The sequence below is a fragment of the Amblyomma maculatum genome, chromosome 5 (assembly GCF_055883805.1).
Source record: "Amblyomma maculatum isolate TAMU_Amacu chromosome 5, ASM5588380v1, whole genome shotgun sequence".
NCBI lineage: Eukaryota > Metazoa > Arthropoda > Arachnida > Ixodida > Ixodidae > Amblyomma > Amblyomma maculatum.
Window position 1 is genome coordinate 125,496,625 of NC_139348.1, and position 72,089 is coordinate 125,568,713.

Below are 72,089 nucleotides of genomic sequence, written 5' to 3' on the forward strand. Positions count from 1 at the left end.
ATGTTTAGCCAAGCTTTACGAGGCTTAGCATTCAACCTTTTGCTTTGTTTAATTAATCAGCGGTGTTAAAGCTTTACCTTACTTGTTTCCTTCCCTCACAACAACTGAAGTATATCATGCAGTTGAACTCAACAGGCCGAGATCCTACATGCCAAGGGAGGCATGGCCCAGTACTTGTGTGGCTTATCGTTAGTTTCCACATACCTGCCTTTCTTTTCTTTCTCATATTTCACGTCGCGTTGACATGAAGTTAATGATATAACTAATTGTTACAGACTTTACAACCTCTGGTCTCGTACGATGATGTAATACTACCGTTGTTGACAGCGAATGAAGCCTCTCCCTTATTTTACACGGTGTAGCGTGGGATTGCTGATTTCGGGGTTCGTGTTTTGGCTTAGGGTATACCTCACCCCTTATTTTCTTCATTATTTTCAGTGAAGTCTACGACGCAAAGTAAGAAGTTTTTCAGATTCTTTGAGGGCGACCGCACCAAATTGGAGCTAACGCTGCTTTCAGACCGTTTGAATAAAGAGTAAAATACTGCATTGGATGAAATAATACAAACTACTGGCAGACTTTTAGCCTCGTGTAATGAAGTTTGAAGACTACACTGCAATCGCAGGTTCGAAAGAAATATTACAGTGCCAAGTTTGTTTTTGGGGTTTCCCTTCCCAAAGCTACTCGGGCTGTGAGAGACGCCGTAGTTGGTTCGGGAAATTCCGACCACCTGCATGCATTACCTACAGCTTATGTTGATTGATATTCTTGAATATCGCGAAATTCGCGAAAGGTGATGCAGCTGCTCTTTAACGCAAGGGAAGCTGCATCGGTTTTAGATTTCTATGAGTTTCGAGCGGTCGAATGATTATGGCTTGCACATAAAGCATGCAAAATATCTTGCCGCTACCATTTGAAACAATAGCGCAATTAGCGATTAAAACAGCGACGGCTGTGAGGCTTCACCGCACTGCACAGCGACGGGTGGGGGACGCGTGATGACGTCATTGACGGTACTGGTACGTGTCCTGCATTGACGCACTTGGTTTGAAGAAATGCAAAGAAGCGTACCGAAAACAAAGCTTTACAAATGTCGATTGTAACCGTCAGAAAAGGCCCAGCAGGACGTGGGCGAAGGCAACGAACATCAGAAATATTACCGTCCGTGACGTCGTCATACAGCTTTGCCGCAGAACTTCAGTGCTGTGACGAGAAGCTTGAGATTTAATTGTAGATTTCGTCATCAGTTTCAATGCTAGCGTAAAAGCACTTTGCATGCATTACCTACAGCTTCTGTTGATTGATATCCTTGAATATTGCGAAATTCGCGAAAGGTGATGCAGCTGCTCTTTAACGTGCACTGACATCGCACAGAGTTAATAAAATGCGAAGAAGCTGTGCGTAGCACTGACGCTGTCCTGAGCTCTCTTCACACCATCTGCAGTGGTTCTTATGTTATTATTGACCCGGTGAGCGGCAGTGAATAAACATAAAGTTGAAGCGCTGCGTTCACTGAGTTCTCTCTTCTTTTTCGCTAGGCGCTTTCCAGACTACGGTTCCTAAATAAACCCAATGACTAAAATTAACGTCAGCATACAAAACTCTGACTGTGTTAAACATTCCAGTGTCGGAACCGTTCGACGCGCCTAGAGAGAGAGAGAGAGAGAGAGAGAGAGAGAGAGAGGTGCCAAGAATACGAATGGTGTCATAAGGTGTCATAGCTTTAGATATTGTGCTGATTTTGTAAGAATAGGTGCATTCAACCTGATTTCTTTTTTCCTGCAGCCGACCAGATTGTCGGTAAGTGTCGCAATCTATTTACTTGAATCGATTGAATGTGCTTTTACTTGTATTGTTTCTGCTTCAATTGACTGTGGAAGCTTTGAGAGCAATTTAAAGGAACTGCGGCATCTTCTGAAGCTATTTATCTAACAGGCAGACTCTAGTGGGAAATTTATATTACTGCCATGTCGCTATATCGCTTGGCCTAGACTAAGTATCCCATTGTGCTTTAGCGATAGCGTTTTCTGCTAGAACTTCATTTAGAAACTATTACAAGGAAAATGAGTTAATATGCTTGGTGTGACTTAGCATTACTGAACGTCTTTTGAATTACCCTCAGTCGTCTTGGCTTCGTTTTAAACAGAGGAATAAATAACCATCACCAATATTTTAAAGCACACGTTTTACGATCTTCTTTAATTTCAGCGCAAGGCGGGTAAGCATTGCTGGTTTATGAAGACTTTGGAATGTTTAGAGGTGAACTATATTCTAAAGAGGCCTCATTTTTTAAATATTAATAGAGAGAGTTTAATAGAGAAATGGAAGTTTGGCCATCATTGTATGTTATTATAGACGCTGCAGTGAAGCATTACAAAAACTCGATGGAATTCATTTAAAAAACAGTACTACTGTATAATATGAACAGAATAGCATATAATCCCATGAAACGCTAAGCGTACGAGGTAAATGCAGATTTGTACCTGTTATTGTACAAGAAAAAAAAAAACCCTGAATATTTTTGCACTGAACTGCGCATTTCCGAACATGAGTTGCGAGAGAGGTGCTGCTCTTACCTGCTTATTATTTATATGTCACCTGCAGAGAATTTACGAAATTGTGGGAGAGTAACGTGTCCACACGTCTCACAGACAAGGCTAGTTGGTCAGTCCGCGGTGTGAAGGGGTACTGAGGCTGAGGACGACAACGGGGATCACATCGATGACGTAGACGACAATGACATCGTATGCGGGTGGATTAAAAAAGTAAAAAAAAATGGATGGGATAAAATACTGAGGTGCATGTGACCTGTTCCTCATCAAATGGAAATAAAGCACTACTTCATCCGTTCTTGTGAGCGACATGTACCGGGCCTGGTCTAAGCACGCCGGTTACTCACCCTTTTTTGAGTAGTACTATTTTTCTCGTTCGTTGGTGGTCGTCTTCAGTGGAGTTAATAGAGTGGAAAATGGCTCTTTGATATGATCTTCCAGGACTCTCTAACCTCAGCTGACATTGCAGGAATAAACTTCGCTATCTTGACCACTGCTGTCATCAGCTACTCACGTGCTCTACCAATGCGAGCACTGTCGAAAGCATCAAACAACTGTGTAGAATGTAAAAAATGCATTTCTGAGATCTGCATAAGAAACGTTAAACGATGCATCTGAAAGAGGACGGCACAAATTTCATTGGTTTCTCTTTTGATATGAACCCGATGAAGCTATCTGAACCCCATCAAAAATCTTCAACCCTGTTTGAACCGTAAAGAAATTCTGGTCCGTAGCCCAACCTAAACCTCCTCTAAAAGTCCGAACTCAAATCAGAATATGGTTCAAACAACTATGATGCCTTATCCAGTAAGTTATCGGATGATCATTTTGACTTCACTTGTAGCACATCAAGATATTTCAGTCGTGAAGCTAAGATGGTTCTTAAATATAAGTCCATGAATCCCAGGGTGACCGCGAAATAATGTTTGGTTTCGCGAGTCCCAAGCACACACACACAAAAAGGAAAGTCATGCAATAGCTCTGGTCTGGCTGCACATAGCTTTAAAAGCGCAGAGGTTCAAATCAAATTTAGTTTCTTATAGCGAAAGAAGTGAGATAGGAGTGCGGTAACAGAGAGCGTGCGCTCGTGAGATTGAGAGAGAGCGTTTGCTGCGTTTGTTGATGCCAGCGGTGGAGGTGGAAAAACATTATTCAGCAATATTCAGCAGGCAGCCAGTGAGGGAAAGAAACTGGATAAGGTGATTGCAGGACACAGGTGGGTCCTCGAAACCGTGCGAGTTGGCTAGGTGTCCGCCGGTCCTGATAACCTCTGTGGCCAAGGTCTTCATATGGAGCGGCATCTCTGGCTTCTTGCTGTTCAGTACGGCATCCCATTTCTCCTGATCGCCCAGCCTCAGGAATGAACTATTCTAACAATTTAGGGCAAATCCTAAGTATTTCATCGACATCTGCGTTAGATTATTGGCATGATTTGCAGGCCAGGGGATGGTTCCTCGGGCGCATGATGGCATACGAAAACGGGTTGCGAAAAGTGTTTATTTGAGTCCGTCTAACAGCAGCTCTAAGACTCTCCGTATTCTTAAGTGACATCGGGAGAGGGGTAACTTAATCGGACATGGATGCAACTCGAGCTTTTGCTGCACAGCTGGGGGAGCTGCGATGCAGAGCGTCTCCCGACGAGTGAGCGGGACGCTTTTGAGTTATATCCCAAAGCGTAGCTAAAACACTAGGGACAGACACATGCGCTAAAGAACATAGCGCGTACCCGCCATCCCTCACCTTGTTACGCTTTTGAGAAGAGCCGAATTTCTTGTATCTGTATGCATACAAGCGCATATACGCGTCGCTGCTTCCCCGCGTCCCCTGGAGGTCGTGGCGCGCTGGCCTATAAAGAGCACGTTTCGTTAGAAGCCAGTATAGCGCTGCATTAACTCAATCTCAATCGCCTACACTGCTGTCGGAATTGCGAAAGCAGTCCTCACAAGATGGCCTCACTTTCGTCTCCCCTCTCCCGCGATTTCAAGGGGTTGGCACCATCTATGGTTGAGAACTGCTGATTTATCCTGACAAAGACTAGCTTCTAAGCCCCGATTAACAAGGAATGATACCCATCCTGGCTGCGCCGGCTACTCATTGATGCAGATGAGGAGCAAGGCGCTCGTGCAGTGTGCGATTTCAGAACACGTGAAGAACCCAAGGTAATCGACATTGACACTCCACTGCACCGTCCCTCATTGCCAAAGTCTATCTTGGATGTCAAAGCCCATAAAACAAAAACGATAGATGACCATATGCCCGCTGGTGTACCATAAAACCTGCTTTATTTGAGGCTATCGTTCAATCAGGGAGCCAAATGTATGCAACGAAATATCGCTTTATGTTTGTTATTTGCATAGCTCTATGAGATGCGATCCTGTCCTGAGTGTGCCGCATTTCTCGTACGTAGCAAACGAATTTCCAGGTTTACTATAAGGCTGAGTCATTTCTGCATGCTTTGTTAAATATTGAGACCTAATTTCGCAAGCGCACTTTTCGCAAAGATTCGCTTTTTCTCGAGTGAACTTTGATTGACTGAAACACTTTTCGTGCGTATGTTTTGGGATTTGATGTCCGTCGCGCTGCTTGCTTTGCAGAGACGCAATTAACTCGCCTTTCATACCTGTCTTCCAAGCTCCTCAGAATGCTCATCGTGTCTAAAAGACGCTGGCCAATATAGCGTTCCAACGACTCGATATTCACCTCTCGTTTATTAAAATCATATCGTTCTGTTGATTTCTTCCAACAACCGTTTTTTTTTTTTGTTAACATTTTCAGCCAACACAGACTCGGGGATTTAACCGTGATAACAATGCTTGCCTGCATCCTCCTCCTTGGGCTAGTGGCTTCATTCATTCTAGTCACGACGAGCCCTGATAATGGTAAGTGTATGGGGGAATTTTTTTCCTGAATATTTTTTTTTCGCCATGCCTTTTGTTCCAGATGCTCGGTACTCGCGTATTCACGCCCACAGAGTTGCTAACATACTCGCAACCGTTTATGATCGAGCCCAGTAACGAGCTCTGCGCTGCATTCTGGTAGTTCTGCGCTCATTCGATGTAGACCTACTCTTGTATAGCACGGCTTGCCGAACAGCTGCTTCATTAAATGCTTTTTCATGTGTTGGTGAAGAGGATTAATGTGCTACTTATGTACTGCAGTGCAGGCATTCAAAATTCAATTTATCCTTGCTAGAAGAAAGAAATAGGTGCGTTTTACTCAAAACGAAAGTTTTTTCTGCTACTATGTACTTGATTGCCCCCAAAATTTAAATAAATGCCACAACCCAACTCGAGCATATCAACTGCGCTCCACTCTACGATTTCAAACCAATAGATTGCGGCATGAAACATAAGTTGTGTAGCAAGAAAGCCACTGGCGGATGGTACCATGAATATTCTAAATATCGGAAAAAAACGCGACGGCCCCAAACTGTATGCTGCGACTTCTGAAGCTTAAACAGGCACCTTCCATAGGCTTATCAGCCAAGTGCGCAAATAAGCCAAAAATATAAAAAAATGGCGTACCGTAAATCTTTCGTTGTAAAACGAGGGCGGGTGTGCTTCAAGACGTGTTAGTAATGCTCGTGAGGCTCCATTGATGTATAAAACAGTATGTCGGCCTATTTTCCTGTAATTTTGAAAAAAAAAAAGAGAGGAATCAGTATCACACAGAAGAGCAGTCGTTGCGTTGGCTTGGAAACATATTTTTGCTTGGAAACATTTGTTACAGCAAAGTGGCTCCTTGGTCTAAAAACAGCCAGCAGTCGTACTTTGTAACTTTGCTTGAACCGCTTGTGCGCGCTAAAGCACGGATGAGGCTAGATTTAATATCCAAGAAACACATTTGGCCAGCATTATTTGAGACGGCGTAAATGTTAAAATGACTCTCCCTGCAACAGCAAACAAGTGAAGCTGATTTTTATGCACCAATAGGGTTGCGATGATTCCAAAGACGCGCACGGTGTTTATGTTGTTGTGGCTGTAGGAAGAACGAGAAGAAAATGCACGGACCTGCTACTGGCTCTGTAGCTGAGCCACCTCCGCTGCATCGGGCAGACAGAAGAGAAAACAGAGAAGAAAAGGAAGAGGGAAAGAAAGACGCGCGCCGCAACAACAGCCGTCGTCCACCACCGAAACGGCGGCGGGTGCAATGACGGCCTACAACAGATAAAAATTCTGTGGCAGGCTAGCCCCCGCCGCAAGCGGCGATGCCCTACCTGTCCCAGCCCTATAAGGGGAGTACCGGGACCCTATTTGTGAGTGCCACAAACGCACATAGCGCAATTTTAGCTGATTGATGGATGAATGTGTTCCTTGTACTCGAATGACCGTCAGCGTGCAGGCCAGTGACAAAGGCTTATGATTCAAAAAAACTGTTCGGCGGCATTTTAGTCTGGTTTGATTGTATATATAAAATCATTGTGCCCTTCTCAAACTTTCTACACTGAACAAAGCTCCTCTGCTAACAACTATAAGCTAAAGAAAAAAAACTATGACGCCTTTAAAAAGTGTCTGGTGACCGCACACTTATGCGCAAATGTGTTTTCAATCATAGAGGTTCCTACAAGGTAGTTTATTTATTTATTTATTTATTTATTTATTGAAATGTATGATACAATACAATCATACAATGGATTGATGTATTGATTGAAATCTCACCTTTCTATGGAAGGGCATTTATGAGAAAAATCATCTAATTTATTGGGGCTCACGTATTTTAGAGCTTGATATAAAGCCGTGGAAATTACAGGCAGGAAATTTCAGTTTTACAATGCCTCAAAAACCGGCCTACAGCCATGCGCTTTTAAATTTCAGATGCTTGTTTGTAAAAATCTTCGAACGTTCTCCAGATTCACTAGTTTTTCACTCATAATGAGAACACTGGGGCATACGTTTGACGGCGTTGAACACAAAAAGCTTCTGGAAAGAATATTGTCGAATCATCACGGTGAAATCGGAATAATATGCAATGCATTACTTTGAATATAAATTTGAAAACGAAACTGTCTGAAAGGTATATATATATATATATATATATATATATATATATATATATATATATATATATATATATATATATATATATATATATATATATATATATATTTACTGTTCAGACTAACCTTCAAAAACATCTTCTTTGAAATGGTATTTACTGTTAGCTTAAGTATTGTTTATTTACTTCTGTTCATATTTCAATACACTCTACAGTCAGGCATCGGGAAGGCGACACAGAGTTGCGGCATCCTTATACCGGCATTTTTGGAGAGTGGAAATGCTGCGTGTTGTATAACGCTGCAGAAACCACGAGGTGGAAAGTTTTTGCTGTGGGATCATTTGCTAGCTGCATTCGATATAATACATCATAAATAGACGCGGATGAGGCTATGAGGCTAATTTACATATGCTTTCTTTTTTTCTCGCATACGTTTGCTACGTAACCAGACGAAGACGACCACAGCGACGACTCTAACCTCGAAGGTATAGACGCACTTTCTCGGCCACCTCCTGCCAGCCACCGCCCCTTGACTTCGTCAACAAATGGGTAAGCAAGCTAGTGCAGCGCCATCTGGAGAAAGGAGTATGTTGTAAAATAACTGAACGGAAGGAAGAAACAGCTCAAACGAACGAAACGTGTAGAAAGGCGAGACAGACACATGAGCTGCTCATGTGTCTGTCTCTCCTTTCTACACGTCCCGTCCGTTTGAGCTGTTGCTTCCTTCCGTTCCACATGAACCAACCAGCCCGACAAAGCCCTCTTCTTGAAGTCAAATAACTGCATAGTCCAGAGGTCCGCTTGATTAACTAGCAAGGCGTAAACATAAATAGCAGCTTCTTTAAAAAACCTAAATTTCTCATCAAGATGCTGCTTGAAATTTAAAATACTTGAAATATTATTTTGTGGATTTGAGGTACAGTTACAGAAGCACAGTTTGCAATCACTTTAAAGAAATGTATTGAAATGAGCAAATAAGAATAGATGTAAATTAAATTGATCAGTGTCGCGAGACACTGCAGTAGGCGGAAAAAGATCAAAACACAACAGACACCATGTACAGCTATTATGCACACCGGAGAAAGCAGTACACACGCACTAGAGGGCGACAATGATTTTTGCTTTGCCACATTTGTACAAAATAGCTTCTAACATTAGAAGAAAAAATTGGCACTTCTGCAGAATTGAAAATTTTTGTATCATTTGTATACCTGATCCATCATATCAATTTATTGTATATGCTTCACCGACAAGAAACCGGGTCGAGCTTTTATCGGAATTATTGTATGGATAGGTGTCACTGGTTTATAAGAAAAGCAGCACTAGGCCGGAAACAAATATGCAGGTCTTGTAGTAATCCCGATCGCGATCAGCTCGCGCGCCAACCCGAAGAGGTAGACGAAATGGAGCCGGAGCCTTGTTGGCACTGCACTGTTGGCAAGCTGTTGATTCGAACGCTACCCTCGTCGCTTTGGTTTGCGGACGTTGCATACGGTCTTGGTGCTCCAATAAACACCTTACAGTCTATAAAATACCACGGCTAGGTTTAAAAAAAAAAATGAAACAGAAAGGCAATAATGTTAATGTCAGGATTCGAAAGATGGTTCTTTCCAAACCATAGCCACTCACTTTCATTAATCCACAACTCCTTTATTTTATGTAACTCAAGACTTAATAAGAGATTTACAAAAATATCCGAGCCCTAATTGAGGTACCTTGACTAAAATGCTTTTAATTATGAGGCATCATTTATAGCCTGAGTCTGTTTGAGACGGCAAACTCCAAAGTACACCAAATCATTCGATAATTTCAACTTTACAATGTGCGAGAGCCAATCAGGTGCTGGATTCACAAGTTTTAACTTCACAATTGCTTCAATATTTTTCCTAAAATATTCTCCTACTGGTCATGGGTAAAGATCTGTGTGTCGCTCTGTAATCCTACTTCATATGTTACGGAGGCGCACCGTCATTGCAATATCACATGGTATATTGTCGTCGTGTTTAGTCTGGGAGATTCCAGATACTACTTTGAAGGCTAAACAGAAAATCTTAAAAGTTCTTTGAAGAACATCCCAGATATACCTTGAGTCCCAGAAGTCGAAGAAGATATGCTGAATGGTTTCATTCTTTATCCGTACTTGAAAGTGGACTTCCCAAGGCACAAAAACGTTCTCATGCAACGACGCTGTACCAGCAAAGTCCCGCTATGTGGTCTTAAAAGAATGCTTTGGCCGCAGGAGTGATGCCCATTGTTTAAACTCGTTTCGGAACGTCTTGACCATGGCCCCCACTGTGCATAGTCCTATAATGGCGGAGGAAACATGTTTTAGAGCGCAGCTCTTTGGCGCCCGTTCCTGGGTTTCACGTCGTCGTCGGCGTCGGCCGGCCTCGTAACCAGCTCCGCCCCTCTTTCATCTTCCCCAGTTCGAACCGGCGCTTCGGCAACGCCTCGCAGAAAGAGGGGGGGGGGGTACACTCAGCGGCTAACGATGGGAGCAGGAGCTCGCGCAGCAACCGGAGAACACGAGGAAAGGAAGGGGGGGGGGGGGGAGGGTCGCCCGAGGCAGCGCTAGCAGCTACTGAATAATGCCGCTAGCGAGTCAAGACAACGTGACTGCGTAGAACATTGTCACCACTATGCAGAAAGAGGAGGAGGGGGTCCCTCCCTCTTCCTGCGTGGCGGCGAGTCTGCTCTCCGGTTGCCGAAACGCCGACTCGCTATCAGCGGATCAGGGTGCGTGCATCCCGTTCTCACTCGCTTCACTCGCTAGCGGCGTCAGTGGCATCAGTCTGTCGGTGCTATCTGTTCGTGCCGAAATGTTCCCATGGGACCACTCGCTGCCTCCCGCAACCTCCCGCAACCTCCCAATAACTCAATTGATCTCTTCATTTCTCCGACCACAAAGATTCTTTCATGACTGCCAAGAACTGTTGGTGGAGTGTTTCTTTGGGGAATACGCGTGAAAAATTTAAAAAAAATGTCTGTAATTATACATACGCGTATTGCTCGAAATCTTTGCCTCAGTCTATCGAGAAGGTGACACAGCTGATCAGCTGCACTCAAATTTCGCACTAGGAAGTAACGTAATCGTAGGCAATGTTTTGCGTTTCACATGTCCAAGATAACCCATGGTATATGGTGAAAGCTAAAAGCTTTTACAAATTTTTTCAAATATCAACAAATAGTTATATAAATACCATGATATGCAACAACAAACTGATGCAAAACTCTGTCCAGTCTCAACTGAATAATAGCACGCAAAAGGGGTCATTCACATCCTTAAATATTTAATGCGGTTAACTAAATGCCGTACGATAAGTGGCATAAACAAAGGCCTCTAGCTTGTACGCTTCGACGCAGGTGGTTCCGTTTAACCTTTCCCAAAAGAAGCCTTACAAGAACGCTAGAAGTACCATATGCAAATTTTTCTCATTTAGACGGAAACAGTGGAGAACTTGCATCATGCACCTCAGCTTGCTGACCAAGAAAACAAGGCAAGCTATGGCACGTCCCAATATGGGAGGTCCAATCCACCAAATACCTGCATTTGTCTGTCAATTCTGTATTCTTATTTCGCTAATAAGGTTCGCTATAAATGTAAAACTCAAGAGGGACGCCTAATTACTTAAATGCCATTGTTCACAATTACAAATAACGCATACGATGGGAGCACATTGCCATGCACTTCTGGGGTAAACAAGTTAGCAGGGGGCCTTACTCTTCAGAGCACCAGTGTGGCCGACCCGACTGCATTTCGGTGCAAGCTAGCAGCCCGTGCGAAGCGAAACCCACAGATCCGTGTGTACCTGTGCCCATTGTTTCGATGTGTGGCCCTGTACAGCCCAGAAACGTTTCAAAGAGAGCGCCGACCTCCTTGCTGGTCCATCCTAAATGTGGACGAGAATGTGCATACGTCACCGGTTCATGACCCTATTGCAAAGTAGCTTCCAACTTAACACATGGATGCGAAATGAGAAGCGAAAGGATATGACACCACCACCAATGCTTTACAGAGAACAGTAGCTGTATAGTTTTGACACGAAATCAAATGCATATTTTTGCTGGCGACGGCTTTTGGGCAGAACGAGTCCAGTACGCTCATGCAAAGTGCCGTTTGTACGTTTTGCTTCAACAGAGAATTCGCAGATGTCCGGACCAAAACAACGCCGGCTAGTTCACCAAGTTCATCAAAGTCGAGTACAGCACGAGCAACAATTCGAAGGGAGACAACGCGGGCTACTTCATCAAGTTCGAGTACACCACGAGCAACAACTCGAAGTGAGGCTTGAGTGCTTCATTACGCAATATTTTGCTGGTTGTTTAACACATGCTGCTCTTTGAACGGGGCGTGTTTCCTAAAGCATTTTGAGTAGAAAAACATTTTCTGGCACAGTATTTGCAGTGCTGGCGTTATTCATATTAATTGCTTTTTATTTGTTTATTATTTTCTTTCTTTTTACCAGTGCATGGGCTGCACATCAAGCAGGGCGGGCTAAAGGCTTGTAGCAGAACCTGACAAAGGCCTGCGACTCATTTAGTGGTGATAAGTATCAGCTAATAGGCTGACACATAACCTTTTGCTATAACGGTTATTATCTTTCTTTATTGAGACTTCAACATCCCACTGTGAATAATATTACGATGAGTTTCTTTTAGTTTGCAAAACTGAATTTTCATTGGCACTGCCGATGAAGAACCTTCGGAACCAAGCTCAGGCGGAAGCGCAACCGAGCATCCACTCGCGTCGCTAGTCGCGCCTAGTATCTCGCGTTGCACGGCGCAGCACCAGTCATGTGTTCACCGCTATTAACGGTGAATAGAGATTACAGGAGAGAAGCGCTGCGGTTGCCGCTCTAATAAGAGCGGCAGATGTGGGCGCGCACATCGAGCCACCCAAGCTGATATGCGCGTCTAACGCCCGCTGCAACCGCTGCGTTTCTCCCGAGTACTACAGATGCAGCGGCTGCGAGAAAGGTGGTTCTGAAAACCTAAATAACTGACAAAAATTATGTACGACAGACAACAAACATCACTGGCAATTAACATGTCCCATCAGTTGACCCTCTTGCCTGTATTCTGTATTATGATGGATACAAGCGCTTTTCATGTTATACCAAAATGGTGGAATCTTATAAACCGAAAATAGTTATTCGAACATGTTGAAAATCCTTGGTGGCACACTAATAACACTTATTTCACAATATTTTGCGGAGTATATCATGCTTCTTTTTGTGGTTTTAAAGATTTCCTTCGCCTTATTGTCACGAACAGTATAAAAATAACGTAAATGCTCAGTCCATATATTATAATATTTTCATAGGTGGTAGTCCTTTTAGCCAATGGCAGAAGTTGTCTCTGGCGAATGGTGAACATTGATTATTAAAGCTCACCTGCCTAAAGTCGACAAAGTTCTTCATACGAAAAACTCGTGTTTTTATAGGCTCTCATTGCGCAGAACGATAACAGAGTATATACCCAGCAGCTGGCAATTGTACGGCAGTGTCACTATCTTGCAAATGGACTCCTGATACTCATGAAAAGTGCGTATTATATCGATGAAAACTAGGACCGTGTAAACAATTACGCTTACAATGCACATAGGAATACCTCGTATGATATTTCCTTACTGAGGTCTTCGTGTACCAGTAATGCAATAGATGTAAAGAACTGCGTTTGATTATGTATCTGGCAGAATGTGGCGATCATACCTCGTCGCAAATAGCTACGTGGGGGCCACTAAAATCATAATGCGCGCTTTCCACCTTTCCGAGCTTGAATAGTGGGTTTAAAGTAAACAAGGCGGGATGATGTCACACCATTGAATAGTTCTGATAAAGGAATGCGAGGGGTATTTCACCATGTCAGCGCTTCAACATTTGTAGAAACATTGTGGAATGACTTCTGAATAAAAAATATTGGCACAGTTTAACCTTTCATACTCAACATGACCCAAAAAAGCCGTACTGTTTTTTTTTTTTTGTATGGAATTCCTTGTATCCATGTTACATTTCGACGTTAATTTAGCCACTATTCCGTGCGAGGCGTACGATTTGTTTTGCGAAGATCGAAATTTCTAATGAATCCTAGAGCAGAATCGTTTTACCAAATGATTCGCTGAAGTAATGGAAATCACAGTCCGAGCTAGTCCTTCACTGTAAACTCGTTATCGTCCGCTTCAGGCGCATGCGCCATGGTATTGACGGTGTAACGCATGTGGCCGGGCAGGCTAATATCGTCCTCGAGAGTGTTAAGAAGACAATGATTGTCTGTCAGCCATCCTACTTTTGCATTGGTTCTTAGAGGTCACTTTCGGGGCGCAGTGGGCGAATTCTCGCATGCCGAGGGATGACGGCGAACTACCGGGCGTGCTTGAATAATATATTCTGGCCTTAGCTTCGGTTGCATAAAGCAGTGCAATCCTAGACATATATCTCCCGGTGAGTAAGTCACATAATGTGCCCTGTGTCGCACGGGACCTTGAACGGTGGGTAAAACCTGGGGAGGATAGGGTATCTGCAGATCTCTTGAATGACGGCGAATAGTTAAATCTAGAATATTTATTGATTTCATACAAACAGTTCTCAAATATCTTCAGTTTCAGCATATTGGAAGAGCGCTAAAAATATTTTCTCTTTTAGAAAAGAGAAATCAATGACTGAGAAGCTTACTAATCGTTAAGAACGAGGTATTTTCATCATGTCAGCGTCATTCTTTTATCAGCTACTACATAGAGCCTTTAACATTGACTTATCAGAGATGTTTCATTATCAAATAAACGAGACTTAAGAAACCATCACGCGTTCACGCTAACCGATTATTCATGCCACAGTGATGTATTTAAACCTTTCTTGCCGCTGGCAAAAAGCGAATGAAATCGCCTGCACTCTTATGCCACTACGTTTGATTCATTTTGAAGTTTTTGTTCTAAACTACATGTCATGGTGTGACCAGAAGTTATTCGGTTACGAATTTTGCCTTCTTTTTCGTTTCCTTGTTTAGCGCAGTAGATGGCCTGTTATCCAATTGTTTTCGTTTTTGAACTTGTATGTGTTCTTTATTTTGGAGTTGTTTGTGCAAATTTAATAACACATTTTCAGTTTTCTTGTGCTGTAAAACTCCCAATAGTCTATTTCTGCAGAGCTGCTCTGCCTCTTTCTATCAATATTTGTTCAATATTATGAACGTATTACCACCTGCTATGGTATCAACTAGAGACTGACAGTATTGCAAATAAAATAAAACAAAACAATATTTACTAATATAATGACAACCCTAAAATTAATAAACCAAAGGAGCGGGATAGTTTTGTCAATTCTACTCAGCAATGGAACATGCCCAAACCTTTAATCATGTTATAGAACAAAAGTGGGGAATGTACGTAACCCTTGCTAGTAGCTTTCATAAAATAAGGGAAAGCATTATATCACTCTCTAAATGAGGTAATAAAACTTCAACAAGGATGGGTGTTAGAGAAGGAGATACGACCTCTCCAGTGTGTTTCACCCCTTTCCTAGAGGCATTATTCCGATACCTGGATTCAAACAGTTACGAATGATGATTAACAGTGATATTCTGTTTAGCGCGACTGAGAAAATAATCTGGGAAATGTGCATAACTACGCATGCGCTCTTGAAGGCACTGCGGTGTTGTGGGCAAAGGGGTGACACATTCCAGTCATTGGTGGTAAACATTTCTTATTACGATTTAGTTAATCATTTTAAGGTTTGGACTAACTTTAAATGTGTCTTGAATGTATTGAATACAAACTAATTAGCATTAATATTTGTACATCGATATCTTGATACTTGAGGAAAAGCCCCTTTTTATCAAAGCCAACATTAGCCCATTACATACTTTTGCGAAGGGATTCAGGATGACAGGAAAATGCAGAATGATGGACTTGTGTGAGCGCTTTCAGATTATAACACAACAACGTATCGCTATTGAACCAAACGGCCATTTCAATCATCGATTTGGGAAACATGTTTGATGCATCGCTGGAAACTTACATGCCACAATGCAGTAAAACACTAAAAGAATGTTCGAAGGTGCCAATCAGTAATTCATAAAAGTACTTACCTATATAATATCAGTAGCTATATATTATGTAACGATTGCTTAGAAGAATCCTAGCTGGAGTCCTGATAATTAAGGTACAGGAAAGACACCAAGAAAAGGAGTTCAAAACACAAACGTCGCTGTTTTTTTCTGCCAGACACGAAATGCGGCGGCATCATTTGATGCATGAAGTGCATTCGAATATTGATTATATATATTGTGTGGCTTTTTCTTTGAAATTCTAGTATCGATTCGAAGATTTGAACATTGTAGTTTTTTGCAATGCTGCCGCCTAAACATCACCATGTTTTTGGCAGCTCTGAACTAGGACAACAAGGCAAGGAGTTTGATACTTCCGGCCTGTCTTCCATTTACACTGCTTCACACAAGTAGCTTTCGCATTTTCTCGTTTTCTTCATGACAAACCAAGCGAAGGCTTATTTAAAATTATGCGAATAAAACAGGACATGCAATGAAAGCATCCCTATGAAAAACATGAGGGAGCGCTTCCCTAGAGTATCATGAATTTGCCAAGGAAGATTGCTCAATATATCAAAAAGTTAGAACAATGTGCTCCACTGTGGCCCCTGCATGTCACACAAGTCAATTAAAACCAAATCGAATCAAATTTATTCACAGCACGCATTAATTTATGGAGCATAGACAGCCGATAAAGCAATCGACTTCGTAAGAGTATGTAACTTTTTCGATGATTGCATACTTGATAATAAAGACAAATATCGAAAACAAGAATCAAACATGTTTACTTAACGTTATACAATGGGGGGATTTTCCAGTTATTGACAAATAAATCTAACACGAGCATTTTAGTACATAGTCAATCAATTTGTACAAAATCACTTGAAATAAAAGAAGACAGCAGAGACCAAGTGAGTTTAAAGAAGATGGTAATGAATAAGAAAGTTGTTTATTGCATTAATTCTTGCGCGGTCAGAGTGCGAACTATGTTGACCGCGTTTGCGGTTTGAGAAAAACCAGACATGCGCAATAGATTCTCTTCCTCACTTTTCTCCTGTATGATACCGTAGCAACAGTGTTTTATTGTATAGTCATTTTACAAAACAGACTGACTTGAAGTCTCATCAGATCGATTTCATTGCTGAGTTAGAAGTAGCACGTAGAGATTTTTCGCAGTAAACAAATTCAGGTATACTCGACCATGTATACCGTCTTCCCAGACTAGGTGAGAATTTATTTATTTATTTCAGATACTGTCAATCCCCATTGGGATTTTTACAGGATGGGCATATAATTGAATAATGACTACAATAGTGGCGATACAAAGGATACAAATACATGAATACAGAAAAACAAACAGGTAGCAGGTGATAAACAATGTCATACACAGCATATCTAGATAATAATGCAGTTAGACAAGGTAAATAATGTAGTAATAAGATAGCTTTCATTTAGAGTATTGTAATTGGTTTGTTATATTTGGTTCGAAATGGTTTACGTGTTGTGTAGTAGTTCTTCTAAAATGGTTACAAATTTCGGCAATGATGTGCTGTTGGTGATGTGGGGATCCAAACCGTTCCATTCGGTAGTTGCACGTGGAAAAAAAGAATATCTAAAACACTCGGTACGGAAAGAATATTCTTTGAGAGTTTGTGGGTGTTTATGGCGGGAAGGTCTGCATTTATCTAAGGATATATACAACGAGCTATCTATGTTTAGTGCATTGTGTAATAACTGGTGGAGTAATTTTAGTCGTGCAAGTTTGGCGCGGTTTTGTAGAGTAAGAATAGAGGCTTTTTTAAGCAATTGGGATGGCGAATCAGTGATCCTATATTTGTTAAATATAAATCTAACTGCCTTTCGCTGTACTCCTTCGATTTTGTTAATAAGCTGTTGTGTATAAGGGAACCAAATTGTGTTAGCGTATTCGAGAACTGGTCGTATAAATGTATTATATGCTAATAGTTTGTTTCTGGTGGTGCTTCATGAAATCGTCTTCTCAACAAGAATAACCGTTTCAAAGCATTAGATACAATGCTGTTAATATGTGCTTCCCATCTTAGGTAATGTGAGAGGATTAAACCTAGGTACTTATGTTGATTAACTCTTGTCAGTGGTATGTTATTTATGCTGTACGTGAAGTCGGACATTTGTTTTTTACGTGTTATAGTTAGGAAGGCGGTTTTTTGAATGTTTAGTTCCATTTGCCAATCCTTGCACCATGTTATCACGTCTTGAAGGGCGTTGTTTAAGTCATCGTGGTCCTTCGAAGAGTTAATTTCATTATAAATAATGCAGTCATCGGCAAAAAGTTTGATTTTAACTCTTATGTTAGTGGGTAGATCATTGATAAAGATGAGGAATAAAATCGGTGCAAGGACGCATCCTTGGGGTACTCCCGATGTAACCGATGCAGTGGATGAAATTTCATGGTTAACTGTAACATACTGAGATCGGTTAGTTAAATAGTCCTCTATCCAGTTGACAATGGAGCCGTTGCCTAAGGTTGTTCTAAGTTTGCTAATTAGTTTTTTATGAGTTACTTTATCGAAAGCTTTAGAGAAGTCTAATGCAATTAAGTCAATTTGTTTTTGATTATCAATGCTTCGGGACAAATCATGTGTTAATTCTAGTAATTGAGTGATGGTGGAAAGTCCTCTCCGGAACCCATGTTGGACGGGTGACAGTGTGCTCTCTTGGTCAAGGTAACTAGTGATATGCTTTAGTATAATGTGTTCTAATAATTTTCCTACCGTGCATGTTAACGAGATTGGTCTGTAATTTGAAGCATCATCTTTGCTGCCTGTTTTGTGTATAGGAATTACTTTCGCAATTTTCCATTCTTCAGGAAGAGAACAAGTAGATAAGGATTTAAGAAACATTAAATGCAAGTATTTGGCGTTTAATTCGGCATATCTGTGAAGAAAAGTGTTAGGAATATTATCAGGGCCGTTTCCTTTTTTAGTATCAATTGATAGTAGTAGGTTCAGTACTCCAGCCTCAGTTATCGTTGGCATATCTAATGGTCTCTGGCAGATATGATCAACCACCGGAATCTGGCCATTATCAGCTGTGAACACGGAGTGAAAATATGCGTTTAAAGAGTTGGCGAACTTTTCGTTTTGGTCTCGCGAACTGAAAGTGTTTTTTTGCTTTTGGGGATGAAGGTACGTCCAGAATTTTCCAGGTGAATGTTTCATAAAGTTAGGAAGGGTATCTGAAAAATAAATTCTTTTAGCTGTCTTAATCTTTGCTTTCATTTCACTGATGGCGTTCGTAAGCCTCTGTTTTATTTGAGAGTCATTTTTTAACTTTAAAGATTTTTTCAGTCTTTTTACTTTGCGTTTCGAGTGAATAACATCACGTGTTATCCATGGGTTATATCTATTTTATCGTTTGGTTTTTTTTTGGCACATACTTGTTGACACAGTGTGATACAATGGCCTTGAAGCTTTGCCATAGTGTATCTATATCTGTGCCTGGACAATTATAAAGTTCTTCAAATGATTCAAACTCCAATATTAGAAAATTAAGTATGCTTGAATCATTAGCCTTTGGAAAGTCTAAGTAAGTTGTTTTGGAAATGGAGTGAATTGTTGCGCCTTCAGTTGGAGTAGTGCCTAACGTCAATTTATGGTCTGATATGCCATCTAGAACTGCTCATTTAGTGTCGTCAATTGAAAAATGATTGCTGAGGAAGATGAGATCAAGAATGTTAGATGCATTACCTTGAACACGTGTGGGTTCGTTAACAATTTGCAACAAGTCAAAACTAAGCATAATATCAAGAACAATTTCAGAACCAGGAGAGCGGTAGCACATAGTTTCCCAGTTTATATCTGGAAGATTGAAGTCGCCAAGTAGAATAAGTCTGGCTTTTTGTACATGACGCTGCATATATTCCTACAGTGATACTATTGCACGTTCGTCTGCCGAAGGACTGTGGTATACGCAGCCAACAGTAATGGTAGTAGTTTCAAAAATCAATTTACAAAAGAGTGCCTCAATACCCTCGACCTCCGGCAGGACTACGAAAGGAATTTTTTTGTTTATTAATATAGCCACACCTCCTCCTCGTGTTAACCTATCTCTGCGAACAATAACATGGCATAGAAATAGGGGGGTATACATTAATTTAAACGAAACGGATAGAAAATGCTGTCGCAAGGGTGCTCAAAACGCCTCTGAAATGTCAACAGAGGATGTTGAAATGTTTAATTTGTGTTAGATGTTCTTGAAACAAGACGAAAAAGCACGTTACTACAGGTCAATGTTCGATAATTATCCGGTCTGTAATGATGCCCTTCTTGTTTCTGCAGCTGCTCCAGTAGAGATGTTCAACAAGCCGCTCACAAACGAGTCCATGATCTGCACCGTCGACTGCGACAGATTTATTAACCTGCCTACCGAAGGCTTGTGCGACTTCGTCCTGTTTGACTCGCTGTACAAGTGCCATGACGAGTTGAAAGAGCTCTCAGTTTCGGAGCATCTAGCAGACTTCGTAAAACTTGCGGAATCAAGCAAAAACACTCAGTACGGCTGTTCCATCGACTATATGTAAGTGCTGCCTTCTATTGCCTTCGCTTCTTCAGGTTGCTGTGTGGAAGCAGAAGAAAAATCTCGCTTCAAAACCAAGGACTTCCACAAAGCCTAATATTGGGAAATATATTTATGAGATATTTACTTTTAATCATAGATTACTGGAAGGGTAACACATTCTTAGGCCTTCAAATCTTTGCTGCTGTTACGGGATTTGCGAGTGTCCATCAGCCATGCATTCGCCACATTACCGCTACTCACTCCCTAGTTTACTGAGTGTTTGACTGGCATCGGACCAGCTCGCGTACTTTCATTTTTGCTACCAAATAAGTGGTTTACAAAAGCCTGCGTAATAAGCGTTTCCCTTACTCACATTAACAATATAAGGTCCAGGTGCACAAGTCTATTTTTCAGTTGATACGTGACCTGATTGACAAAAAATGTGCTGAACCAGCATGAATAGCTCGAATTACACAAGTAAAGTTGACGCCTAAGTTTTATAATACAATTATCTATTAAGCTTGGTAAATATTTTCAGAAAATAAATATTTACAATTAAAGTTAAACATCCGTTTGTAACGAGAGATTTGCAGCTGGTGTTTAATAATAGTCACATCAGTTTTTACAGTTTCGTAAACGCAAAGTTCGCAAAATAAGTTTCTCTTATCTCGCGCCAAAACGGACCGTTTCAAAAACCCGGTGCTCCAAGCACCGCGCCCAGCATCCAAAGACGCATGCTTTTCAAAACTCTGCTCTGACCTCGGCGTCTTTCCCCGTTGACTAACGGCTCAAGTACCACGTCCCCTTCTATGGTGAACTGGCACTAGAGCTGCGCACAGCGGCGAGCAGCAGAGCGCAGGCGGGATAGCAAAAGTGGAAGGACTGCAGCTATGTCAAAGATGAGTGCAATGGGGTGGCTGATTAGAGCGGGAGTTTTTTTGAAAGCGTTTATGTTTGGGGCTGGGTAGCTAAAGTTCACCGACACACACTGTCTGGGTAATTGTATTTTCTAGATTCGACGACACAGATCGCTTGATAGTTACAACTTGTTGCAAGGTAGTTAAAAGATCTATGATCAGACATTGTCAACCCATTTGCACTTTCTAGCTGACCTTATACTGCTGTGTAGTGGTGTGAGCCAGAACTGAGAGAATGGGCTGCATAAGCTCGCTCCTATTCTCAAAAATCCCTCTCTTTAAAATTTAGTTCCAGGCTTCCTGGAGATAGTGATAAGATTAGTCGTAGTGGCTGCTCTGTCTTGTCCGCCTTTGCTGTACCCTACTGAAGAAATTGTATGTGGCAATAACCTCACATTTTTTCACACAGTCTCACTCAATTCACGTAAGAAATCACAATTCGCATATAATTGCGAAAGATCTCATAGCTTCTGGAACATTAACATAAATTATGGAAGATATTTTATGATAATGATGTGCACCGTATGAGAGTCTATGTGATTTGATGAGATTGTGTGAGGTTATTGCCCCGTAGAACTTTTCGTTTTTCAGTAGGCTAGCGCTGTATGATAGTGAAAAATAAGTACTAAATAGTCCTGGAATTCACCTTTCAGAACTTATCGCTTCGAATCAGGACTTCTGTTCCTGATTTCTTCTCGCGAAAAGGATGCTAGTCTTCTTAACACATATTGTTGCACAATTATGCCTGTTTTTTACAGGGTTATTCTGGTTGCTGATTCTGAAGACTCCGGTTATATTTCGGCCATTGCATTGTTATATAGCGTTTTTCACGGTTATATAGCATTCATATAATGGCGCCATATGAATATGTCAGGAAAGCAACCTGCCGCGCTGGTTGGTGATTCATATTTCGAAGAAGCATACGCGCAAAAATACTGACAGACAACAAAAAATAGACACCGCGTACAGCAACGAGCTCTCGTGACTCTCCTATGTGACCTTCTTTTTGTCTTTTGTCCATATTTTTGCGCTGATGCCTTCGAATAATGAATGTGTCAGTATGGCTGGGGAAGGCAACCACGCCTATAAATAATGTTAAGTAGTGAAACGTATCCTGCTCCTTCGACTCCGGCGTCGTTCATAGCTAATGTTCCCCTTACGGTCAGCAGAACCCCCAAAACAATGTACAAAATGAGCGTGTCTTCATTACTGCCATTCTGTAAATGCCATCGTTCAACATTGAAACAATTTTCTTTGTATGCCTGCTTTCAGACACGTTGGTAATTTTATGAACGCCCTCAAAACCAAGGATCCAGCATCATGGATTGTTAACAAACTTTTCAACAGGCGAGTGTACCACTGGGGTGTCATGAACGCCCACAAAGTATACCTAGACACGTACCCAGCTTTCCTCGGGACTGCCCTGGAAGCACTGAAGGTTCGTTCGTTTGTGTCTTGTTCTATTTATTGACTATCAGTTCAATGGTTTTGAAACTGGGCCCCCATCTTTCCCGCTAGGCCATGGCTAGGCGTTTCCAATGGCTTAAACACTATAATTATCGATGATTCTCTATCGCTGTGTGTGCGGCTACTTGGAAATAAAAGCACGGTACCTAAGACATATAATTAAACGCGACACTATACTTCGTCTTTAGCACGTTCGACTGGCTGTTTTTGAGAGCCCAAGACACCGGTAGCATCCACATCCTAATAGGCGTATTTAAACAAGAGGCCTTTGATGCATCCATATTTATCTCATTCTTTTGGTAGGTCAGTCGTCCTCCTTTCCGACCACTGCGGTTGCTCTCAGCTGATTTTGGCCGGAGTATCATGGATGCCACGCGCATTCTTAGTCAAGCGTGTACTTTCCCCGTTCGGGCGGCACCATTCTGACGGCTATGCGACAGCAAGTTCCTCTGAGGAACGGAGCGCGTGGCACTGGCTGTACTTGTATATTTGTGTAGCCGAGTTTCGTTGTAGCTTTGAAGCAAGGTTTCATAGTACTCACGAGAGGCCGAGGACAGCTTTGTGTAACCAAGTTGCAGTGTCTGATGTCCTGATGCTTTTGACTGCACAAAAAGCCTTCAAAGATGCGCAAAAAAGGTGTGACGTTTCTCGTGTGCTTACCTGTACTGCAATCTCAAGCTTTGCGAATAATATCCATATAGTTAGGTTATTATTTCTATTACCTAATTGTTTTTATTTTGTCTACCCTCACATTGATGCTTCAGGTATACACCGCTCTTAACTGCAATTAGCCACGATTTTCTTCCGCGGTGCTTATTAGCCAGCAACTTTCTAGAACATGGCCATAACTTGGAGTTTTAGCAGCGGATGGTCGTCAGGGAGACAGAAAATATCTTTGAGCCAAATATGTTTAAAACATTATATCGCCAGCAATGCTGCGTGATGAATTGAAGGCTTCAGCCGCCTTCTGGAAAGAAGGAAAGAAGCGCCATCTACTTCATTCCTTAGTGCGCAATTTTAAAGACGTTAATAAGGCAAGTATCTTGCGCAAGAAGCATTGCAATTCTTTAAACACTAGTTGTGCCAGTTCTGCCATCTTGAAGGAAAATGTAAAGTGGAAGTTTCGCACAATCGAGCTGAAATGCTCGACATTGAAGTCAAAATATGTTCGAAGATGTGGGTTTGAGTAGAGGAAGTTGCAGGAACCCACGGTCGCTGCATGCCTACAGTGTTTGATGAAAGTGGCGCTTACGCGACGCGAGACATGTGCGTACCTCTGTGAACAGCCAAAAAGTTTATAACCAAATTTCGCCCGTTTACTTGTGTACAGGTTTCGAGTCCTCATGACTTTGCCATCTTTGGGCATTTATCCTGACCAGACGTTTTTGACGCATACACATCTTTTTTTCGGTAGGCGGTGGCACAATTCTCTAAAGGACATCTTCAACGGAGGAGGATTGCGTCCTATACATTCCTGGGATGTTACGGAGTGTGCAAGATGATCGCCAAAGAAATTTGGCAAGTATTCTTTTCACAATCGTCTGCAGAGCAGGATAGTGTTTTGAAGTAGAGCCAGAACGCAGATAGCACAGTAGGAGATCTGCCACCCCTCGTTTAGCTGTCTGAAGAAGCTAAAATGGATGTGTCGTTTGAGCGGAGCTTTTCACAGGAACGTGGGTTCCAGTGAATGCGTTTTATTTTATTGTCTTGCAGAAAACAAATTTGACGATTTATTTGTAAGCAAGTCTTTGTTCCGGGGAAAACACTGCGGCATCATCTAGGTTTATTATTTCGCCGTAGTAGGAAGTTAGCATCATATATATTAGCCCTTCCAGATAGGTGTTAAGCAATCTCTACTTCTCTCGACTGTATTGCTGTGTTCATGTTAGTGCAAAATGTCGGGTGTATTAGAGAAATTTCAAACGCAAAATTTATTTCAAGGCTATATATTGCTAATAAATTGGCAATTGACTGAGATGATAATCAAGTATAAAACTTTGTTCCAAAATTGATTTAGTACAGCAGTGATCAGTAATGTTATGTAGGACAACTGAGAGGCATTCGTAGTAGGCGTAACTGAAGGCAGATGTTCTAAAACATGCAATTATGTCTTGACGCTTGCTGGTGCTGACTGAAGTGTCTTAGATCAAAGAGCATAAAGGAAATTGGCCTTGATCGCCACCAATGACTTCGCTTTCACTTGAGGTAAAAGTTCCCAGTACAAATTATATCAAATGAATGCGACCTTGTCTATCGCTTAATCCAGCTTGTCTCCGGACAAAGAAACCGCCTGTTAAAAGGCACGTTTCTGGCAACTGGAATACACAAAGTGCGTTGAGAATGGCTAATAGCTTGCCCTCGTCTGCAAGCTTTAATAGTTGGTCATCTGCAACCATACCGCATAGCACCATCACGCACACTCCTGTCATCTATGCGAGAGCAAGCACCTTCGGTACTCGATAGCGTTTTAAATCGTGATAGCTCTCCGATAGCTTTTGATACCTTTCTGCATGGGTAAAAGAAGGAAATAGGCGACTGCAGAAAGCCGTCGTTTTCGCAATTCTGCCTGCGTTTTTTAGGCGTATACTGCCATGTACTTTTTACTGGTTACTCATATGTGTTATAAAAACCCGTGAAACCTCTGTGCGATTTGTGCAGGCAGGTTGTATTGCAAGGCGAATATTCAGTGCGTGGCAGAGGTAAAGGATCGACCACAACTGAATTGATAGACATGTATCAGTTCAGAGCGATCATCAATAGGAACCTAAACACTCGTTGAATAGACATTTATGTATTTGACGTAAATAATGCGGTGCTGCTGTTTAAAGTGTTGTTGAAAAAGTCACATTTACTTTTACACCATTACATGCGCAGTGGACACGCGTATTTGAGGCATCCCACATAATGGAAGGAGACTGCAGCCATGAAATTAGGAGACGCCTGCTTCTGGGAAAGAGAGCAATGGTTAGCCTTGACCGCCTAGTAAAGAGCAGAGACATTAGTCTGCCAAGCAAGACCCGTATAACTCGTGCTATGGTCTTTCCAGTTGTGATGTATGGATGCGAGAGTTGGACTGTGAAAAAGGCTGACCGCCGCAGAATTGATGCGTTTGAATTGTGGTGCTGGCGAAGACTCTTGAGAGTTCCTTGGACTGCCAGAAGATCAAATCAGTCGATGTTCTCGACCATAAACCCTGACTGCTGGATGGAGGGTCGAGTTCTAAAGTTAAAGCTCAGCTACTTTGGTCATCTGATGAGAAGAGAGGAGTCGCTGGAGAAAGATTTGATGTTGGGAAAGGTTGAGGGTCGCCGGAGAAGGGGTAGGCAGCGAACGCGATGGTTAGATGGCATCCTCGAGGCACTGCAGATGAAGTTATGTGATGTTAGGAAGATAGTGAGAGACCGTAAAGCATGGCGTGACATGGTCCATAGGGTCACGAAGAGTCGGACACGACTGAACGACTGAACTGAACTGAACATAATGCCAAACTTCCCATGTTTGGCAGCGCGCGAAAGCTAACTCAAAAAAATTTATGACACGCTTTTTGGATGTTTGACGTTTCGATCCACGCCACTGATTGAATTATAATTGATAAAATTTCTCTGAAGTAATGACGCACAGCAATTTTGCAGTATATAAGATCCTCAATGAAGCTTAACAACTTCTATAGATACCTTAGAATATGATATGATATACTATTTCGGTTGCATCGGTACGGAAGGTTCACCGTGCTTTACAACCAAACTAAGCAAACCCCAACGAGGCATCTGCCAGATTTAGAAAACAAGGAAGATAAATCAGATGTGATTGCTATCGAGGGCCTACATAGAGAACACACACGCACACGCACACGCACACGCACACGCACACGCACACGCACACACACACACACACACACACACACACACACACACACACACACACACACACACACACACACACACACACACACACACACACACACACACACACACACGCACGCACGCACGCACGCACACACACACACGCACGCACGCACGCACGCACGCCCGCACGCCCGCACGTACGCACATGTATATTTATAAGGGTGTCACACAACCTTCCCGATTACCCTATTTTATTCTAACAGTTACGGACGGTGGACCGTCCTTCTTCAGGGTAGCATTGAGAATGGAGAGTGAGTTCTTACATTTGGGCAATGTTAAGAGAGGGAGAGAAAGGATTCTCGCCACCTGTGTTCAGACACACATCACTGAATAGATAGAAATGGCGAAAAGCCCCCGTTGATTAATGGCTGGAAATGCAACAAAGAAAGAAACAACAAAAAAGGTGAAAGTGGAGAGCCTACGAATGTTACATGCGCGAAGTGCTTCCACGAGGACGACACTAAAAGTAAGGCAAGTCTCCCTCGGAGGAAGCCAGAAATTGAAAAAAGGTTAACATTATGAGAAAAAAAAAAAAAAAAACTGAATCCGATCGAAAACAGATAACGCGAGCATGCATACCAGGATGGCCCCGTCCCCAGCGGTGAGGTGTTAAACAAACCGATGGGATTAGGGTTATGTGTTTTTAAACTCCGTTTTTCAACCCCGCGACGCCCAAGTGATCGGAGCGAGAAAGGGCAGCGCACCGCCGCGGTGACGAAAGAGGGGTCGGCCAGACGCGCTCTCCCCGAACCCGATCCCGCAGCCGGGCATCCTCCCGGCAAGTCGTTACCGTGATCCTAATGTTTTCGAAAGTATGGTGTGGAAGACACAGGTGCTATAAAAAGTGCGATTTGACAGTGTCTGGACGTGAGACTTCTGGTTATTGAAACGAAAACTGAATGGTATTTCGGTCGGGCAGATGTATTCCATGCCGCACACACCGCAGCTTAGCATGTATATCAATTGCCACTGTCGCAGTTCAAGGTTTCGTTAATCTTAAATGTGAAATCAGAGAAGTTTACTTTTGCAACGTTTGTCGCCTGCACATGACTGCATACTTAACAGCGTGGTTTTCCGCACGGTTTACATCGCGGGTTAGGGTTAGTATTGGCGGTCGTTTTATATTTAACTAACATGTCTTTTATGAACGAAAGAAGCCAACAGTCGGTGAGGCCAAGGAAAGCGTTGGGGATGGTACTTTGTCTTTTTTTTTTAATGTTTACTTGGATAATCACAGAAATTAGTAATGTAATCTGTTTAGGGGAAAGATAATTAGACACAAAGTAGAAGAAAAAACAACGTGCCGATGGTGGGATCCGAACCCACGACCTCCGAATATCGCGTCCGGTGCTCTACCAACTGAGCTACATCGGCCGCTGTCCCCCCTGCTACTTTCTTGGGTATTTATGTTGTCTGTATACGAACCTTGAGAGTGTTCACCAGCGCCACCCTCAGCCATAGACGCTGGCGGTAACAAAGGACGTACCATCCCCAACGCTTTCCTTGGCCTCGCCGACTGTTGGCTTCTTTCGTTCATGTATTATAACGAGCACCCTCATTTCCCCTTGATTGATCTCCTTGTAACATGTCTTTTAGGTTTTAGAGCGCCGATATACTGCTCTCGGTGGCTTAAAATGGAAAACAAGTGACTGCTTTGCTGGAATATACTAAAATGTTTGGATATGATATTATTTTATTTCTGACTATGCCTCGAGCTTTCCCAATAGCATCATCAACAACAAATGGGGGTATTCTTTTTGTAGAAGATTTGATTTTAGTTGTCACTCGGTGGTCAAAGTCCTCAATCTCGGATGAGGTTTGTTGGCATCTATAGGCCTGTGAGTTGGGTATGCCGGTTTTACAGTGGTGTGGTTGGCTGCTTTTGAAATGTAGGTACAACAGCGGCCCAAATATGCGAACTCATTCTCCACTGTTCTCAATTCTAGCCTGAATAAGGACGGTTCACAGTCCGAAATTGTTGTTAGAATAAAATATGTTAATCGGAAAAGTTGTGTGACAGCCTTTTTAAATCTCCCTGGCCCATTAGTCAAAAGCAAAACTATTTATATATGTATATATATATATATATATATATATATATATATATATATATATATATATATATATATATATATATATATATATATATATATATATATATATATATATATATATATATATATATTCCACGAGCCATTCAAATCTTTATATATTGTTCGACAGCCGCTGGTATGCGGTCTTACGGTCTTATCTAGCGCGCGGATCAAACCTATGGTCATCCTCGTTGTCGCGAGACGCAAACTTTATCACATTATTTGTCATGCAAGACGCGCCGAGATGTGTCGCGAAGATTCTGGCTGCCGGTGTAAGCTTCTGCAATATTCTCGGTTGTGCTAGATACAGTTTGAAGCTTTATCTAGATGTTTCTTCACCGCCTTTAAATTGACCGTTTAGTGCTACCAGCATTCTTTGTTCGACGACAGCCGAGCATGATTGTTGCTATCACCGCTGCTGATTTCTTGGTCCTTTTTCGGGTGCTAGTCAGCCCAATAAAGAGTTTATTCAAGGGAACTTCACGCATGCTCATTTGTTGCCAACGACATTTTCATCAATACTTGAAAAAATATATATATACATATGCTACTCAACTCGACTGCGGCGTCTCTCATGGCCTGAAATGATTTGGGACGTTAAACGCCACTAACCGAACCTGCTTTCATTAGGAGCTCCCAGCTATATTTATATCATTCTGAATGAAAAACAGTTTTGTTGGTAAACTTTTTTTCTCTCTCTTTTGTCTTTATGTTCTCCCAATTACAATAGTTTTTTCTTCAGACGCACTGCTGAGTGCACCTAAACAAATATAGTCTCTGAGTAGTGCACTATACATAAACATCTAAAAGACGTCTCATTTAAAACACAAGAAATACATTTCAGAAGAGCGTGTTGTCGGGCTAGTTGGTTCTGCATAGTATATAAGAGAAATGCGCAACAACTTCAACAGGACACAGGAAGAAACACACACATCAGTTCACGAGCGCAGTTTGCGCTCGTGAACTGTTGTGTGTATTTCTTCCTGTGTCCTGTTGAAGTTGTTGCGCATTTCTCTTATATACTAAGAAAAACATTACATTTCTCTGTGGTCGCTTAATCAGCGGTAACTTAATTGTGGGCAGTTGAAATGCAGCCTTTTTCACAAATAACATTGGGACAACAATCTAATTAAAATTTGCTGTGTCTCAGTTTCGCATGTTATTTTATGTGCAGGGAGGTCTTCATGCCGGACGCCATTGTAGTCCTCGGTCACATCTCCTTCGGCCCAATTGGGCTTAAAGATCTTATTCCAAACTTCAAATGCATCATGCTGCCACCGAACATCTACAAGATTCCAGATGATGTGCGCAGCCTTGCGCCTCACGCACACACCTTTGTAAGTGCGCTGGTGTCTGTGAAAGGCTTCCCTTATTTTAGACCGGCGCCGCTTATGGCTGCCTGATACACCTGATCTAATATTTTGTCTTATGAAGTGGCCAACAGCAATTTTCTTGCACAAACATTTTCTCAAAACAAATCTTAAATCCCCAGATACGTTTCATCACTTACAGGGTCGTTCACTTGTAGCTAGAACACGGTCACTGCTTTTAAAGCAACATTGTATCTGACGCAGGCAGATATTGATGCAAAGCGATGCAAGCACACAGAGACACGGATGTGCTGCTTCACATGGCCAGCCACTTTAGATTACTGCGTGGCCGGGTCGGATGCAATGTTGCTTTAAAAGCAGTGACCGTGTTCTAGCTAGAAGTGGACGAGGCTGTACATCAGGATACAGGTGTGTACGCGATGTTTACGTAACTTTGCTAACCTTTTTTTTTTGTAAAGTGCTAGCTCCAATGCGCACATTTAACGACTTTGGGGTGATGCTGCAAACGACCGCTGACATCACCGTTACAAGAGGTGTTTACTTGAGCATTGAGAAAGTGCGCCTTGCCATGTGGCAGCATCATACCATGTGATCACAACATAACAAAAAATAAGAGGAGTTATATAAAAATATGCTATATATTTATATATATATAGTTATATACTTATATACTTAAGTTGAGGACAACCCAGAGGGCTATGGAACGAAAAATGGTAGGGGTAACATTAAGACATAGGAAGCGTGCAGAGGGGGTCAGAGAAATAATTCAAGTTACCGACATTCTAGTGGAAATTAAGAAGAAATGGGCATGGGCAGGACATGTAGTGCGAATAGAGGATAACCGATGGTCGCTTAGGGTAACAAACGGGATTCCAAGGGAAGGAAAGCGTAGCAGGGGGCGACAGAAAGTTAGGTGGGCGGATGAGATTGAGAAGTTTGCAGGCGTTAAGTGGATGCAGCTAGCACAGAACCGGGTTAAGTGGAAAAATATGGGAGAGGCCTTCGCTCTGCAGTGGGTATAGTCAAGCTAATGATGATGATAAAATATGGTATAAAATATAGAAAGACATCATAAAATAAAATAATTTAACAAAAGTAAAAACGAATTTCAATTCGGGCTAAATTTAAGCAGCAGTACTACATCGAGGTGCGTCCTTTGCGATGTTTTATGAGCTAACGCTCATATCCACGTCTGGCAGCGTAGGAGAGCTTGACATTTTTTTTAAAATAGCTTTGGTTAGATCATGTTTACGAAAGCGACTGTTAACCTGGCTAATGTCTCGCCGTTTTCCCAGTATGAAGGCTGCAAGTTGGTGGAGTGCCTGAGAGGGATGGACGTCCTGGTTCCCATCAGCGTCTCGATGACCCTTCAAGGACGCTTGTTTGAGCCGAAGAGTGACGACGAAAAAGCTGCAGCATTGTCCATGGGCAACTATGATGTGTTTAAGGAGTGTAATGCTGGTTTTTCCGATTATGATCAACCTCCTGCTGTGGTGAGTGCGCAGCCCCCTGTCGTGTAGTAGGAGTCAGCAACAGAGGTAATAATGGTTACCTCAAACGAACGTCTTCAGCTAATTACGTCTTAGCCACCACGCAATAGGGGAAGAAAGAAAGAGCTAGCCTTCGGCTTTGCCTTACATCCTTCTAACTCGTATTAAGTTAAATACCGCTGCATTTCTTATGAAACAGCTTACCCTTAGGGACTGCGGAAAAGTGACTAGGAAGCCATACGCGGGAAAATCCGGAAAGCAGAGGCTCGTTCGCCCTTTTCAGTATCAGTTTGCGTCCCGGTTCCGGTATAGATTTCAGAAAAAGGAAGCATGGATGTAGCACCATTGACAAATTGAGAACAGCTGCATGCCTTAGGATATTTGAGAAGCTCTTGCTCTGCTACTAGGTACCTTTAGAAGTGCCGCTTCTAAAGGGCTGAAATTGCGTTGTTAGGTATCACTGGGAACTAACAAACGTACTGAAGTACTGCAGCAGTTGCACAGAAAGTGCCCTAGAAAAAGATAAGACCCGGGCCTAGCAGCAAGGGCTTAGAAAGCCGGACTGCCGATGCTCTTATTGCGCTGCAGCCATTTCTCTACTAATGTGAAAATTCGAAATATTTCAAAAGGTAACTAATTATTGAGTAGCTACGATGCGGGGAACATCCATGGTTCTTTAATCTTCCCTACCAATATAAAAAATTTGTATTATTATACAACATACACATATCTGATAACAACTATATCGAGGAAATGTTTAGCTTGGCCAGCCAAGTTGAGACTGCGGTCCAGATATGGGTCGGGAAATATACGCTATCGTAAAGTTGTAAAATTAATCCATATGCAATTTAAAATTTGCCTCTTGTTAGTTTAAAAAACTGCAATTAAAAGAGAGAAGTCCATTAGGACTCTCGCTCAAAAGCGTCTATGAAATCAATCCTGCCCCAACCATTAAATGTGAGTATGGTACAAAACTCACCAAAAAATCTAATTTTTTCATTATTAAAACAGTTAAACTTTGTGAAAAACAAAACTTCCTGACATGCACTTAAGCGGGCTTTCTGTTGGCACTGAGTTTGCCATATCGACTTAGATCACATATTAAATGCGGCCACATACGTGTTTATCCTGACGGACACTCTGTCCCCAGAGTATGATGAGAGGCGGTGACCGTGGCACTCACGAGGAACGATATGAAAGAAATGTTTTCGCATTAAATGATGGGGCTCGTTTATCTCCAAACAGCGGCCTAAGTCCCATAAAGATGACGCCTGAAGCCACGCCTCGAGAATTACAAATGACCAGCTATTGTTCAACGTCTTTTGTTTCCTCTGAATTTCTATTAATATATTAGCCACGTGGAGCCAAAAGTACACATTTTTAGATTACTGTATTAGGTTAAACACCAGACATTCCCTATTAAGATCATTTTGCAGCGCAGTGAAGCGTACTATTATTGGATCAGGTGATCAATATTCGACGCGAACGTTTGTTATAGCGAATATGTCTAATTTTGCTTATATTCGACAGACATTTTTAACGTATATGTTGTGGTCAGCGCCACTTTTTGCGTTGTTCTAAGGGTACGTATATTAGCCACTGTTGTAATTTCGGATGAGAGCTTGGCACGTTAATATTTCATATTTAATCCTTCCATCACCACATGTCAAATAAAGGGCAATGTTCAATAGATTACAGAAGAAATGCTCATGAGTGCCAGGAGCAAACAGCAGTTTACGGTCTCAAGTGAAGCGTTGGAAGTTATAAGAGAACTCTTCTTTTGAAAGTGCGATGATACCAGACCCCGATCACGAGACTTGAATACCTAGAACTACCAGATTGAAATGCAGTTCACTCAACCGCTATTATTTAATTGCGGACGGTGGGTGATAATTATCTATCGATGGGAAAGTATGTTACTTCTGTAACTTGCAGTTAGTCACCCAGGGGGCAAGAACCGCGTGATTATAGCCTCGAGCTTTTTTAAATTTGAAACGTTCACCCTAACCGCGGAGAATGTAGCGAGCTACAGAAAAAAAAAATAAATGATGTAATGCTAAAGGACAAGAATTGTGCGTTGTGTTTAATGGGACAAACGCCAGTTACCGATAATCTGAGAGGAAAAACTGATATTGAATAGTTGATAAAACGAATTGGGAATGGGCTGCTGGACGTGTATTGTCATTGCAAGATGACCCCTAGCCTCTAAGGGTACCTGCTAATACCAACAAAAGGAAAATCTAGCTGGAGGAAGAGCGGTAGGTGGCGGAATGAGATAAAGAATTTGGCAATAATTAAGTTGTGTCGGTTGGCGTAAGAATGTGTTAATTGGAATGGTATGGATGAGGCCCTTTTTTGCAGGGTGTCTAGCCGGGGCGATGATGATAACGATTAGGATAAGATAATAGGTAAATACCGTTATATGTCTACTATGCGGGCTCCCGTTGATCCTAGTAAATCTGATTTGCCTTTACGCAGCACGTAACATGCATAGCTAAAAAAATGAAGTTATTGCAAAGCGCGATCATTCTTCCTGTGCTGTTCTCGCCAGGGCACACTCACTGATTATTCAAAATCCCGATACGGCGGGCGTTTGTGCCTGGACGACAGGACTGATTGATATGTGAGATTGACACTTTGAATGTGAAGGTGGCAGCGGCGCACGCCACGCACCCTTGGCTAGTAACATACATTGGACATTTATTTCGATTTAAACCACCAGACAGACAGAATACGTTCAGGTCTCGTTATACGTTTATGTCTCTTCTTTCAGATTCTTAAATTGCAATATTTAATAACTTTGTTGCGCTGAGCAGTTTGTAAAACGTAGTACGGAGAAGTTTCAATAATTAGGGATTTGTTCCGGCGCTGCCAGGCAGTGCATAGCATGCACTACCATTCCTACGCACTGCATAGCATATATAGTTAATTTGCATTTCTCATCGATATTACGATTCTGTCTTCGATCAATAGAGAGCCAACTGTAAATATAGTACATTTTGTTTTCCAACACAGGTGTTTAAACACTCGGTACATTTGCAGTGATGCCTTGGTCTGCAACATTCTTTTACAAGGACCTCTTCTCTGTTTCATCTTTACCTTAACCTAGAGTTATTAGGTTGGCCCTCAAGAGCTTTGCCGGTAACCAAAGTTCCGCAAGTCAGCTTGTGGCAACATCTGGTGTCCTCAGCCCGAACTCAGCATGCGCAGTCTAGCAACGCATTAATGGGCCGCAATAATGAATCACAAATCTGGATGTTACAGGCTTTTAATTGAATAAGAGCCTAGAGATTTCACACATAACTGAATTTTTTGTTACGTCAGCATTGCCGATGGAAAGCAAAACATAGTTCAGGAATAATCTTCCGTTCGCAGCAATTTTTTATTATCTAATATTCCTAGTAAACGCCCGTGAATGTCCTCAGCCTGTGATTTCTTCGAAACAATTTTCTATGTAGTGACAGACTTTTCTTTATGAGAATGAAAAGACACCGCTTGTTACTCTTAGAACATCATAAATCTTGAAAAGCAGTGTTGTGATAATCATTCGTGCTGTATAGCGTGCCGCTATTTTGGCCTCATAAAGAGGCTCACGCACAGAGGTAAAGACGCTCTTTGGTGTGATACTTTCGTCGGGACAGAGAGGTTGCGGCCTTCAAGCATTACCGTTAATCAGATTACATCACAAAAGCTGCAATTCGCCTCGACGTAAATTAAAGACCAGACAGAAACACACGCCAGGAATTGCTTAGGCCAAAGAAGCTGCATCTGCTGCCAGCGAAGCTCGCAGTTCCTTTTTCGCTCACCATTCTCCGCTGTCGCATCTTGTGCTAAAGTGTTATTATGTGTTTTCAAAGCAGCTACGCGTCGCAGACAAGCGTGCAGCAGAGAACTGTTAGGCAGCCTAAAAGGTTAAAGCTAAGTGGGTACTTACGTTTTAGGGTTTTTTTGTTTTATTATTGGCTGCGTACGCACAGTTAATGAAAAGTGGCCTACATATCATTACGCGCAGCTTACAGCGCTTTCCGCTCGTCATTTCAAAAACCTAGCTAGCATAGTGACATTGTAACTACACATTAAACAAAGGACACCGCACAATCAGTGAAAATGTTTTAAGCAGCTGATGAAAGACACCTCATACGGTAAACTATTTGTTTCATCGGAACAAAATGATTTCGATGACCAGGAAAAAAATGCCTACAAAGAGCACTTATTCTAGCTTGCGCGGTGTGAATGCATCTTGCACGCAACAATGACTGATTTGTCATATATCTTGAACGCTTTAGATAACACCTTTCTATGAAAATCGCGAATAATATTCAAGTCTTTTCGGTCAACTCAAATATCTAGCGTCATGAAGGACAAGGTCAGATTATAGCACAAATTTAGAAGTGTGCTTCCTCTATCCCTATAGGCCAAGCATGCCAATAACTGGAGAGACTCGTAGATAGTATGGATTATATAGAAGCGTCCAAACGCTCCCGATTCAGAAGGGGTATGTACTGGAAGATCGGAGCAATTTTTATGAGCCATAACTGCTGAAGGGAAATTCGTTCTCATCATGTAATGGCTGAATGGATTACTGCTACAATTGTCAACGTTAAAGAATCCGGTTTGAATCCATTTTTCGGAAGTTATTTTCCTTTTTTCGTGTTCGGTAAATAAATGAACCAAATGCTTATCCATGTAACGTGCTCTTTTTAGGCTTTAGGCTCGGTTATTAGACCGCCTTGACAAGAAATGGGTGCAAAAGCTCTTGAATGGTTTCTAAATGGCATATAGAACTTTAGGCTTAGCAGCATTACATGAATTCAACTGAACATCTATTTACCGCGTCTAGTGGGTGTGTTGCCTTTATTGTTGTAATTACAGACATTGCGATTTAGAAATCGCCCCTTTAATTGCTAGCACATAATCTGAGATTAGAAAGAGGAATTTGAAAACACTAGATAAAGATTCGAATTCTAGAAAAGGAGGTGCATTACAGGGACCTCAATTGAGATACTTTTCACACTGATCTTATTCAAAGATTTAAACAAAAAAATACCCATTTTATTTCATGGTTTCTTGGTGAAAGTTAGTGTTCAGTGATTTCAGCACGTTGTATTTATTGCAGATTCACGCAGGAATCTACAACGGGAACTTGAAGGATGAAGAAGAGAATTTGGATGGAGCGCGCGAGATAGAGACAGAGCGCCATGTAGGCATATTGAGAATCGTGTGGACAGCCGGGGAAAAAAGATAGTCATAGGCAACCTTCATGTTCGCCTTCATTCTTCTATAGCATTGTCCAGCGGTGAGGTATATCAGAGGAAATACTTATATAGTTAGCCAGACATGCTGAAAGGTGCACTTACAATGTTAAACTTCATGTCTCGTAATTCATGTGATGAAATAATTTTGGCGAAAAAATGTCCACGTGGCAGTTTGTCGCTCAAGTCACAAAAATCACACACTGCAAATTAAGAATTGCAGACGTTTTTTTTCTGCCATTTTCTAAAAACAGATATGCGGCCTCAATACAACCGACCTTTATAAGAATATGATATGGGACGAAGAATTCCAGGTAATGAAATCGTTCGACAGAGCGTTCCCTGGAGATCAAAGACTCACGCTTGCGTTCGACAACCGAAGGACATACCGACAAAAGGTAAGCTGAAAAATTATGCGTTACAAAGTATTCGTGACACCCGATATTTAATTGCCCAGTGGAGGTGCTTGAAGCAGTAAAATGAAATTAAAAATTTTCCAGAAATCTGTTTTCATTATATGTACTATCTGCTTCGAAGTTGGTGGTTTGGTTAAATGCCACAAAAAGACTTTGGCTATGAGAGACGCCGTAGTAGGAGGCCCTGGAGATTTAGACCGCATGGTGTTCTTTAAAGTGCACTATAGCACACGGGCGCCTTGCTTTTCGCCTCCGTCGGAACACGGCCACTGTGGGCGGGATTTGAGCCCGCATCCTTGGACAGAGTAGTCGAGCGCTCTAACCACAGCACCACCAGCGCGGGGCGATCTTCCTCGAGGATTAAATTAATTTTTACCCCAGCACATGCGAAACAAGTTTTGTTGTTGAAATAAGGCGAGAAAGAGAAGTTTATTAGTGTGTTATTTGTTCGTGATTCATGTCGACCGCACCTACGTGACAATAACTATTCTATTCTCTTGCGCGATGAACAAAAATAAACTGCTGGTTGGTTTTTGTACGGTTGACGTATGTGAAATAGCAGGATTTCTAACCCAATAAAGTTTAAACAAAATGTGTGCCCCCCCCCCCCCCCCCAATAAAAAACAGGTTTGCTAATAGTGGTACTACGCACGCGACTCCACAATTTGGGTCGTTACTTTCTGGGCACACCATTTTTATCTTGTTTCTGACCAAATAAACGGATTATTAGTGCAACATCTTTTTAAAGCAGGGCTCAATCTAGCGCACAGCATTTCCGTCAACTTTGCATGTTGCCTCTCTCAACTGCATACTATTCGAAGACTAGTGCAGCAGTATACTTCATAATAAGGTCGAACTATCCACTGCCTATAACAATGCTTCATATAGAAATCAAGCAAAAAATAGTTGCTACAAACTACTTGTTTATGTTACCTCTGTCGTACTATACGTACCACCAGCTGCTACCAAGTTATAATGGTGCCCATATGCGAAATGAGCTTCTGAATGATGTAAAAATTTTTTGAGCATGTTTAAAGCACGTCATTAATGCCTCTGTTACGAATATGGCAATGGTCTCATCTCCTCATGTACTCTAAATACCAGTTTGCCGCTAAGTGTGTAGGGAATCAACCTGGCTAAACATTATATGGGGGACACTTAACCTCCCGCTTTAAGGGTATTATGCCACAGCATAGGCTACAAGCCCACATAAGAAGACACGCTTTAACCAAGCCATATGAACGTGCCTGTGTAGTCGAATATCCCTAGTGAAAAAACCTATGAGTCATAATAACCTCATACAGATTTCACATACTAAACTCATACAAAGCTCGTACAAATCTCATATTATCTCATACAAATATCATTCAACTTTTGCGAAGTATATGAGATTATATGAGAGTTGTATGAGTTTAGCATGAGTTTCGTATGAGAAACCTGTATGAGGTTATTTTGACTCATACGGGTTTTTCGCTAGGGATGAAGGGTCATGACAAGATGATTATCCTCCCACACGAAAGAGGAACTTTAGTTAGCAGCTCGTGTCAAACGTAACTTCAACCAAACCATCGTCCAGTTAGTGAGCGGCAGTGTCATGTGCCCGCTATCGCTCGCCTGCGCCATTCTCATGATTCTTCACTCACAGCGCTAACGCTGAAGCGGACGCCGGATTTTTTTGTCAACGGGGCGTTTAACGCCACTTTGTTAATATATGCTAAATTGCCACGTCCCTGCTTTGTTTAGTATTAAACTGTGTCTGCCAACAGCAATGCATATATGCTAAATATTTCAACCCGCGCTGGCTCTGTCACCCATGGATAAAATTGTTTTCTATAATGACCAAAAGCTAATAAAGGCATGAAATAAATCGATTAGAATACTTATAATTTTGTACAAATAACGAGATAACCACTGCCCCAACATTTCAATTAATTATTAAGTGCTCGTACTGGGTGCACACTATTGAGCTGGAAGATATACTTTGTTATATATCACAGCTTCACTTTCAGTGGCACCGCCAGGGTGGAGCTGTGGTTAGGGCACTCGACGGCTGTGCCCAAGGATACGGGATCGAATTCCGGCCACGGCGGCCGTGGTTATCATGTACTGTGAGATGTCAGGGCACGTAAATGAACCCCAGGTGGTCGACATATCCGGCGTCTTCCACTACGGTGTCTCTCATTGATTGAGTGGCTTTGGGATGTGAAACCATACAAACTAAACCACCTTTAACTTTTATTGAGTTTAATCGCAATAACAATTGAGAACACAAAATGAGAGTTCTGTACTTTGACCTTCGCTTTGGATTTCATGAGTCACCTGGTTTCGCTCACATACGTTACCTGATGATAGAAGGTCGTGATTACAAGGAATGAAGATCTGAAAACAGTAACCCGAGGAACTAAATCATGAATGTCATTTTACACTGCGTGTAACAAAATAGCTCTGACCTACGGTCCCAAGTGCTTGCTGTTTTCTACCATGTCATGCACTTCCTTTTCTTTAATAATGATAACATTAATGTGCAATGAGTAAAAAATTATAACGTTATCATCGCCCGTGTGTCCTACTTGTTCCCCAATGCTTTGTACTTCTCGGGCTATATGCTGCAAAAACGATGGTAATCTTGGAGCCACCCAGTGGATGCAGGAAATTTCAGGAACCATTAAAAGGTCGATGACTTTACCTCATATGACCGCATCACAAGGCCTAGTACTTTTAGTCGGAGCAGTTTTTGGACGTCACGAGCCGCTTTACAGGGCCGATTTGATAGGTGCGTTTACAGTCTACATATGAGATGTCGAGAAGACTTCGGCGCCGTGGGGTGTGACCTCACAACACAATGCGACTGGGACATGACTTATCTTGCAGCTGCAGGGCAATTTCAAAGTTGCGTTTCGGGCCTTACACCTTCTGTGCGATAGTCTGTACATGAACAGGTCTTCTTTCTATTCTATTCATTCAATGGTTAGAAAAAAAAACATACCAAATTTATAATCCGCAGCCGACTTAGCGAAACAGCTAAATTGTAGCTGTTGATTGGGGAACGTGTGAGATGACATGAAATAGTGCACATTTGTGTCTCGAGCCAACGGAACAAACTCAAAGCCATACCAGTGGGGCCTACGAAATGTGGTAAATGTTAATATTGGCTGGTACTAGAGACGCCAATTTATAAGAATTAGACTGTGCAATTTGTAAGACGTGCCACATGATAATGAGAATTTGAGGAGGTTGCACCGGCACCAAATAACTTTGTTTTTCAAATGGATGCAGTTGTGTGATGCCAAGTTCAACCTGACGCGTGTGATGTTCGGCGTGGCGGCCTTTGACGTCAACTTCGACAGCGATGACGGCACATGTCCAAAGGGCATGCTCTATGGTGTGTTCAACCGGACTCTGATGCTCAAGAGATTTTCCTCGTATTTCGTCAAGAACTACAAAACGATGACGGACCAAGACTGCCTTAATTATCAGTAAATTTCAGTGTCGATATTTGCGATGCTGCCTCGACCTTTGTTTTTCTTCGTAGCGGTGCGGTATGTTTACTGGTTAAAGCTTAATTTATAAGCACCATGCATTAGCAAGATAATTCTGAGGAAGCTTCACAAATTCATTTTTCAACTACGTGTACCCTTGTGCACAGACATATATAAACTGTGTGTATTTGTGGTCGGAATATTTATGTTTTGTGGGGATGTGCTGTATATTGTTCTTTAGCATTATCACATAATTTTCTGTTTCGTGCTTTGACTTAGGCAGTTTGTATATCTTTTCAGTTATAATTGCAGCTCATATTTACTCCTCATGAATGTGCTTGTTGCGGTGCATAGAAGTCCTTTCCGTAAAGAATATACGCTAGTTTTGAGTGCGTAAGTCGTGTCTAAAATGCTCATGGCAGCAAGCAGGTTTATACAAGCTCTTGATCAGTTTTCTCAGCTACAAAAAATCAGTTCTTAAACGTAACCTCATTTTCACTAAAATCCAGTTTTAGCAATGTTTCTCAAATTGTCTTACATGTCACTCCTAGTGATAATATGGCTTGATAGGACAAGCTGTGCTGTTCGCCAGTTTAACATTGTTCAGGGCTTTTTTATTTCCAGACAGCGATTTACTGCCTTGTAAAAACAACGAGCTTCAATCAGCCCTGCCGGTCCGTGGAACTGGTTGCTCTGATTGGACTGATAGCTTCTTTTTTTTCTCATGGGCTGTGAAATAAATGAGTAAAGCAGGTTTCAGGCTGCAATTGGGAGCAAGTTTCTTTTTTTTTTACTAAAATATAAGGGAAGGGCTGTTTTTGTAGAGATTTATGTTCTAGGTGCTAATTTTCAAATGGATTTAGCGGATTGGTCTCTAAACTAGTTAGATACATTGACCCTTCGTGGACTAGAAAAGTGTTGAGATTAGTAACTACAATGCTTTAGAAAGTGATTCCTGCTGCTGCACTACCGGAGAAGAAATGAAAGTTACCAAATATATTCATTGTTAATATTATTACTTAAGAACTATCTGATCCGGATCCTTATCGCTCAACACGACCAAGCACTATTGCAAATGTACCGACTGTTAGCATAGATTCTGGATTTTGCTGTAGCATGCAGCTCTTCGGATAGAATGCTATGATGCTATGAGGTAAAGCACTCTTCATGTCTGGTAGCGTTCGCTGACCTAGCTCCTGGTGTCTTCCTGGAGGGTCACTGGCATTCTTCATTTTAACGTTCAGTAATGACAAAATGCGGAATGCATGCGGAGCTCATGATAACCTTCCGGGTTCAGACACCATAAAAATAGAAGAGCAGATACCAGACCGCATATGCATATTTAATTTCAATCCCCAGCTGTCAGCAGGATGTTCATTCCTATCCTTGCGTCCCCAGTTCTACTCGTCACTATTTCACCTTCTTACCCTTGCTATGCCACTCGTCAGTCTTCCATAAACGCTGCGTTTGTATCAGCAAATGTAGGACAAAATATGCAAATGGTGAGAGGGTGAAGCTTAAAAAACCTAGCTGGCATAGAGAGAAGATTTTTGATGGACCGGAAAGCTGCCGGGGCACCTTAACAGCTGGCAAGTGTTTACTAAGGAGGAAGTGGCAGAACATGCATTATTCGATCCTTGCACTTAAGACCAGTGAAAAAAGCTATTACTCGGCTCATAGTGATAAAGACCAGAAAGAAAAGGTCTTAATTCTCTAATACCTATTGATCTTTTGACGAATGTGAACAAAAGCGGAAAATACAGTGCAAAAGAAGAGGTGAGGGTTTTTGTAACATCATAATATTTTGTGAAATAAATGGGCAAATTCCAGTGTTTGGCTGCGAATCCAGGCGATCTGTGTTACGAGCGAGTGCGCTGCATATAAACTACCAAGGCTCGTTGGTTCATAGGCGTTAGAAGAGGTCCAGCACAATTCGTAGCAGTGTGTGGAACTTATTACCACGCTTATGACGAGTGCGGCGAAGTACCACATATGAAGAGAACATGTGCGGTTTCGCAAAAATGCTACAGAATAAGGATCTTACGTATGGCACAAAATCCTTAGTAACAGTTTAAGCTGCACCTACCGGCAGGCTAAATAAAGGCGGTAAAACTAAAAAAACTACCTGTGCAATAACCTCGGTTAGCTTTACAAGACAAGCTCTAGAAAGACAACTGCAGTGCATACAGCCAATAATATTATGAAAAGCAAAAAGAAAGGCATTAGTTCAGCACGTTCTCCCACCTCTTCGTACAAATTGATTTCGTTCAATGTATCACCTTTGCACCTGAAGCCCTGTGTAGTCTCCGACCGAAACATGAGCATGGCTTCATCCATTCGCCTAAGTAAAGTCCTGTAATCTCGCAAAAAGGGATAATTCTTCCGAACGGGTGTGGATAACGAAAGGTGGTAGAAAGGTTCCCTCGCTTCAACGAGACTACGTCTAAGTGTCTGCATTTTGCAGCTTGCAGGCTTGGGAGTGACGCATATGCATCTTCCTTGATGAGCCAATAACAAACAGGATTTGGTGTCATTGACCATGATTGACCTTCCATGTATACGTCCCTTATGTGCAGATGCCAACTTCCTGAAGAGAGACGTCTCACTGTTTTCTCCTTCAGCCAGTATACGTTCCAAAACCGTGTCTTTCACGAAGCAGAGAACAACCTGCTTCTGGTCCAGGGCACGTTCCATCTTGGCGAGAGTGTCTACAACATCCGGCGGAGCTTGCAAGCTAAGCCTTGATACCAGCTCGCTTCTGTAAAAGCTGGACAGCGGCAGAATGGCCAAGAGCCAGACACCGGAAATGATACTTCGTGCGGTGATAGAACGCAAACGTACAGGAATTGGAGCGGAAGTGGCGAAAAATGAGGCCACCAGAAACATCACGAAATCAGATGCCCTTCCAGTTAACCGGACATTTCCCTTCAAATCTGCGACACACTGCACGATTAGGCAGAGCGCGATAGCCAATACTAGGAGACAAACGCCGACCTTCGACCCAACAAGGATTCTGAGGAACGACACTGGTTCTAATTTACCGCGTTTAACATAGAACGTTTCGTGCACATTCATACTGGACGTAGGTAAAGCGAAATCCAATATGAGTGGCCAGGTGACTGGTGCTAATATTCCGCTTATATCAATGCTGCCTGTCACTAGGTCATCAAGAAGAGTTGAAAGATGTGCTATTTTTCGTCTCACGGTAACGTTATATGCTCAAAGTGCATTGATGTTTCTTTGGGTCTCTTTCGGGCAGAACTGCACCGGATTGCTTTCGCGTTTTGTTTTTGAACCGCAGCCAAAGTATAGTATGCTGTTCCTGAGTTTACTGTTCTTCCTTTCGTTCAGAATAGACTCTTGTGAATCAACGCAGCGATCCGCCGAGTATACCATGAAGTCGCCGCGTGCACGTACGTCCCCTATGTAATTATTAACCGCAGGAGGGTGTATCGGTCGAGACGGCCAGTGAACCAAAAAAGCGTTTATTGCAGAAGGTACAGTGCTTTTATAGCTGAAGGGGGTGTGGCAAACAAGGTGCGTATCTTAATCTTGACGAACATGATAAACGGTCGCGCCACCCAGTCGAAAAAAACTACAGAACTGTGTCAAAAATACGACAAAATATTCTGTAGTTCTGTCGTAAACGTCAAATTTTCCTGTAGTTCTGTAGTACTTTTCTGTCGTTCTGTAGATTTTCTGTAGTATATTTCTGTTGTCTGTAGTTCTGTAGTACTTTTCTGTTGTAACTACAGAAATTTCTGATGTTACTACAGAATTTTCTGTTGTCACAACAAGTTTTCCGTCAAAAACCGCACAGAAATTCTGTCGTAACATCAGAAAATTTTCTGTAGTGTTTTCCGACTGGGCAGGCATGGCACGTGCGTCATTCGCGATACATCTTCCCTCCTGTGCAGAATAGATGCGAAGCACTTGGTTGAAATTTCGGTCGTACCGCAGGCGTTGGGGTGGTCTGGTATCTCTGGTGGATCGGCGCAGTGGAGGAGCCTGCGGAGCTGTCGAGCTCACAGGCGGTCCAGTCGTTGTCACTTGTGGCGGTGCCTGCGGAGAGGTCCCGGAGCTCACAGACGACTGTCCTGTTGCAACGGGTGTTGTGGGTTGCAGCGCTGCACTTGGTGGTTCGCTCTCCGAGTAGCCACATTCGGTGGCTTCTTGCTGGAACAGCTCGCCAGTTCGAAGTAAATGCTGTCTGTTGCGTCGTAGCACGCGGTGGTCCTCGGTAACTACTTGATAAGACCTCGGTGCAACTGTTCCGGCTACTTGAGCGCGGCGATTCCATGTCCTTTCCCTCACCCTCACGACATCGCCGGTTTTGAGCGGTGGTAGCATTCTGCCTCGAGTGTCTTCCTGAGCTCGTTTGAACACCGGTCTGCTTGGCTGCAGCCGGAAGTCTGGGAGCCGCGTGCGAAGTCTCCTTCCCTGCAGCAGTTCACCAGGGGAGCGGCCATCTTCGAGCGGAGTGGATCTGTAGCCGAGCAACCCGAGCCAGAAGTCCTCCTTTGTCTCATCCGTTTTCTTTAGGATCCTTTTCACTATCTGGACCCCCATTCTCGGCGAGTCCATTAGAGCGCGGGAACTCTGGGCTCGAGGTGACGTGGTCGAAGTCATACCTAGATGCAAAATGAGCAAATTCGTAAGACGAAAACTGGGGCCCATTGTCCGTGTGGACTTCAATTGGAATCCCGTATCTTGAAAAGATGGCGCTCAACTTCTCAATGACTGCACTGGATGTTGTATGAGTCAGCTTTTCTACTTCCGGGAAGTTGGAATAGGCATCAAAAACGGAGAGGTATGAGCTTCCTCCATGTTGAAAAATGTCAACGCCTACATGGTACCATGCATGGTTCGGTGTAGGTCTGATCATAAATGGCTCGCTTTGCTGTTTGTAAGCGTATTTTCGGCAGACTGCACAGCTCTGTAACAGCTGTTTTAGATCGGAGTTCAGCCCCGGCCAGAACACTAGGCCTCTGGCTCTTGCTTGGCACTTGTTCAAGCCCATGTGTCCTTCATGAATGCGTTGCAGAACTTCCTTTCTCATTGACTTCGGAACTACAACTTTGGTGCCTTTAAGTACAATTCCTTTAATCAATGACAGCTCGGATGCGAATGGCTTCATTATGCCCAAAATTTCACCTTGACCATTAATATAGCGTATCACTGACTGCAAGTCCGGATCTTTTGCCGTTGCGTCGGCCAGACGGCCCAGCGTTTTTGCGCTTACCAGGTCTGACACGACTCCAACTGCGTGGACTTCAACGTCTTCGGTGTCATTTGGGTAGTCCTTGGTCTCTGCCCTTGGAGCCCTTGATAGCCTGTCTGCGAGGAAGAATTTCTTGCCTGGTACATACCGAAGGTCAAAGTCATAAATAAGTAGCCTCAAAAAAAAAAAAACGTTGAAGCCTGGGTGACGTATTACAGATTCCTTTTGTTGCAACACCAATCAGCGGGCGGTGGTCAGTTTCGATTACAATCTTGCGTCCGTACACGAAGTAATGAAATTTTTCACAGCCGAACGTTATCCCCATCGCTTCCTTTTCAATCTGCGAATACCTCTGCTCTGGGCTGGTCATTACACGCGACGCATAAGCGACCGGACGCCAGTTTTCCCCGCGACGCTGTAAGAGTGCAGCCCCCAAACCATTCTTTGATGCATCTGCCACAATTTTAGTTTCCTTGGCTGGTTCAAAAATAGCTAGGAGAGGTGCACTGCTAAGCATGTCGCAGATCGTCCTCCACTCACTACCGTGATTGTCGGTCCACTCGAACACAGAGTCCTTTTTGATGAGGCTGCGGAGAAGCGTAGTACGTTCCGCTAGATTGGGCAAGTACTTGATGAAATAATTGGCTACTCCTAGCATTCTGTGCACCGCTCCTTTGTCCGTTGGGAACGGAGTCTCCCTCAGTGACTCAGTTAATGCTGGGTTAGGCTTTATTCCATCCTGGCTAATGACATCACCCAGGAATTCAATTTCCGTCACGCCAATCTTGCACTTTTCGGCATTGAAAGTTAAGCCGGCTTTTTCTGCCACCTGCAGCACGTTTCGTAGGCGTGCATCGTGTCCTTCCTTAGATGCGCCCCATATCAGAATGTCATCTATGTATATTCTTACACCTTGGCAGCTGTCAAATATTTCTGTCAGAATTTTCTGGAATATTTCCGGGGCTGATAAGATTCCGAACGGGAGCCTTAAAAATCGGTAGCGGCCGAATGGAGTACCGAACGTGCATATAGTTGCTGTGGCGTCATCTAAAGGTACCTGATGAAACCCAGACTTTGCATCGAGGAGCGAGAAGTACTTAGCTCCGGCTAGCTCAGCTTCTATGTCCTCGCGTCTCGGCATCTGGTAGTGCTCTCGCTGTATACACTCGTTGATGCTTCTAGGGTCCATGCAAACACGTAGTTTCCCGTTTTTTTTTTCCACGATAACCAAGGGGCTCACCCAATCTGTTGGTTTCTGGACCCTCTCAATGATGCCACTTCGCTCCATGCGCTCCAGCTCCTCCCTCAAAGGCTCCCTCAGCGCCAAGGGCACCCGTCGAGCTGGCTGAACAACAGGCGTCGCATCCTTTCGTAGGACCATTTTTTACTGGCGGCTCACGCAGCCGGTTCCCTGAAAAAGCTGGCGAAATTCATTCAGGACGTCCTCACTGCTGCTGGCGGTGGTGCTTCCTGGTTTTACAGCGTCCACAGCACGCGACACGAGATCGAGGGACTCGCTTGCTAATAGTCCAGTATGGCTTGGTTGCCCTTTTTCACGACGTAAAAGTTAATGTCTTTAGACCGGCTGTTCACGATCACTGGTAGTCTTGCCACACCGAAGTGCCGAATGACACCACCACTGTATGATCGGAGCACCGAAGAGCTCGGTTTCAAATCGCCTGCAGTTTTGCACCGTCGGTAGATAGAGTACGGTAGTAGGTTGGCTTGGGACCCCGTGTCCACTTTGAAATGAACTATCTGGTCCGCCACTTTTGCCTGCACTACCCAGTCTGCCTTGGCGTCAATGCTCGAGACTGTTACATCGAGAATATCGAAGCTTTCTTCTTCCTCGCCAACTTCTCTGATTTGCGGGCCCTTTCTGCAGCAGGCTGCGAAATGGTTAGCACTCCCGCACACGAAACAAGTTTTGCCGAACGCTGGACAACTGCCGGGTATCGCGTGAAAACGGTTGCACCTGGCGCATTTTCGAGATTGCTTCTTGGCTAGCGGTCCTTGCTTATCGGACTGTTCCCAGGCTGATGCGTTTTGTACTGCTTGCCCCGCTCTGTGAACCTGCTCGGACTGCTTCTTGACGAGCGCTACATGCTTATCAGGCTGTGGCCCCCAGGCCTTGTTTTGTAGCGAAGCTGCTTCCTCCGCTTTGCAAATCTGCTCAGCCTTGACAAGCGTCAAGTCTTTTTCCTTGAGCAATTTTTCACGCAGTTTCGAGTTGTTAGTACCAAACACTATTTGGTCACGGATGAAAGAATCGGCAAGCCCCAAAAAATTGCAGCTTCTCGCTTGCTTCCTTAGGTCTCGCAAAAAATGCTCAAATGGCTCCCCTTCGCCTTGCACTCTTGTCCGGAATATGTACCGCTCATAAACGTCGTTCTGTTGCTCCTGGCAGTAATCCTTGAACTTCTTAACAACGGTATCGTAGTCTTGCTTATTCTCGCTCTCGAGGAAAGAAAAGTTGTTAAATACCTCCAGTGCGTCGTCTCCGGCAGTGCTGAGCAGCAGTGCTGTTTTGGCAGCTTCGGATCGGGGCTCTTTTGAAGTTTCTGTCGCTTGCAGAAAAAGCTCGAATTTCTGCAGGAACAATTCCCAGTTCTTGGCGATATTCCCCGATAGTCGCAATGGTTCAGGAAGCTTCAGCAGTTGTTCCATCGTGGTTTGTCCTCAGTTGGCAGGTCCCCGACGTGATCCCACTTCTGACACCATGTAATGGTCGAGACGGCCAGTGAACCAAAAAAAAAAAAGCGTTTATTGCAGAAGGTACAGTGCTTTTATAGCTGAAGGGGGTGTGGCAAACAAGGTGCGTATCTTAATCTTGACGAACATGATAAACGGTCGCGCCAGGCATGGCACGTGTGTCATTCGCGATACAGTTTGTAATATGTATTTATTGCGGGTGTTAAAAAACAAGATAGCATTACTTAAGAACACGCACTAGTGTGACGACAGCATAATATTGTCATCATGTATGGTACATAGTACATACACATACTTTGTGTGACATAAGGAACTGAGTGAACAAAAGATATCAATACGTAGTGCATGTGCGATAAAACAACCAACTGATGAATGAGTAACAAGATAGCGCCGACACTTGTGCGACAAATAAAAAAAATGGTTAAAGATAATGATACTCAGTGTAATATGCGATAAAGAACTGAACAATTAATGGATGACAAAGATAGCGTATACGCACACACTTGTGTGCCAAACAAGCAACTTATATATGTTTAAATAAATACAACGCTTCTGTTGCAAATGGAGTGTACATAGAAAGTGCACATCGGGTGAAGGCTGCTACCTCAACTGCTGTTGGCGGATCCGCGTTACCGTCTTCGTCCTCGTTCCACCGCATACGCGTTAAGATGTAGTCCTTGTAGCTAGGAGGGGCGACAACACCGTACGCAAAGCAGCGCGTATCTCTCCTGTCGTATCTGCGCGTTAAACAAATACGTTGCAACTTTGGACACTTGCTCTGCATAGACTGCAAGAATGCCTTCCGCGACGTGCGCGAACAATAGCGTGGAACTAATGTTACGAGGTTTTTGAGGCCTTTGAAGGAACCAACAAAGTTCAAAATTACAGTGTCGATGACACCGACTGCCTCACCCAGATACATGTTTTGGACGTTCGAAAACGCCCCACTGGTTAGGTGTGTTACCAACCTTATGTCCGATATCGGTATAGACTGCAGAAACAATGTTTCTACAGTTCCGCACGCACTTTCATCAAGTTGTTGCTGCATAAAGGCGATAACGCCACAATGGTTGCACTTCGTTGGCGCAAACGTGAAAAAAGTGTCATCTAAACTTGCAACGATTACTGCGGCGGTCGGTAAAACAAGTTGCAAGTTGTTTGCTGCCCCCAAACAATGACATGATGATACAACAGTTGTTGCGTGCCTTATGCATGGCTCATCCGGAGCCCGAGCTGCAGTAGCCGCATCCGTGTTCCTTCTATGCCTCTTTCTCCGCACGCCAACTACCTCATGAGCGACAAGCGCACGGCGACGATTGTCTTGCGTGAACGTAAGCGGGGGGGGGGGGGGGAGGGTCGCTGCCGAAACGGTGTTCTATAGTAAAGCTATCCGTTACTATCTGTGTTAGGCAGTCGACAATCTCCTGCGGCAGCGTTGTCTTACATTCTCCGACATCGATGCCAGAGAACGCGTTGCGGCCACTTTTGCTTGCAGTGAGGTTAGCAAACATCGCAGTCGTTGCAGTTCGCAACCTAAATTGGGGCAACAGCACGTGTCGACACTCGGGAGATAGTGTTGCTAAAAAGTTGCAAACGCGCTTTACGAAAGGAGTTGATAGAGTAAGCTGCCGCGGACCGTTTGCAAACAGCGGAAGGAGGGTTGCACTGTCGACTCGCCAACACTTTGCATGGATTTGTAGGCTTTGAGACGGCGCCAATGCTAAGCATTCCTCCAATGCATCCACAAAGCTAGTCGACATTTCGTCCACATACACTGTTGCGTTACAAACGTCGGGGCAACATCGTTGCCACTTCTGACCCGCGACCGAGGTAACAAACACTGCTCCGGACGTGAACTTAAAAACGACTGGAGCACTGGGTCGCTCGGCGTTCCACGTTGTCACCACCTTCGCAAAAAATGGGGACCATTTTGCAACGGCAACTTCCAACGCCGCTATGGTCACGCGTCCAATTCGTCCGGTTGCCACGGTCGCGAGAAAATCTTCGTCTTGTCCACCCGCAGCCACCGCCGGTCGTTGTTTCCTCGGATCCATACGTGGCTGCATTTCGTTAGTTATTATGGCGGTCGGGCCGATGTATTGCACCGCCCACCACCCGCAGCTCCACTCATGCAAAACAGGCATGGCGCCTTGCGAGAACACTCCGTCGTCTTAGTATTCGACTGATGGAGGAGCAGAAGAAACCGTTGGTCGTTGCGGCTCCCTTCCGGCTTCCAATTGCTGTACTACGTCTTCGATGGCATTTTGTAAAATTTGCCACGCATCCGCTCGATTGATCGCAGAAATGCGGTCCGTGATGGACCTCACCCAACCCAGTTCGAAACGACTCAAGAGAAAGCCTAAAGTCTCTTGAACTACCGGAGGCGGGCTTTCATGCGTTGCGTACCGTGAGAGTCTGGGTGGCGGTACCGTCTTTGCCAAAAGTAACCAGGCTGCTCCAAAGGCTGTCGGAGCAAGCAAGCGGCCGTGTGGCGGCGTTGCGCTCGCTGTGGCTTATCGGTGCTCGTCAGCTCCGAGGGTACAACAGCTGACGTAACTTCGCACCCTCACTCTTGCCCGTTGGATGATAAAAACTAGGCGCGTATTATCTGTGGGCTGCGGTTTCACGCGTGCGGAGCCTGGTTGTGCCCAGCGAGGGCGCTCAGTATAGCGACGGGGCTATTATCTTTTCTCGGCAACTGCGGGAAACAGAAAAGCAGGGGATAGTAGACACGGCGAGCTCTTGTTCGTTTCTAGGACGAATATGTGCTATATTTGCCGGACAATGCTGCTCTGAAATAAGGGTCCCGCGAACAAGAAAGCAGTCATGTGCATTTAATGGCTAAGTGTGAGGAAGCTATCATTATAGTTTGTTACCTAAACCAAAACTTACCTACAAGCAAATGCAAGAATGTGTTAGAATAAACCTTTGCTCATATTTATACACAGCCGCCCCAAGGGACTAGCACAATTTTACAAGCCTAAAAGAGAGATAAGGTGGCTTGAAAGGGTTCACAAGCTTTCCCATAACTAGGTACCGGAGTTGCGGTCAGTAAGATGGCAGTAGGCAAGGCACACCGGAGAAAGCATGTTGAAATTTCAAGGTGCGTTGTCATTCTTTATGTACAGGGGCATCAAACACGCAGGAAAGCGCAATTCTGCTGGTGTGTTTCAGTAGCCGATTGCAGACCACAAGCACGTGTAATTATATAGCGAGAAACGCGACATTTGCTTCAGGGTGGTTGCCGAGAAGAGCGAATAGTCCCGTCGGTTTAGTGAGCGCCATCGCTGGGCATAACCGAGCTTCGCACACGTGAAACCGCAGCTCGCACATCATACGCGCCTAGTTTTTATCATCCAACGAGCGAGAGTGAGGGTGCGAAGTTACGTCAGCTGTTGTACCCTCGGAGCTGACAAGCACCGATAAGCCACAGGGAGCGCAACGCCGCCACACGGCCGCGCACTTGCTCCGCCAGCCTTCGCAGCAGCCTGGTTACTTTTGGCAAAGACGGTACATCGTCGCCGCTGTCGTCGGTCGCGATGCCAGGTTCATCAGACGATCCGGATAAGTTGCTCATTGCTGTCGTCGGGAAAAATTTTCAGTGGTACAATCGTATATATATACAATATATTGTAATCGTGTATGTCACATTCTCTCCAACCCCACACTTAACTAGCATGACTGTAGCACAAGATACCAGATCGTAACAACTGTTAAGAACATCATGCCGTATGTATAACTGTGTATATATAAGATTGTGTACATCCCCCCCCCCCCCCCCCCCCTTAAACTAGCGTGACTATACTTTCTGTTGATCTGCATACAATCGGAATGAAGATTGTTATATCATGGCGTTACATACGAATGAGATTAAAATTCAGTCTAAGTCGTAAACTGGTAAGAATATTCACTAAAGTGTACTGTAGTGGGCGTTATTATTGTTAGATAAATCACACCAAAAACGCGTTAAAAATGAAAATAAAATGTTGTGAACAATCTTTCGTCGTTATAAGCTACGTCGCCATTCAAGCGGTGGTTACAACACAGAGACGTGACACGTACATGAAGTGTATTGTTATTATTTATTCACTTCTGGACGATGTTGCGTTGTAAAAGCATGACGTCAAGTCTCTCGAGTAAATCTTCCATGTGGTGCACATCTATTCTGTCTCTAATGTTACGCCATCGGGTCATCTTGTCTTTATTAGGATCGTCGTTCAACACGGCCTGTATCACGGCAGCACCGTTGTTCACGTTGCGAGACAGAACTTGGGCCAGACCGTCCACTCTTCGCACGTCCATATTCGTTTCATAGTGATGTTCAACGAAAGCGTGCAGTCCTGTCGTGCACGCTCGTTCGCCTACCGTGATGGGTCGTTCCTTTGTCAAAATCTTTAAATATGCTAGCGTCTCGAAAGTAACGGGAGTCACCGATTAAATAGGAGCGTTTAAGTCGATGCCATCCGATATAATGCACGCCGAGTCCGGCACAATGGGAAGCACGTCTCTTTGCGTCCATTCGTTGGTCGGTCGTCTGTGCATCGAAGCGACCCAGCCCATGCGGTCGCTGACCAAATCTCCGTACGACGAGTAACACCGACGCGTAGAGACGACATGACACGTTACTGTAACGGCTTCGAACACGTGCGTGCTGTGATGCGTGGACATGTATGCGTATACCACCGCTCTAGCACCATCGTACTGCTTACCGCTGCCTATCCTCTCTTTAGCAAATACTTTGCCAATAGAGACCCTCTCACTCGGCGTGAATCTGCCTCCTACTAAACTTCTAGTAGACGTCCACCACGCAGGCGTCGACGTCGACGACGTAGCAGGGGTGGTGGTGGTGGTGGCTGACGGAGGACGCGTGTCGACGCTGTATCGTATGCGCCGATCAAACAGCATGCGGCCTGGATCGTTCATGTCTAGAATGACGGTAGCATGCGATTGATTTGGAGGACAAGTCATGGGTAGACGAATGGATCGTTCGAATGAAGCCTTGAAATCGTTATTACATTCCATACCTTTTCCTTCCCAGAACACAAAATCTATTCTCTGTCGTTCACAGTGATTACCGTTGTTGGTTCGTTGGTGTATGACAGATGCATGCACCACGATCAGCGTGAAAAAGTCGAGAAACGTGTGTCCGACGTCTATCACCAGTTCCCGATGAGAACAACATGTGCAGTTCGGATTGCATCGGAGCAAATCTCTGTGTGCGTTGGGGATAATGTAAGTGACAAACGTGTGCAGATACGGCGCGGACGTCTTGTAAAAGTAGTACACGTTCCCACTGTTGGCGTAGTCCACCAGCACGATGGGGCTGCACGACGCTACGTGGTTGAACCACACGATGCGAGCTCGTCTCGAGTACGTCGTAACAATGTTCTTGTCGAACCGTTTGCGATAGATGCTGTTGGGTGACACGCTGTTCAACACCATATTGACTTATTCAATGTCACAGTTGGGAATGGTGTAAGGGACGTGAACGCATTTGAGGCGTTTTACCATGCCGGTAAAAGCATCGTATCCGTAACGCAGCAAGTGCGCGACCACTTTGAATTCTCTCTTGGTCATTGAAACTGAATCCAACGACGCGAGATCGGGCCATATTCTGCCGAACAAATGCGTGCGTAACGCGCTCACCAACCGTTTGCGGTCGCAGTGAAAGGATCGAGTGCATATGCATACGGTCACGTACGACGCTGCGTTAGTCGTTGTCACCGACGAATCACGGTTGTAGTCTAACGTCCTTTTATCCGCGGTAGCTACGACGCACGAGTGGCGGTCCAACATTGCGACAACTGTGGCTGCTGCCGAATGCGTCGACACATCGTTTCCATTTGTCGCCAGTAGTCGTAGTTGTGCACATTCATCCCCGAGTAGAACGTATGACAAAGTTACCGCTTCTAACGCGCTGCATATCCGACTCCACACGCTTTCTTGTTGCTGCTGCTGTCCTCCTGGCTGACGTTCTTCTTCTTCTTCTTCTTCTTCTTCTTCTTCTTCTTCTTCTTCTTCTTCTTCTTCTTCTTCTTCTTCTTCTTCTTCTTCTTCTTCTCCTTCTTCTCCTTCTTCTTCTTCTTCTTCTTCTTCTTCTTCTTCCTCCTCTTCTTCTTCTTCTTCTTCTTCTTCTTCTTCTTCTTCTTCTTCTCCTTCTTCTTCTTCTTCTTCTTCTTCTTCCTTTTCTTCTTCTTCTTCTTCTTCTAAGGTACATCATGGCTACCAACCACGGCCACCCGATGGCTTGAGCTGGCAGCCCAGCGGCAGCCGCTTATGGCAGCGGCAGCGCCCCCACTAGGCAGTGGCTCTGCTCCATCTGCGGCGCGCTATGGCTACCGGCCGCGGCCACGCGATGACTTGAGCTGGGAGCCCAGCGGTAGCCGCGCCTGTTACCATGGCGATGGCAGCGGCGCCGCTCCATCTAAGGCGCACCGTGGCTACCGGCCGCGGCTACGCCAAGGGGTGGAGACCTGAAGTAGTATTGCTTAGGCAAAAAAAAAAAAAAAATGCGGCTACAGCCAACTGGCAGGCTGCTCGATTCAGCAATGTTAGTTCAGCCGTTTGTTAACACAATGAGGTCACAATAACGTTTCTAGAATGTCCTCGAGTGCGAGTGTATATCATATTCTATTAGGAGATGATACGCTGCACACAGGCTCAGCAGTATGTCTGCGATTCTTCAAAATGGCGTGGACTGTCGGGCATGTGTCCCACTCCTACTGCGAATGTCGCAGCCTTCTAATTGAAAATATTACGTGCTCCATTGTAAAAATGTAACTAGTTTCTACTGCAACTAATAATCTGTCTGCATTTCGGCGATATTCAGGTTGCCTAGACGGTTTCTGATATATTTGGCCGGCAGATGAAGGCTAAAAAACAAAAGCCTAAACATTTGTTAAAGAACATCTGCTCTCACTGAAAAGGTCTTTCCCAATCCACACGGTGCACCGGCCTCGCTGCAGCAGTCAGCACTATAAACTCGTCCATCGGCATTGGGGGCGGCATGTAATCGAACACCTCTATGCAGCTGGATCAAGTTGAATTTTGTCGGCAGATATCAATTTCAGCCCTAGCCTGTTGAAGCTACAAGCTGTTCATTTTTAAGGGAGCGACATAGTTGGAGTTCATAGCGAGACATCTACACCGGATGCAAAGCTATAGCCCTTACCATCCACTTGCATTTGCTGCCCCGAATCGGCAAAACAATTCAGCCACGTCCTGTGGTTTACAACACGTTTCACGAATCTACGCTGTTTTCAAGTACGATGTTGCCGAACTCGTCTATAAATGTCCTTGGAGACCACAAACATCCGTCAGCTAATACTTAACTCTATCATGTAGTAAAACATTTGCCATCTGCCATTTCTCTTGTGTTAGGTGTTACAGTATTGGCTAGGAAATAGAGTGACGAGCAATATATAAGTGACGGGAGCTTTCTGCAGGCACGGCATGGATCAGGTGTTTAGGTATCGTTGCTTCAAAAAGGGGTGTCTGTGACGCTGAGGAGGCAGTTTTCGAGCGGATCAAAATCGCTGCAGAATTACAAAGTGGAAGTGCTAGATCACAGCACTTTAGATGATTGCCTAGGTGACCTCAGGTCGTCTGCGATAACTGTGCAGCGCAATGTATTTCGTCACGGCAACAAGCATCGTCATCTACGTTCTAGCAAAAACCTCAAGAAATGCACTGGCCGCTCCTTTGGGCGACGAAACTCCACTAGGGATGCACAGAGGTATTGTACGACGTCTACTTTCTCTAACGACCGTTTGCTAGCTTTAACAATGAAATCCTTAGTTAAAAAGGTGCTAATTTGAATAAATTAAGCAGGCATCCTGTATCAGCAGTCGTCGATGGTTGAGAATACAACAAGGCGTCGCACAGAGAAAAACTCGACATTCCTTATGTCACGATGAATTTGTAACATATGCGTACAAGCAGGTTGAAGCAATCACCTTGACTCGGCATTAATCCGATTACTACAATTCTGCGAAGGCAAAGGGCTTCGCCTCAGCATATTAATTGGACTCGGGAGTAGCTGTCACATTGACTTTAATTAAGTGTATCGGGATTCTGGGGCTCGTTTAGAGTATCGGCAAAGAATGGCTTAGCAAAAAAAAGTGTTGCGTAGAGAAAACCAGGTTTGCTCGAGAAATCTTTGAATCACACGTGAAATAGAGGAATTGAAAAGTAAGTAAAAGGCTACCCAGTTTGCGACTAGAGGGACGCAAAATGATTCACAAGTATTTGAGACGTGTATAAATATATAAGCAAAATCTGCTTCTTTCAAACAAATATTAAAGTTGAGATTAAAATCTAACTCATGATTTCTTCTTGAGTCATGCACTCTACCCCTACACGTTGCAGGCATACTTCGCCGGTTTGTGAAAGCGCTTTTACGTCGATGCCGTGTGGCCTTTCATACCATGTTTTAAATTGCCAATGTATGCAAATGTTTGGTTTTGTTTGGTTTGTGGGGTTTAACGTCCCAAAGCGACTCAGGCTATGAGAGATGCCGTAGTGGAAGACTCCGGCAATTTCGACCACCTGGGGTTCTTTAACGTGCACTGACAGCGCACAGCACACAGGCGCCTCGCTTTTCGTCTCCATCGAAAAGCGGCCGCCGAGGCCGGGATTCGATCCCGCTGCCTTGGAAACATTAGTCAAGTGCCGTAACCACTGCGCCACCGCGGCGTGTATGTGTAAGTGTAAAGAGTGACTAGTATAGGAACTAGCTGTATTAAGCGAGTAGAGTAGCGCATATTTCTAAAGGGAAAATGAATGCCAACGCGGATCCATAAAAGAAGCCGCGGACGGGAGTCATTTGAGATTTTTAGCAATGCGGCTTGCTCACCGTTTACCGCTACCGTACGCTGTCACCACCACACGCGCTGATTCTCCGCGGCGTGTCGGATGCCCCTTGAATCTTGCGGGTACGCGGCGCCATCTGGCTTCTCCAGGGCGATCTGCGCATGCGGGATGGTAGCGGTAGATGGTAGCGCTATGCTAAAATTGCCTCACACTGTCGCGTGATACGCTGTTATGCCAAGAAGGTCTCTGTACTAGCCGCGGTTTTGGAAGCAGTGTCAATAATTTGTAACCAAACTTTCTTCACGCAATTTCTTTGAGGCCGTAATTTTTCCGTGCAGATGACATAAACGGAGAGTGTATCTCACCTAAAGCATTGTCTGCTTAGACGCGCTAGTATTTACTTTAGTTTAGTGAAATATCACGAAAGCGTACAGTTTAAGAAAATTATCTTCGTCAATGTGTCGTAGAAATCAAACTTTCCAGGAGATGACATTTCTGAAGCGTCTTGTCGTAGTTCCGTCAACGTAAACGGCTAATAACTACTGAACTAGAACGTGAGGTAAATTACAAATTTAGCACTGAATTGCCTTTGTGTTTAGTCCCGCACCTGATTCACTCGCTTACGGCCTGTTCCTGTCCTCCTCACAGCATCTTTTTGTTGTGAAATAAAATTTTCAAATTTCGAATTTCAAATTTCAATGTGAATGCGCAGCTGAAGTTGCGATGATGTCAGGACACTACGAAGGCGACATCGTACTTCCACGGACTAATGGCGTAAGTGAAGTGACACATTTTCATTTCATTTCATTTATTTCACTCAATGCAAGTAAACGAGATGAAGAGCTTTTCTTGTTTATATTTACTATATTTACTACTTTCGTACACGTACTGTACGAGCCAGATAAATACGAATCATTGTTTGCTCAATTCCTTTTTCCGTGTCCTACTAAGCAGCGCAGCCTTTATTAGAAGATGTTCTAATTAGCCCAGTCCCAAGCACTTCTTAATGCATCATAAGCCGGCAGATTCGCGGGTATTTTTTACAGTGCCTACCAAGCAGCACTTGTGACACACTTGACCCGTTTTATTACCTAAAATGTATAGTTTATATTCAGGCATGACTTGTCGGAAAACTGCATGCCGACTAAACAGAGATATCGGGATGTACTCAAAGTAGAACTGTATTCACAGCCGTTTTGTATTGTGAAGACTATAGAAATTATTTATTATTACTAAACATTTGTCTTGAATTGGTGTGGGTTCGTCCTACATATCATGAAACGATGACATAAAGAAGTGCTTATTCAGATTAGTTGCGTTTGGCTTTAAACAAAAAAGCAAAAAAGCCCAAAGAATTATTTGCACAAAAAAGCCCATGAAATAAATTGGAATTGCGTGACGTAGCAGTGAATAAAAACAAGGAGGCTTTAACTGTCGCCGCTGTTTGAAAGCACTAAAACGCGTGTTCTGGCATGTATGATAATTATTTTTGCAACTCATCTAAACGTAAGCAATAAGACTTATTTGAATGACACATTTAACATTTAAATTATCCACGAATATGCACACAGCGTCGCCGCTGCTGTGACCGCCTCCTCATGTGACCGAAGGTGCTATGTTTTTAAAAGTGCTCGTGGAGTATCCTACGTTCTCTACTACCCCGGATTCACGCCAAAAGTGTCTTTTGCTGAATGGTATAATATCGTGAAAAAAGATGCTGGGAGCCAATGTAGTGCCGCTTAGGAGCGATGCAAGCGAGGAACAGCACAAGTGGCGCCGCGAAGGGCTACAACCAAGGTGGCTACTTAGCTGATTCCAGTTTGCACTTGCATGCGCGATGGATTTTGTGGAACAGATATATTGATAACTCCTCCATAAAGGGCAGCGGCGAATGCGTTCTCCGCTGAATGAGAACCTTAATGTTGTCGCGTTAAACATAAATCTTTATAATAAAAGGAGCGCATTCATGCTAACTGGCTGTCCCTACCATTTGTGAGCTGATGTTAATACGAACGTACAGATAGCAGCATCTGGCTGTCCCTTAAGTGAGACTGCAGAGGCAAGAAAATTGTCGTGAATGAACCTAACATGTACTAGTGGGTTACCACTGATTCATATATGAAGGGGTTAACGGGGGAGATAAGAAACGTTGCAAAGACTTATCTGCTACTGGAAGGTAACCTCAAAGAATGCGAGCATTGGCGCCGTCAGGAACACGCGCGGGAGACGCACATTATATTCTTGTTTGATTTTAAAGTGCAGAAAAAAATGCAAGCATATTTTCAAAATAGATGCAGCGGTGTAACTTAGAAGATGCGCGCAGTAAACGAAGGGACAATTAGCCAGACGCTTTAGTTCCGCATTCTTAGCTCCAGAAGTTGTAAATGCAACAGCTTGATTTTACTTTCCCGCAGAGGAGTGAAGAACTTAATCAGCCAAAAAGGTGGCCTGATGCAGTTGTACCCTATGATGTGGCACGGAACCTAGGTGAGAGATTTCTGGTGTTTACATCTCTTTATCAATGACCTGTTTACTACAGAGTAAGACATCGAGCTCGTATATCCGATTTGATCGCACTGCCATGATAAATTAGTACTAGAGCTTAACTATCTACGAAGGTTAACGAACGGGGACTCGAAAAACCTGACGGAGTCTTGTTGGGTGGATGGCCTGCTTATGCTTATCGCGATCTTTATATATTTGTATACGTGCTAACGCTTTGCTTGCAGCCCTCGCCCGAGATTTCGGTGTTGTGAAGAAGGCCATGGCAGCTCTCGAGAAGAAGACCTGCCTTCGCTTCGTGGAGCGCACTAATGAGACAGACTACATACATCTGTTTCCTGGTGAAGGGTACGTTCGCCTCAAGCACGCTTTATTCAACAGTGACAGCTGTGATAGTATTGTTTCGCGGGTTTCACTTCGTGGTAGCAGCAGGTGCAGTAGGTGCAACCGCACAGTCACTGCCGCGGTAAACACTGAGAAGATGGACATGGTGGGGAAAAGCTATGGCGACAGCGTAAGATTCCGGAACCAAGGTGGGGTGGGGGTTTATTCAGTGGCCGGAGGACGATGTGAAGGAAGTATGCGCAACCTCTCTTTCTCTGTAAGCACCCAGAAGGTGGTTGCTCTTAGTGAAGGAGGTTATTAGCATAAGTGTGTGCTGACTGAAAACGGTTACTTTATAGAGACGGAACATCCTGTAGAAATGAAGAGAGTAACATGTCCTCAGCTGTACGCCCTAATTACCACAAGGGTAGATATCAATCACTACAAATGCAGAATACATATGTTCAGCTACGAACAGCGATTTCCTTTTGAAAACACGCGAAGCTCTCGCATTTACCGAGGTCTTTACCTAGGTTTCGATCTCCTCTCATTGCTAACAAATATGCAACTGGTTTTGAGCATTCGCCTCTAATATTTCATTTTTTAGCCCGGCTCATGTTAGCTGGGGCACCCAGTATACAGGGTACGCCAACCCTTACAAAAATGCATGTAGGGTTTCTATAGAAATTCGAAAGCGTTGTGTCAATACACGCTGTTGAAAGTCTGTTGATAATCGGCAACATCTTGGATGATGCAGTGTTGACCTCTTGTTGAGCGCTTATGAAATAGTGGCCCATGTGTTTCTTAAGAGCGCTTTTGGAATTCGCGCAACTGAAATTCTGTTGATTTCAGGCTCAAATGCTTCAGAAACTCTGCAAGTGACGCTTTTTGATTTTCTGCTACCTTTCCACTCCTGAACAACAGAAAATAGTACACGACCATCGGTTTGCCAGGAGCAGACACGGGGTGATTTTCATTAATGGAAAAGTAGTACAGTACATCTCCTAGCTGCGATAAATCACCACATTCTATGTTCTGCCCGACGAATCAACAATCCTGTCTGATCAGTGCTGGTTAATGATAAGCATAGCGAGGCATAAAAGAACAAAACAGATCTTTTAAGCCCCATTATACTTACTCATTAACCTACACTAAACTGACTAAATTGTTGATTGGTCGAGCAGAACATAGAATGTGTTGACTGACCGCAGCAAGGATATGTGCTGTGCTACTTTTGCATTAATGTAAACCACCTCGTGCCTGCTCCTGGCTAACCGTTGATCACGCAGCATTTTCTGTTAATCCGCAGCGGAAGGGGAACACAGAATAAAAAATGCGCGTTAATGAGAAAGAAAAAATATGCATCTTTGGTGAACCCATAACATGAGCTGGGCTGTTTATTTGCTTTATTTCAATTCATGTGCAAGGTATGACGCCAGGCTGTTCTTTGCGTAAAACGCTGATACGTCCGGGAACTCCTCGCATGTGATGCTGAAATAAACAATATAAATCATAATTAAGTTGCGGTATATACTAACCTAAAAATAGAGCAAAGGCATTTGTGCGCTGCTCCACGTCATAGCTCAAGAAATGTCTTGTCTAAAATGAGTTGTCACTGTCTTTCACTGCTTTGACGGCATCGACCGCCGCCTCCACAGCTCGGCAGCACTACCACATCGTTCATTTCTCCCTGATAAACAATATATGCTGCCGTCAAAGATCCTATTGTGAATATAAATAGCAAAGTGCAAGTCACAAGCATTACTACCCAGAAAACTTGAAGCAAAATTACCAACTATAGGCACTAAAATGAGTGGAAACAAAAACAAACACTGCAAAAATGGTGGAGCTGCACAGATTCAATAATCCACAATGTGTGACAGAGGCATATTATGATCTCGATAATGTGTCCGTCTCAGCGCGAGTAGCGTATCGAAAGAGTACAGCACTGTGCCGAACAATCCGCCAAAACGGTCACCGGCTAAAAAAAAAGAAAGAAAATGTCGCCATTCCAGCTGGCGTTCCATCGGCCCCAGCGTCCGCGTAGAGACAAGCCTCGTTCTCTCTCTCTCTCCCCCTCCTTTTTTTTCCGATGAGGCTGGTTTGCCTGCTAGAAATATTTACATGCGTGCTTCACCTCGTAGCACACACTGTACAAGACTGGCACAAACACGAATAGGAAAAAGTAAAACAATCACCAAAGTGCAGACGCTCCCTCCGCCCGCGCCGGCTTTTCGCCCAGAATCCAAAACGCCTGCGACTGTTGAACTTCTTAAACATGTCCTCCTTGCGCAGAAGCTGCCACCCAAGAGCGGATTCCTCCGAAGACTTAAATGCGTACGTTCGCGGTCCAATTTGAACAAAACGATCTTCGTGCTAATCACAAGCGAAAAACCTACATACGGTGCTTCGTTCACAGTGCAAGATGCGACCACGGTGGCGGGAAAACGCCAACTGAACTGGCACATCGCCGCACTCAGTGTACCCGCGTCTGCGTGCAAAGAAAACGGGGCGCAGAAGAACAGCTTCGGTGAAAAGGGGGAGCCGCCGCCCCCGCTGCGCGACTCCAGCTATGCTGCAGCCAAGGTCATCTCCGTGAAGACAAACCACGGAGAAGGCAGAGAGCAGAGACCCAGAGGGAGCAACCCCTCCCCCCCCCCCCTCCCCCTTTTCCCCCCCAGCCGACAGGAAGTAACCCTCGACCCTCCGGACATGCTGGCGCCGTTCGCGGCACGGGGGAAAGATGGGTGTGGACAGTAGCAAGGCAGCGGCCGAATGCTTCTTTGAAAAGACGAGTCGCCGATAGAAGACGCGTGTAAACCTATTTTTTTTTTCTTTTTATTTCATACGCGAATGTTTTTGCTATGCGTGTTAACTCTATAGTATGCGTGGGATCAATCCGTCATTATTAGAACCCCTCAATGTTTAAAGTGACTTCATTTTAGCATGGTGTCCACTTTAAGAAAGGAAGGAAAAGAAAAAAATAACAGTTAAATTCTCCAAAGACATACAGCGGTGGAGGATTCCAATGCAGACTGCACCTCATTTTGCGGCAAAAGCTACGGGCAAAAATACCTAGGCTTGGGCAGAATGTCAGACCCTGTAGCATATATATAGTGAACTTTGCAACTGGTTTAAAAAACCTCTATCCTGCCCTACATGGTATGTTCAATCTAGGATCCTGTTTGTTAGTATGATGACTCACTGAACTTGTTTTATGATAAATATAAAATATGTCCTACCACTAAAGTTACCTTCTGCGACATACAGAAGCTGATTCATTACGGATTCTGATTGACATTCAACGATGTATTTGCATTATTAGTGGAGGCTTTGCCATCATGAAGTTTTTAGGGCATATTTTCACTGTGTTGCGAAGCTTGAGCTAAGTGTGCACCGTTAATATGTACTTTTATATACATGAACGAGCACGCAACTGCATGCTGCTCTTATATTTCCCTTTGCAGAATGTGGCCAATAGTTGGTTACAAGTGAGACCAAAAATTCATAACGAAATTGTCACATCATGTTCTTATCATTTGTGCCTAAAACTACTTAAAAACATGGGTCAGCATGAACAGTACACGCTAATTGTTCGTGAACGTTGAAAACTGACAACAAAAAGCACATAGAAAAAATAGCACAAAAAGTCTATTGGGTAGAACACAATGAAAATTCTGTTGGCCCTGTAAAGATTGCACTCAGCTGGGGTTGAATGTCTATCGAAATTCAATAAATTCAAAAGGCGGTAAATAGCTCAACAATAGAGTTTCAAAACTCATTTTTGTAAGGGAAGTAACTTGCACCAAAGTACTCCACCTGGCTTAACCAACGGCACATTTCTCGCCGTCATGTAGCGCACCTGAAAATATTTAAGTTTTTTAAGCTAATGCAAAATCATTAATTTTCAGTTCTAGGCCAAGGGACCTTCATATTGTTGTAAAGAAGGTTCAGACACAGTGGACCCACGGTTTTTTCCTAACGTACAGTAGTGCTCAATATGGCTTCCAGCCAACGACCGCTTGGCCACAGTGCATTCTGGACGTACGTCGTGAGCAAAAAAGGTATACAACACTGAGCCAGTGGCGGATCTAGGCAAAACTGCATTGCGACTTTATCTAGCAACACTTTTTGGGAATCGAGAAAATCATGGCGGTAGCCCCTTTTATCCAGATGCATGTGTCACTGTCGATGTCCCCACCGGTGTCATTACACTGACTTCCGTGCCGTTTTCCCGAGCTCTGTCACCAACTCAGTGTTGTATACCACTTTTGCTCACGACGGTACGTTGATGGTTGAAGCGGCATGCTTGAAAGCGAAGTGGAAAGGTTTCCACTGCTCTAGCTGTCCGCTGCATCCCACATATCGTCTGCTCAGTAAAATGGGGAAGCACGAAGCCTTGAATAATTGGAGTTTTGTATTGCACGTCGAAATAGTGCCGCGTGAGAAACGCAGTCTGTACCGCCTCCAATATTTCTACATGACGGGCGCAATACTCGAGCGTGATAAACTCCCGGTATAGTGAACAGGCAAAATTGCGCCACGCGCATTGCGTTGTTACACTGATTTGACGAGCAAGCGCTGGTAATACGAAATGCTTGGACTTCACACGGAAGACTTTGATGCTGCCAAGAGAAGTGACTCAGGGAAGAACGCTGACATCTAGAAGAGCGAAATCCTTTCCCTCTAGTTTTCACTGGTTCCGCTTGACAACTCCACCGCGCTTCCTGGAAGTACTGCTGCAGCACTGCTAGGCGTTGAAAGTCGGATTGAGTGCGATAATATCTGCTACGCGTTTGTTTTTTTCCGCATATAAATAAAGCTGTCGAAATGTGAAAAACAATACCACGTGAATCTGGTCTGCCTAACCGTAATGTAGCCATGCAGCGCTGTCGAACACGTTTGCGATCACCGAACCTTGTATTCTCGCGGTCTCAAAATCAGCGACCGATGCGACTGGAAACGCACTCTTGAACCTGCGTCAGCAGATTCTGTCTGAACGTGGCAACCCCATCGAGAATCAGCTCATGCGCAGATTTTATCGGGCTGCCATGCTGACAAAACAAAGAAGGAATAAAAAGCACACAAGTTGCGTAATTCTAGGCAGGTTCGGGTTTGTTTATTTTTTGCAGTTGTGCAGCCCATCGACGTGAGCGGCGGCCGCTCACTTGGGCACGATCAGCGCGCACCTTTCGTTCGTCACCGTAGAAACAACGTAGGGACGGCATCCGGAATTTATGCCATGGAGACGGCGCCAGCCAGCCAATCACTACCTGGCCACATTACCCGCAAGCAGCGAAATTCCAGACAAAGGCTCAAAAAGAGGACCGTGGTTTTGTGTGCCTAAATTTCCAGGAGGAAAATAGATATAAAAACCGGGCTCCACCCGAGCCTTTCGAAACGTTCCTCCATGGACTAGGGTTAGCTCGCCAGAGTTGGTATCTAACGTTCTTTTTCACATCGATTTGCAACTATAATGTGCCCAAATTGGCAGCAACTACATATTCGGCCAAGGCATGTCGTCTCGTTACGTCGCACAAACGGCCGATATATCAATGTCCTCCCATGTCACCTGACGACTGAAAACTTGCGATAGGTATACCCGTGAGGAGCACCGAAGCGAGCGCACATGGACAAGCCTCCTTCAAGCATGCAGTATCTGCCCCACAGGAAAGTGCCTGCCTGTGTGCCCACATCACAAAGGGAAGTGTCCGCTTGCGTGGACGCTACCTGGACTTAACCAAGCTAGTGTTACCCTGCATTCGGCCAGCGTCACGACGCTTTAACCCGTCGTTTGCCGGCTCGATAATAAAGTTATACATACATACATACATACATACATACATACATACATACATACATACATACATACATACATACATACATACATACATACATACATACATACATACATACATACATACATACATACATACATACATACGTACATACATACATACATACATACATACATACATACATACATACATACATACATACATACATACATACATACATACATACATACATACATACATACATACATACATACATACATACATACATACATACATACATACATACATACATACATACATACATAATACATACATACATACATACATACATACATACATACATACATACATACATACATACATACATACATACATACATACATACATACATACATACATACATACATACATACGAATGATAGGCGTAGGCTTCGCTTAACCAGTGCGAATATGAAGTCTCCGGTGGCGAAGGATTAGGATTCGCAGTCACTTCACCGGTCGCCCGAGCGTTCCAACGCAATGGAGAAGCACCGCTAGCTAGATATCCAGCTACGCAGCGGTAGTTGCGCTGAGCATCCGGTGGGGCCGATCACTTTGCCCCGATCGAGCTGTCGCTGAGTTGGTCGTCTCCCGTAGCTTTGTAGTTTCACGCGCTAAACGAGGCTGGCGTGTGGAGTACTGATCTTTTTACCTTGGAATGTAATCGGAATTGACATTATAGGCAAGCAGATGATCGGTCTTAGCAATGCTACGTATTCAAGGCTTGAAAGCTACCATCCAGCCCGATTGAGTGCCTCAGGGGCAAAAGTCCGGCTGCTGTCATATCAACGACTTGCTTTGGGTAAATTTCTCTCTCTGCAATAGTGAATTTCAATTTCCTGTTTTTGTATAACCCTTCTTGTCCTATCAGTGACTGCGTAAAATGTGACGCATGCCCACAGGTGCTACTCACACCTCGGCCGCATAGGCGGAAAGCAGCCGCTGTCACTGCATTATGACTGCCTCTACCTGAGCACAGTGGAGCACGAGCTTCTACACGCAGTGGGCTTTTATCACGAGCACACGCGACACGACAGAGATGACTACATCGACATATACCTGGAGAATGTGATATACGGTAAGCAAATGTTCGAAGAAATCCTTGATGTCAAATATTTTAGAGTAAAAAGCCGGGTGCAGCGTTTCGTTCCGGCTTTCTGAGCATGCCGCAATATCTTTACTGGCAGCCGTCTACGGCTACTCTTACGGATCTGTATTCGCGTACATGCGATTTCCATCGCGCTTAGTCGCAAATCGTTAAATTTGCGTTCCTATTTTCTCGCACATTTTCATTAACACACAGCCGTAACCGACATAATTACGTAAAAGGTCATCCGTCCCGGAAAGTCCCTCTTTAACCACGGCGTGCGTACGTGGTTGTCTGGCCCACAAGGACCACCCACAAAATTGACATTTCCTAAACAAAGAATTAGGGCCACTGACCGACAAAATCGACCTGTCCTAATTTGAAACAACAAATGATGTATATTCCAAACAGACTTGAGCCAACCGCAAAGTTTACTTTGCTCCTCCCCTATCTGGGAGGGCCGTCCTGAAATTAGCTTCACTGAATTTTGGTGGACAGTCCAGATTTCGACACTTATGCACAATGCGACGTTGGTTGGCGGAGCAAGGTCTGGTCTTCTTTTTCGAGTAAAACAAATTTAGAATAGCAATTAGCTTGGTGTCTTTTTAAGAATAGTATGTTGAGTCAGGAAAATTCGTTGCTGCCGTTGTGTCGATACTTTCCACGAAATTCGTAATCTTGGATTCTGCATAACCCCTTCACACTGCCTTGAAATCAACAACGGTCAAATTCCCAGGCTTGTGGCAGAGCATTCTAACGTAATAATATTAGTATCCATTCCTCGCATTGTGGTCCTTATAAGTAAGTAATTTCTCGCCGTCATATATATCAGAAGACTGGAGTCCACTGTTTTCTTGCTGCCTATTCTTTATAAGTGGGGCGGATGTGGTTTCTTACTTGCTACTTTTTTCGCCATCAGCGTGGCTTTCTCAATCGCGGGTTGCCTTTCGAGTTAGCTATGTGCAATTAATCACAACATGACTATTGAAAATGAGCTTGTATGAAGGAAACTGTGTATCACATAATCAATTCACTGCACATTCCATTCCCTGCGTGCTCATTCCTTCCAAAAACGTGCCCTTGAAAGAAAATATTAAAACTCTCACAAGACGGTTCACCCAGGGTAGTGCAAATTGTAGCAAGATCAGCTGCTCGGGAATTTTTTCCCAGATATCAATAGGAAAAAATGAAGAGCTTTACAATATGTTCCGATTTAAGAGCAATGTTTACCACACTGCGTGGAGAACGCTCCAGAAAAAGACGGGCCAGCCGCGCTTTCAAGGGCCTGCTACTAATCACGCCTGAGCCATGCGCGGGCGCCGGTGTGTACCCACTGCTTGGAGGTGCCTCGGCTACTTGGTCGCACGTCCGCGGTCAAGCAGACACAAGAGCCTCCCTCGACTGGGTGCTGAAGGTTGGAACGCATCACCGCATTAACCTCTCCGCTGTTTTTGCCATCAAGGTAAAAACACTCCGAATTGCGCTGGTGTTAGTTCAACAGTCATCACACCATCCCCTCTTTACCAATCCCCAACCAACTAGCTCCACGCGCATAGAGGTTATCCTCGGCGGCATATCTGGGAGAAGAAGACGCCACAGTGGCAGGCCTCCGACTGGAGCTACCTGCCTTCGCTGCTCTCTTTGTAGCACGATCTTGAGGGACAGAACGCTGGAATTCAGGTCTCAATTGTTTTTAACGCAATGGAAAGATTGATATCTAAAATGTTAAATTCCATAGCGGTTTTGGTAGAAACACTGTAGAAAACTTTACCCAGAATTTTTCGATAAGTGCATGCGCCGTGTTTACGTATTCCGATGCTGGAAACCATGAACAGCGACCGAGATGACGACTGGTGGTCGACAAAAAAGACGTACCAAAAACAAATTTATATTTCACTCGCCAGACAGTAATTAGATATTGTTTTTTTGCTTAGAGTAACGTCCTTTTCAGTTTCACACTCAACGCTGTTACGGCGCAATAAAGCACGCCTCGTCGACGAAATTTTTTGTGGGGCACTATAATTGCTTCATTCGTAGAATTCTAAATACTGTGGAGCAATCTAGTAGCAAAACCTGAAAGTATGTATCTCGCGGTGCGAAAGAAGGGCTGGTTTTTATTTAAGGACGCAGTGTAGAGAGTGCAAAATATAATTGACTATGACAAGCACTCCCAGAAGAAAAAAGAGCAGTGTGCACTTACAAAAATCAGCTATATTTTGCTGGCATGTAGTCATGTGGGGTACTACACCAAAAGCCTCAGTTGTTTTATGTAATTTTCAATGACAAATTAAAATTGTAAAGCCTTTTTTCTTTGATATTGTATTGCTCGACCTGTACTATATGTCAAAAGGTCTTTTCACTGCACCATAATCTTATTACATACTTTGGCCAGTGTTCTGTCCCTTTGAGATACCAAATGAGCCCTCCGAAAACGTCTCATCGGATCTAACAAACAGACAGGCCCACCAACCTCCTCCTCTAGAGAGCGTAGCAAACGATAGTACTGCACGCTAGCGAAATTGCCTCTCCTAGGTGCCGCTTGCTCTGTTCCGTTACCAGTGCCAATTGTACGGCTGACACTCGGTCAGTCCTCCTCTTAAGTCCCGTAGTAAATTTGTTACAGCTGTTGTTGCTATGAATGCAAGGTGAGATTCAAATCTTATAGCTCACTATAGATAATGATTCAGAACGGGTGACAGTAGTCCTCCGGATCGGGTGGTGCGTCGGTGTAAGCTGCTCTCAACGTTTCGTTCATAGTATTTATATCCTGAAAGACACGTTACTGTCAGCTTAAAGCAGCATCTCCTGTACCGTGCCGCACTTTTTATGCACGAAAAATACGTGAATATAGGCAAGCAAACGGCAGCTTCTGCTCAGGTTTGGTCCAGAGAAAAGAGAATGTTCTAGGGATTTCTATAACCCAACGATCTTTATTTCCACGAGAAGGTGCTGCTCGTGTTACACTTTTATTGTTAAGTTCAGGGTTCATATGTCGAGACGTAGTCTCAAATGACCACGAAGAGTTAAGCGCATAGTAAACGTTGCATCTTACCTGTACTCACCTATGGGGCTGAAACGTGGAGGCTAACAAAGACAGTTCTACATAAGTTGAGGATAACCCAGACGGCTATGGAACGAAAAATGGTACTGGTAACATTAAGAGATAGGAAGCGTGCAGAGTGGGTTAAAGGAATAACTCTGGTTACCGACATTCTAGTGGAAATTAAGAAGAAGACATGGGCATCGCCAGGACATGTAGTGCGAAGAGAGGATAACCGATGGTCGCTGAGGGTAACAAACTGGATTCCAAGGGAAGGAAAGCGTAGCAGAGGGAGGCAGAAAGTTAGGTGGGCGGATGAGGTTAAAACGTTCGCAGGGATCAAGTGGATGCAGCTAGCACAGAACCGGGCTAAGTGGAGAAATATGGGAGAGACCTTCGCCCTGCAGTGGGTATAGTCAGGCTGATGAGGATGATGATGATGATGAAAAGTTTTTCTTTCGTGCAGAGTATCGGAACCAGTTCGAGAAGAGGCCATGGTCGAATGAGACAGAGTGGACGCCTTTTGACTTCGAATCCATTATGCTGTATGGCTCAAGCGCCTTCGCTCGCTATGGAAGCGGCCCAACAATTCTAACAAAGGATGGAAAGAGGATAATCAGCTTCTATCTGAAGCCAGGAGCGAGTTCGTAGGACACATATCGAGTCAACAACTTTTACGAGTGTGAAAATGAAACGTAGTACGGTGCGCAGTGCCACCTGGCGAAAGAAACATGCAAGAGTGGTATGAAATAGTCCTAGATACTTCGGCTTTTTTTATGTTTCATTTGGGAGCGGTGTTTGCAACAAACTTTACAGCATACAGAGAAGACATCGTTATTATAATAAAGCTTTGTTATAATAAAATTATAATAATGCTGGTTGCGAGCTGGTTCTTTTTTATTTTGTTTTCATGGTGTACTACCGCCGCATTCAACTGTTTCGGTTACAGGGCTTCGGTAAAACGGTTTCTTCTGCGCTTTATTAAGAGCGTGTGTACAGGCTAAACTGACAGCATCATGACGCGAGCATGGAATGGGTCATTTCCTCATTCTCGTGGAAAGAACACAATGACATCGCAGAACAGTTATCATTAGTCATAGAGCATATATTTCTAAAAATATCAATTGTTTGTTTATAAAGCACTACTTTCGTGGTAACGTCGCTGACAACACGTAGTTAAGCGGCATATGTCATTCGCAAAGGGTAGTCGCATCAACAAATATCCATCCTCTTACGGCAAGGTTACAATGTGATGTAAGATTGTTTTCAGTGAGAGGCTGGAACATGGTGATCAATCAATACACGAATCAATCAATCAATCAATCAATCAATCAATCAATCAATCAACCAATAATCCTCTATCTACAACTCGCAGGGTTGACCATGCGGCTTTGGAAGCTAAGCGGAAATAGAAATAAAAATGCGCACAAATGCCTTATATCCCGAGATAAAAGCCAAAACAAGATACGAAAAAACACAAAACGCTAAATTAGTGGAAATGAAGTGTTGCAGAGAATGAAGTTCACGAGGAATGCGTTTGCAGAACGCATCACAGGAGAACGTCCAAAAGGAAATGGGAAAGAAAAAACTTGCTCTATAGGCCTTGTGCACGATGTAAAATACAAGCAACAGAAATATATCAAAATATAAACAAATATGAAACCTCTCAAATGCAGGTTAGACATATAGTTATATGAAATATTTAATATATTTAGTTATAGAACGCAGTTATGCTGAAATACAAAATTTTAAAGTTAATATCCCAATAACAATTGTAAAATGAAAATACATCATGAAGGATAAATACAAAAATTAAACGCGAGACGTAACACATGTGAATTAAGCGCCATAAAATCAGAAATGTAAGTTATACGTAAAAAAAAAAAAAGACCCAAAAGAGGACGGCACAAATGTTCAGCGTAAATCGAAACAGGAGCGTTTTAAAGTATGTCAACGTAGGGAGAAAAAGAAATGAACAACGTTTGCACTTTGCCTAGAAGTGACTGGGAGCGCAGATGTCCAGACACTTGGAACAGTGTGAAGCCTTTTTCCGCGGGTCGCGCAACAGGATGACCGCTA

At 43.7% G+C, this 72,089-nt stretch overlaps 3 protein-coding genes across 3 annotated transcripts; 1 reads left to right on the top strand and 2 right to left on the bottom strand.

Moving 5' to 3' along the window:
• Positions 1 to 19,912: 19,912 nt before the first annotated feature.
• On the top strand, positions 19,913 to 40,518 carry LOC146189450 (uncharacterized). Its single transcript, XM_084605271.1, has 8 exons — positions 19,913 to 20,144; positions 22,316 to 22,481; positions 23,925 to 24,032; positions 26,647 to 26,666; positions 29,683 to 29,845; positions 31,135 to 31,332; positions 36,836 to 36,979; positions 40,274 to 40,518. Exons 1-8 carry the CDS (start codon positions 19,921 to 19,923, stop codon positions 40,475 to 40,477), a joined length of 1,227 nt encoding a protein of 408 aa, XP_084461397.1. The 5' UTR covers positions 19,913 to 19,920; the 3' UTR covers positions 40,478 to 40,518.
• Positions 40,519 to 41,134: 616 nt separating this feature from the next.
• LOC146189451 (uncharacterized) lies at positions 41,135 to 45,851 on the bottom strand. The gene is made up of 4 exons (XM_084605272.1): positions 45,719 to 45,851; positions 44,342 to 45,107; positions 43,083 to 43,243; positions 41,135 to 41,205 (listed from the first exon to the last, which is right to left on the bottom strand). Exons 2-4 carry the CDS (start codon positions 45,103 to 45,105, stop codon positions 41,135 to 41,137), a joined length of 996 nt encoding a protein of 331 aa, XP_084461398.1. The 5' UTR covers positions 45,106 to 45,107; positions 45,719 to 45,851.
• Positions 45,852 to 47,218: 1,367 nt separating this feature from the next.
• Positions 47,219 to 48,364, bottom strand: LOC146189452 (uncharacterized). Its single transcript, XM_084605274.1, has one exon. It carries the CDS (start codon positions 48,362 to 48,364, stop codon positions 47,219 to 47,221), a length of 1,146 nt encoding a protein of 381 aa, XP_084461400.1.
• Between the last annotated feature and the right edge of the window lie 23,725 nt (positions 48,365 to 72,089).

Excerpts from the sequence above, each read along its gene's own strand:
- LOC146189450 (XM_084605271.1), top strand. The coding sequence starts at position 19,921 with ATGTTCAACAAGCCGCTCACAAACGAGTCCATGATCTGCACCGTCGAC. Across the intron at positions 20,145-22,315 it reads GGCTGTTCCATCGACTATAT|ACACGTTGGTAATTTTATGA; the intron begins GTAAGTGCTGCC and ends GCCTGCTTTCAG. Across the intron at positions 22,482-23,924 it reads CTGCCCTGGAAGCACTGAAG|GCGGTGGCACAATTCTCTAA; the intron begins GTTCGTTCGTTT and ends TTTTTTCGGTAG.
- LOC146189451 (XM_084605272.1), bottom strand. The coding sequence starts at position 45,105 with ATGACTTCGACCACGTCACCTCGAGCCCAGAGTTCCCGCGCTCTAATG. Across the intron at positions 43,244-44,341 it reads GCACGTGCCATGCCTGCCCA|CTTTTACAGAAGCGAGCTGG; the intron begins GTCGGAAAACAC and ends GCCGCTGTCCAG. Across the intron at positions 41,206-43,082 it reads ACTGGCTGAAGGAGAAAACA|CCCATGAGAAAAAAAAGAAG; the intron begins GTGAGACGTCTC and ends TTTATTTCACAG.
- LOC146189452 (XM_084605274.1), bottom strand. The coding sequence starts at position 48,364 with ATGGAACAACTGCTGAAGCTTCCTGAACCATTGCGACTATCGGGGAAT.